The sequence below is a fragment of the Triticum aestivum genome, chromosome 2A (genome assembly GCF_018294505.1).
Source record: "Triticum aestivum cultivar Chinese Spring chromosome 2A, IWGSC CS RefSeq v2.1, whole genome shotgun sequence".
Classification (NCBI taxonomy): domain Eukaryota; kingdom Viridiplantae; phylum Streptophyta; class Magnoliopsida; order Poales; family Poaceae; genus Triticum; species Triticum aestivum.
In genome coordinates this window covers 183,489,047-183,561,135 of record NC_057797.1, presented here as the reverse complement: position 1 = coordinate 183,561,135, position 72,089 = coordinate 183,489,047, and positions in this window count along the sequence as shown.

Genomic DNA, 72,089 nt, shown 5'->3' with positions numbered 1-72,089 from the left:
CAAAGTACCAAGGGCACAAGTCACTCTGTCGAGCGTTCCAGAAGGAGAAGAGCAACATAACTTAGTGGCACGACAAGTGTTCCTTGACGCCACTCCAACTGGGAACGTCTCTAAGTCCGAAGCAAAAGCTGCCGAAGACATTCTGGCTGCATCAGCCGATGAACAAGAAGAACTAAGAGAAGAAGAAGAACTTGTTGCTACACCCCATTCCAACCCTGAAGTTGTTCTCGAGGAGAACGAGTCTGTGCTCGATCCTCCAACTACTCAAGTGGAGGTTGAAAACACTGAGGCGGCCACCCACAACACTACTGAAGCCAATTACATTGTCATGGCCGAAGCTAATGTGGCGCATGAAGCTAATGTGGTGCCAGAAGTGTATGCACCTGAAGCCAATGCTGCACCTGAAGCAAATCCACAGCTCGAAGACAATGCCTCTGCTCTTGTACCACCTCCAAGACCTCACACCATTGAGCAAGCATATGATCGTGGTCGGCTTGTTACCGTCCGCTGGCCCATTCTGGTTCCTCCGCCTACTCCCGGACCTCAATTTGACTATCATATGGAGCACAGGCCTCAGGTCTAGAAGCCAAAGCCAAGGCTGCCAAGGTTTCCAGGTACTGCAACTTCACCAAGATCTTTCAATGCAAATGGCTTCATTGCACACAACACCTTCTTTGATAGTGACAAGAACCCCTACTCCAAGCCAAGAATTTCATCTGATCGGTTCTGGAGCTATCAGCAGTGTAGTTACTATTCATGTGTTCTCTATGATCAAGGGTGCATCTTTCCCCATATGCTTCTAGACAGTGAAGCTATTGCTAGACTACCCTGCTTAGAAGAAGCTCTTGACTGTTTCCGTGATGCTGGTCTCCTGAACTTTGTGACTGCTAAAGAGCATTGGAATGAAGAGCTTCTTCTACAATTCTATGCTACACTCCACATTCGTGGCTACATCAGGGATCCGAAGACTTGGATCCTTGAGTGGATGACATGCGATGTACACCATGAAGCCAAAGCCCAAGACATCATTGAGCTTACTGCCCTGCCCACTCCAGGTGAACACTATGAACCAGGTTGTCAGCTTCACCACAATGCCTCGGAGAGCATTTTTCACAAGCCAGAGCCCAACATGAGCCAAATGCTGATGTCAGGACCCCGACTCAAGTCACATCGATCTAGCCTGTAACACCTCATATCACCTTGCGGCCTCACGCACGGTATTCCCACGGGTGTCGCCTTACCTTTGCCCGGGACCGTTTGCGCCTTTTGGCTCACGTATATGATGATGTCGCTAGCATCCATATGATAAGGAGCCCGGGCTGACATGACTAGTCGTAAACCCAAAGTGGCACAGACTTACAGGGACAGGCATCCATGACCCAGCATCGAACGTGTCGGTCATCAGCAAGTGGGTCCGGGCTGTAGCACTGGGCTAGCAGGACTCCGGTAAACCAGGCTGTAGCGGGCTAACAGGGCTCCGGTACTCAATGCATGACATTTCCCGGAAGGGACAGACACAGGAACGAAGAAGGACACATGCCGGCCAGCCTAGGTGTTCTGGAGCAGTAGCAAGCTACCATGGCTCAATGGAAACACTAGGAGACATTTCCCGGTAAGAGAGGCTACTAAAGATAAACAACTAGATAGTCAGATCCCACACATACCAAGCATTTCAATCATACACACAATATGCTCGATATGTGCAAATACAACAAGGCATCACAATATGACTCTACGACACAAGTACTTTATTTAAAGGCTTAGAGAGCCATACATAACATTCATACAAGTACGGGTCACACGACCCACATTCAAGTCATACAGTCATACAAACCAGCAGCGGAAGTAACTTGTCTGAGTACAGACAACTAGTAAAATAAAAGAGGCTTGGAAAGCCTAGCTATACTACGTGGACCTTCACAAGCTCAGGATTACCACCTGGGCCTCAGTCTACTCATCGATGTCAACGTCTATGAAGAACCCATCAGAAGGGGTTGCAGTGTCTTCTGTAAAATGTAAATTATAGCAACATGAGTACAAAGGTACCCAACAAGACTTACATCAGATCCTACATACATGCACATTATCAAGAAGGGTTGGTGGAGTTATTGCAGCAAGCCAGCTTTGACCCTTGGCTAAGCTATCCTACGATACACCAACTTGAAATGGTTTTTGCGCACACGAGTCCACTACTCACCACTTCAATACACTACCGAGAATCCACCTCCGTCTTCCTACGGAGGGGCCATCCTCGGCACTCACGCTTATCTTGAAGCTTTTAGTAGTTTCCAGTTTACTTGTCTATGAACTGTATAGGCAACCAAGTAGTCCTTCACCGCGGACGCGGCTATTCGAATAGATTAGGTTAACCCTGCAGGGGTGTACTTCTTCATACACACTCTCACCACTTACCGCCGTTTACACGACATGTACTCGGCAACCTTCAAGCGGAAGCCCAACGTGGGTGTCGGCCACGACCTACCTAATCACCTAAGTCTCCAATCCAGGTTTATCGCCTATCCAGGTTCCATCCGCAGGGAGTCCGGCCGAGGTTTCCCATACGGCCCCGAACGATGTGTACAGGGTTCCCGAGATACCTAACAGGTATCCAGTACACCGTGCCACGTACCTACCGCATCACAGCCCACCCCTACGGTCAGCGCTGTCCACGGCCTCCAGTAGGCTACAAACACCAGAAACTAATTGCAACTCCTGGACAGAGAACTAGGGTGAATAAGAAGCCGAGAGGGTCCATTGGTTTCAGGCCCAATGCATGGTAGTAGCTGATTCTTAAATCACGCATACAAATCTCAGTGCTTAATGTCGACTTCAATGAAACAACCCACCATGTACTCCTACATGGCCTCTCATCGATACCTTTGCCAAATCGTGTTCACCACATCACTCTCAATACCGGCATGATCATTTCACTCTAGCCCATCACCTAGATGAACCAGACCTGACACGACTCTAAGCATAGCAGGCATAGCAAGGTAGGAACAACACATACATATGGCTCAATCAACTCCTACACATGCTAGTGGGTTTCATCTAGTTACTGTGGCAATGACAGGTCATGCAGAGGAAATGGGTTCAACTACCGTAGCACATAGCAGTTTGAAACGCGTTGTCTTAATGCAGTAAAAGAGAGCAGAAGCGAGAACATGGGATTGTATCGATATGATCAACTGGTTGGTTGCTTGCCTGATGGATCGATGCACGGATACGGTTCTTCGCTAGGGTAATCACGGTACTCCTCGGAGGCAGAACCTGCCGCAAAGAACACCGATACCCAACCATCACCAAACAATGTGCGACAATATGATGCATGCATGAAACATGGCAATATGAGGGTGTTGGGCTAATGCAACTAAAACCAGATGGGTTTGAAACAATTTGAACCAAAGATTCAAATTTCAAACTCATAAATGGCCCTTTAAAGTGTTTTATCTTGTTCTGCACTAAACCTCAAGTTAGCTTGTTTAAACATGCATGAAACTAGTACAGATGGATAGATTGGATTTTTCTGATCATTTTTCATATATAATTTGTTTGATTTGGAGCTACGGTTGAATTTATATGAATTTTTAAAGTTTGGGCTATTTTCTGGAATTTATAAATCATTTTAGATTTATTTTAATTCCAGAAAAGGTTTACTGCGTCAGCATGAGGTCATACTGACCTCAGCAAGTCAACAGACCCGGTCCAGGTCAAACCTGACGTGTGGGTCCAGGGTGTCAGTGGCTAATTAACTAATTTAATTTAGTTTAAACTAATCTGGATAATTAGCAGAAGGGGGCCCCACCTATCATTGACTCAACAGAGTCAACCGGGGCCCACCCGTGGTTAAATTTAACACGGCTGCACCGGCGTTTAGCCGCTGGCGAGCCCGACGCGGCGGCAGAAGTGGTTTTGGCCGTTCCAGCCACCAACTGGGTCGCGGAGGGCATCGAGGTGGAGCTGAGGACGAGCCGCGGCTCTTGGTGGAGTCAGTTGGGGTCGAGGTGGCCGGAGTTGGCGCCGACGATGACCTAGGCGGCCACGGAGTTCGGTTGGGGACGAACTCGAGGCTAGGGTGTGCGGTGAGGTGCGGGGAGTGCACGGTTGGACCCAACGCAGCATGGTGAGTGCGTTGGACACCGTGAGGTGGCCGGAGGATGGCCGGGAGCACGTTGGCGACGAGATCCACGGCGGTGCGTGCGGGTGATCTTCGTGCGGTGGCTACACGGCTCGGGGGTGAGAGAGGAAGAGTAGGAGGGGTAGCTAGGCTCACAGAGCACCCGTAGAGGCCACCGGCGGGGTCGGGGACGAGCTGATGCGGGGACGGCGTTGAAGGGGATCTCCGGCGACGGCGAACTCGGGCGAGGTCGGTGCGGTGGACTCAGGCCTCACGAGCACACGGGGCTCGGTTAGCTCGACGAAGTGGACGGCGGCGGAGCTCCTGGACACCACGAGACGGAGCACGGGCGGCGGGGAGCGCGGCTACGATGATGGAGCGGCGGCGGTGGCGTCGGCCATGGCTGGGGAGCGCGAGGGGGAGGAGCTGGAGAGGAGAGGGGGCGTCTGGGGGGTTCGGGGGAGAGAGAGGGGTCGATCCACGGCATTAGCCGGGTGAGTGGAGCGGCGAGGCGGCGAGCAGGTGCGTGGCACCCATGCGGAGCTCGCCGTCGAGCACCTTGCCTGCCTGCCTGGCCGGCAAGCAGCTCACTGGCGCGGCGCTGGGCTGGGCTGGTAGGTGGGCCGGGTTGCAGGCGCCAGGTAAGTCCTTCCTTTCTGCTTTTTTCTTTTTCTATTATTCTGCAACTTTGTTGAATTTTTTAAAAATACTTAGGCAACTCCTAAAATCACCAAACTGCTTCTGGTCCATAGTTGGAATATTTCCAACATGAAATGTTTCAGTTTAGGAGTATTTGAGCATTTGAAATATTTTATATAATTTTAAATGCCCAAATTCAAATACTTAACATTTAATTCAAAACCCTAAGATGACCTAGAAAATTGTGCAACACTTTTGGTAGAGGTTCTGAACCAAGACAAAAATGATGGACATTTTAGAAGGGCATTTCAGGTTCATTGAAATTATTTTTAGTAAACCCTAGTTGTTTCAGAGGGGGCTGGGGGTTCTGACATCCCCGTTTCAAGTTTCTGATGAAAGGATAGACATGATGCAACAATCTAATGCATGAACTAGCTAGGGTGTGACAACTCACCCCCACTCAAAAGAATCTCGTCCCGAGATTTAGGTTCCTCCGGAAAGAAGGCGGGGTACTCAAATCGAAGACGATCCTCCCTTTCCCAAGTTGCTTCATTCTCAGAATGGTGCGACCATTGAACCTTGAGAAACTTGATATTATGACGTCGAGTGGTATGCTCAGCTTGATCGAGGATACGAACGGGGTACTCTCGATACGTGAGATTATCTTGGAGATCAAGCGTTTCGTGGTCTACTCCATGGATAGGATCCGAGAAGCAATGCATGAGTTGAGAAACGTGGAAGACATCATGGACTCTGGAGAGATGCGGAGGTAGTTCCAATTGGTAGGCAACTTCTCCTCGTTTTGCGAGAATGCGAAAGGGTCCAATGTAACGAGGAGCCAATTTGCCCTCGATACCGAAGCGGTGGGTTCCCTTCAGAGGAGTAACCCGAAGGTAAGCCTTCTCGTCAACCACAAAAGTCATAGCCTTATGTTTTCGGTCATATTGACTCTTTTGACGAGATTGGGCTGTTTTCAACTTTTCACGAACGATGCGAACTTGCTCTTCTGCTTCCTGAATCATATCCGGGCCAAAGAATTGTCTTTCACCGGTTTCTGACCAGTTAAGAGGCGTTCGACACCTTCGTCCATAGAGAACTTCAAAAGGGGCTTTGCCCAAGCTGGATTGATAGCTGTTGTTATAAGCAAATTCGGCAAATGGAAGGCATTTCTCCCACTCCATTCCGAATGAGATAACAGAAGCTCGAAGCATGTCTTCTAGAATCTGGTTGACGTGTTCCACTTGACCACTTGATTGAGGGTGGAAAGCGGTACTAAAAGAAAGGCGGGTTCCCATAGCATTTTGGAAACTTTCCCAAAATCGAGAGGTGAAAAGACTTCCTCGATCCGAGTTAATTTCCAAAGGAACACCATGGAGAGACACTATTCGGGAGATGTACAAGTCTGCTAACTGACCAGCAGTTATACTCTCACAAACAGGTAAGAAATGGGCAACTTTGGAAAGACGATCGACAACGACGAAGATAGCATTATTCCCTCTCTTGGTCCTGGGAAAACCGGTAATGAAGTCCATACCAATTATATCCCATTTCCATTCAGGAATAGCTAGGGGTTGAAGGGTGCCATCAGGCCGTTGATGCTCTGCTTTTACACGATGGCAGACGTCGCAATTAGCAATATACTGAGCAATTTCTCTCTTCATCCTAGTCCACCAGAACCTCTGGCGTAGGTCCTGATACATCTTAATGCTACCGGGATGAATAGTGAGAGGAGATTCATGAGCTTCCTTAAGGATCAATCGCCTCAGGTTTCGCACCTTGGGGACCACTAGCCGATTCCCGAAGTATACGACTCCTTGATCATCGATGGAGAAACAATTCGCAACTCCTTTCTTGATGTTTCTCTTGATGCGGGAAATTCCCGGATCTACTTTCTGTGCTTTGATGATCTGATCCGTAAGGGTAGGTTTCGCCACCAAGGTGGAAAGAAATCCTTGAGGAACAATGTGAAGGTTAAGCTTCCGAAATTCCTCATGGAGAAGCGGTTGACTTTGTTGTAACATCAGGTTGTTACAATAAGATTTACGACTTAGCGCATCAGCCATGACGTTGGCTTTCCCTGGGGTGTAAGTTATTCCTAAGTCGAAATCTGTGATCAACTTGACCCAACGTCTTTGCCTGAGATTTAAATCCGGTTGGGTGAATATATACTTCAGACTTTGGTGATCAGTGTAGATTTCGCAACGATTACCGAGAAGATAAGGTCGCCATGTTTTGAGTGCATGGACTACAGCTGCAAGCTCTAGATCATGAGTGGGGTAGTTTTCCTCATGTGGGTGTAATTGCCGTGAAGCATAAGCAATTACGTGTCGATCTTGCATGAGAATATAGCCTAGTCCTTGTCGCGAGGCGTCGCAGTAGATAACAAAATCCTTGGAAAAATCCGGTGGTACCAGTACGGGAGCAGAGATTAAATGTCTTTTCAATTCCTGGAAACTGTGCTCACATTGTGGAGTCCACTCGAACTTTTTATCTTTCTTGAGGAGTTCAGTTAGAGGTTTGGCAACTTTGGAGAAATTCTCGACAAAGCGACGGCAATAGCTCGCTAAGCCCAGAAAACTCCAAACTTGCTTGACCGATTCAGGTGGAGTCCAATTAAGGACGGCTTGAACTCGCTCAGGGTTAACAACAATGCCTTTACCCGAAATTACATGTCCAAGATAGGTCACTTCTGACAACCAGAATTCACATTTAGAAAATTTGGCATAAAGGCGATGCTCTCGAAGTTTCTTCAACACTAGCCTTAGGTGTTCGGCATGTTCTTCCTCGTTCTTGGAGTAGATGAGTATATCATCGAGGTAAACCACGACGAATTTATCCAAATACTCCATGAAGATTGAGTTCATCAGCCGAGAGAAGGTGGCTGGAGCATTGGTTAAACCGAAGGACATGACGGTGTACTCGTATTGGCCATAACGAGTAACAAAGGCCGTTTTCGGAATGTCCCCGTTTCTGATTTTGATTTGATGGTAGCCCAACCTCAAATCCATTTTAGAGAAGACTGAGGATCCAGCGAGCTGATCATACAGGTCGTTGATCCTGGGGAGCAGATACTTGTTCTTAATTGTGACCAAGTTGACAGGTCGATAATCTACAACCATCCGGTCCGTACCATCCTTCTTCTTGACGAAGAGGACAGGGCAAGCCCAAGGAGATGAACTAGGTCGGATGAAACCCTTTTTCAAGGACTCATCAAGTTGTTTCTTAAGCTCGGCTAGTGCAAAAGGTGCCATCTTGTAGGGTCTTCTGGAAATCGGGACAGTTCCTGGAATGAGATCTATCACGAATTCGACATCTCTGTCAGGTGGAACACCTGGCAATTCCTCTGGGAAGACATCCGGAAAGTCACAGACTACCGGAACGTCCTCAAGGTCTGGCAAAGGGCTGGCGTTAAGAGAATATAACTGTCGCTTGGTTATTCGGGTCAAGATATTGACTATCTTCCCCGAAGGATGGGTGAGTTGAACAGTCCTAGAGAAGCAATCAATTTTGGCATGATGGGCTGACATCCAGTCCATACCCAAGATGATATTAATATCCGAAGATTTGAGGGCTATCAAAGATGCGAGAAAAACAAGTTTGTCGACTTGAATTTCATTTCCATGGCTTACTCTAGAAGTTTGCCATTTGGATCCCGGAGTTTGAATTACCATAGAGGTGGGCATCTCACAGAATGTGGTGTTATGCAGACGAGCATAGCTCTCGGATATAAATGAATGAGATGCTCCTGTATCGAAAAGAACAGATGTCGGGTGGCAATTAACAAGGAGCGTACCGAGAACGACATTGGGATCTTCTTGAGCCTCTTCCGCAGAAACACAATTAACATGGCCACGAGCAGTGGTGGCCGGCTTGGCGTAGAACACTTTCCCTGTCGGCTTGCCACGGCCAACAGTTTTTGCTGTCTAGTTGGGGTTGGTTTGGGGACACTCGCGCATATAGTGGCCTGATTCCCCACACTTGAAACAAGTCACGGAACTGGTACGTGGAGGGGCATTGTTGGTTGGACCACCATAGGGCTTGGCTGGTGCATATGGCTGAGCTGGGCGAGGCGCCTGGAAGGATGGCCTCGGTGTGAACCTGGGTGGCAGGGCAGTGTTAGGCACCCACACGCGGCACTTCTGAGGACCAGCACCGGATGAGGAACCCAAGTCACGGCCATGCTTGCGTGTTGCTTCATAATCAGTCTGACCAGTCTCAGCACTGATGGCTTTGTTAACAAGCTTCGGAAAAGATGTGCACTCATGCAAACGGAGGTCGCGGCGAAGCTCAGGACTAAGCCCCTTACGGAACCTTGCCTGCTTCTTGGCATCAGTAGAAACTTCCTCCGTTGCATAACGGGCAAGGTTACCAAACTCCCTGCTCTAAGCGTCAACAGAGAGTCGACCTTGAGTGAAACTACAGAACTCCTCACATTTACGGTCCATGAGACCCTCCGGAATGTGATGTTCACGGAAAGCCTCACTGAATTCAGCCCAAGTAGTGACATGGTCCGCTGGGCGCATAGCTCCATAATTCTCCCACCATAGACTGGCGGGGCCTTCAAGATGATATGCAGCAAAGGTGACCTTGTCAGCCTCAGCTACTAGCGCAGAACGCAGTTTGTGAGAAATACTGCGAAGCCAGTCATCAGCGTCGAGAGGGTCGACGAAGTGGTGGAACGTGGGTGGATGTAACTTGATGAAATCACTGAGTGACACCAAGTTAGTCCTCTGATGGTGTGCTGTGTTCTGTTCAATACGCTCCAACAAACGGTTGGTCTCCCGCTTGTTTCTCTCAGCCTCTAGCATAACTTCTGCCAGAGAGGGAGGGTGAGGCAGATTTGTATCCCCAACTCTGCTGCCTTCGGCCTGCTCTGGGGGAGCAGGGTTGTTGCTGGTGTTGACCATCCTAGGAAAAACAAGACAATGGTTTAGTCCAACATGACAAGATTCCGACATAGAATGTAGAATGTAATGGACAACTCAAAATGCAAGATGATCATCCGTATGACATGGTAGATACAGAAACTACTTCTTTTATTCCATCGTCATACACACCATACGAGGTTTAGTACAAGACCAACAAGTACTACTACGCTGAGAGGAGGATTACATATCATCGGAGGCATCCCAAGCTCCTATACATTATTTTTCCTACACCCCCGGAATTACTACATGCTAAGTCATATTCCACAAGTCACGCAGGACGGTGGGAATACAACTATTACAATACCTAGTGGAACTACTACTATCTCAGTCATCTCCGTAGTAGTTCTCATAGAAGTCTCCTCCATAGCCTGGAAGTTCAACGTGAGCATCCGGAAACAACTGGTCCTGAGGAGCCTGTGGACCAAAAGGGCTAGGGTGAGGTCTTGGACCAACAAACGGTGGCCTGCGAGGACCACGAGGTGGGGTGATGCCTCCCACATCACGCCAATCCATCATGTCCGGCAGAGCAGACCTAACAGGATACAGATCTCTCATATCCATGCATCCAGCTTGCACAGCCGGTGCAAACCGAGTCAAGAAGGCCCAATGATCGGCGCGGGTGTTGAAAAGCTCCATTCTCAAGGCCCGATTCTCTCGGTCCTTATCCTCGAGCAACTCAGCAGTGGTGCGAGTTAGTGAGTCCTCCTGACTGGGGTCAGCATAGATAGCCCAGAGATAACTGTGCGCTCCAGGAAGTGAAGCTGGCATATACCGAAAGTCGGTGTTGCGAAGCAGGCCAGTCCTGACTCGCATGATGGTCATCATAGAATAAGCCGCATCTTGCACAACCATCTCAATAGTAACACCGAGCCCATAGGAACAGTGAAGAGCCTCGGTAGAACCAGGATAAGAGGGAAATATCCGGACGGTGCAAAGATACTGGCTTTGGTTAAAATCTCGAAACTGCTCTTCGACCATGTATTCGGGATACCAACGGTAACCCGTCTCGATCATCACTCGGACTAACATGGCCGTATGACCGGTCACACCAATGCATCGGGTCAGGCGAACCACTTGATTTTGGTCGCGAGTGGCCATCTGAAAGCACAATCATAATGCAAAGGCATTAGAATTTCTAGCAAAATTTCGACAGCATAACGGCTGTAAATGCTCGAGAAGGGTTTGAGACATTTATCAAAAATTGCATAGACACTCAACAATATCATATCAAGGTTCTGAGTTCAACTTATCAGCATAACAAGGTAGTAGAACTGAACTAGGCTTGTAGTCATCAAACCTATAAGGTACTACTGATTAGTAACACGTGAACCTGATAGAGAGAGAAGATCCTAATCCTTAATCCCCGGTAGAAGAATGGACTGACTCAGATCAGAATGCCATGAGGTAAAGAAGTAAAAAGAGCCTTACGTACCATCCCACAATCAATTCCCCTACATATAACTAAAGCATTTCTAGACTCAACATCGACCAGTTTGGCTTGGAGAACCTACAGGCAGTCCGGCTCTGATACCAACACTGTCAGGACCCCGACTCAAGTCACATCGATCTAGCCTGTAACACCTCATATCACCTTGCGGCCTCACGCACGGTATTCCCACGGGTGTCGCCTTACCTTTGCCCGGGACCATTTGCGCCTTTTGGCTCACGTATATGATGATGTCGCTAGCATCCATATGATAAGGAGCCCGGGCTGACATGACTAGTCGTAAACCCAAAGTGGCACAGACTTACAGGGACAGGCATCCATGACCCAGCATCGAACGTGTCGGTCATCAGCAAGTGGGTCCGGGCTGTAGCACTAGGCTAGCAGGACTCCGGTAAACCGGGCTGTAGCGGGCTAACATGGCTCCCGTACTCAATGCGTGACATTTCCCCGAAGGGACAGACACAGGAACGAAGAAGGACACATGCCGGCCAGCCTAGGTGTTCCGGAGCAGTAGCAAGCTACCATGGCTCAATGGAAACACTAGGAGACATTTCCCGGTAAGAGAGGCTACTAAAGATAAACAACTAGATAGTCAGATCCCACACATACCAAGCATTTCAATCATACACACAATATGCTCGATATGTGCAAATACAACAAGGCATCACAACATGACTCTACGACACAAGTACTTTATTTAAAGGCTCAGAGAGCCATACATAACATTCATACAAGTACGGGTCACACGACCCACATTCAAGTCATACAGTCATACAAACCAGCAGCGGAAGTAACTTGTCTGAGTACAGACAACTAGTAAAATAAAAGAGGCTTGGAAAGCCTAGCTATACTACGTGGACCTTCACAAGCTCAGGATTACCACTTGGGCTTCAGTCTACTCATCGATGTCAACGTCTACGAAGAACCCATCAGAAGGGGTTGCAGTGTCTTCTGTAAAATATAAATTATAGCAACATGAGTACAAAGGTACCCAGCAAGACTTACATCAGATCCTACATACATGCACATTATCAAGAAGGGTTGTGGAGTTATTGCGGCAAGCCAGCTTTGACCCTTGGCTAAGCTATCCTACGATACACCAACTTGAAATGGTTTTTGCGCACACGAGTCCACTACTCACCACTTCAATACACTACCGAGAATCCACCTCCGTCTTCCTACGGAGGGGCCATCCTCGGCACTCACGCTTATCTTGAAGCTTTTAGTAGTTTCCAGTTTACTTGTCTATGAACTGTATAGGCAACCAAGTAGTCCTTCACCGCGGACGCGGCTATTCGAATAGATTAGGTTAACCCTGCAGGGGTGTACTTCTTCATACACGCTCTCACCACTTACCGCCGTTTACACGACATGTACTCGACAACCTTCAAGCGGAAGCCCAACGTGGGTGTCGGCCACGACCTACCTAATCACCTAAGTCTCCAATCCAGGTTTATCGCCTATCCAGGTTCCATCCGCAGGGAGTCCGGCCGAGGTTTCCCATACGGCCCCGAACGATGTGTACAGGGTTCTCGAGATACCTAACAGGTATCCGGTACACCGTGCCACGTACCTACCGCATCACAGCCCACCCCTACGGCCAGCGCTGTCCACAGCCTCCAGTAGGCTACAAACACCAGAAACTAATTGCAACTCCTAGACAGAGAACTAGGGTGAATAAGAAGCCGAGAGGGTCCATTGGTTTCAGCCCCAATGCATGGTAGTAGCTGATTCTTAAATCACGCATACAGATCTCAGTGCTTAAGGTCGGCTTCAATGAAACAACCCACCATGTACTCCTACATGGCCTCTCATCGATACCTTTACCAAATCGTGTTCACCACATCACTCTCAATACCGGCATGATCATTTCACTCTAGCCCATCACCTAGATGAACCAGACCTGACACGACTCTAAGCATAGCAGGCATAGCAAGGTAGGAACAACACATACATATGGCTCAATCAACTCCTACACATGCTAGTGGGTTTCATCTAGTTACTGTGGCAATGACAGGTCATGCAGAGGAAATGGGTTCAACTACCATAGCACACAGTAGTTTGAAACGCGTTGTCTTAATGCAGTAAAAGAGAGCAGAAGCGAGAACATGGGATTGTATCGATATGATCAACTGGTTGGTTGCTTGCCTGATGGATCGATGCACGGATACGGTTCTTCGCTAGGGTAATCACGGTACTCCTCGGAGGCAGAACCTGCCGCAAAGAACACCGATACACAACCATCACCAAACAATGTGCGACAATATGATGCATGCATGAAACATGGCAATATGAGGGTGTTGGGCTAATGCAACTAAAACCAGATGGGTTTGAAACAATTTGAACCAAAGATAGAAATTTCAAACTCATAAATGGCCCTTTAAAGTGTTTTATCTTGTTCTGCACTAAACCTCAAGTTAGCTTGTTTAAACATGCATGAAACTAGTACAGATGGATAGATTGGATTTTTCTGATCATTTTTCATATATAATTTGTTTGATTTGGAGCTACGGTTGAATTTATATGAATTTTTAAAGTTTGGGCTATTTTCTGGAATTTATAAATCATTTTAGATTTATTTTAATTCCAGAAAAGGTTTACTGCGTCAGCATGAGGTCATGCTAACCTCAGCAAGTCAACAGACCCGGTCCAGGTCAAACCTGACGCGTGGGTCCAGGGTGTCAGTGGCTAATTAACTAATTTAATTTAGTTTAAACTAATCTGGATAATTAGCAGAAGGGGGCCCCACCTATCATTGACTCAACAGAGTCAACCGGGGCCCACCCGTGGTTAAAGTCAACACGGCTGCACCGGCGTTTAGCCGCTGGCGAGCCCGACGCGGCGGCAGAAGTGGTTTTGGCCGTTCCAGCCACCAACTGGGTCGCGGAGGGCATCGAGGTGGAGCTGAGGACGAGCCGCGGCTCTTGGTGGAGTCAGTTGGGGTCGGGGTGGCCGGAGTTGGCGCCGACGACGACCTAGGCGGCCACGGAGTTCGGTTGGGGACGAACTCGAGGCTAGGGTGTGCGGTGAGGTGCGGGGAGTGCACGGTTGGACCCAACGCAGCATGGTGAGTGCGTTGGACACCGTGAGGTGGCCGGAGGATGGCCGGGAGCACGTTGGCGACGAGATCCACGGCGGTGCGTGCGGGTGATCTTCGTGCGGTGGCTACACGGCTCGGGGGCGAGAGAGGAAGAGTAGGAGGGGTAGCTAGGCTCACAGAGCACCCGTAGAGGCCACCGGCAGGGTCGGGGACAAGCTGATGCGGCGACGGCGTTGAAGGGGATCTCCGGCAACGGCGAACTCGGGCGAGGTCGGTGCGGTGGACTCGGGCCTCACGAGCACGTGGGGCTCGGTTAGCTCGACGAAGTGGACGGCGGCGGAGCTCCTGGACACCACGAGACGGAGCACGGGCGGCGGGGAGCGCGGCTACGATGATGGAGCGGCGGCGGTGGCGTCGGCCATGGCTGGGGAGCGCGAGGGGGAGGAGCTGGAGAGGAGAGGGGGCGTCTGGGGGGTTCAGGGGAGAGAGAGGGGTCGATCCACGGCGTTAGCCGGGTGAGTGGAGCGGCGAGGCGGCGAGCAGGTGCATGGCACCCATGCGGAGCTCGCCGTCGAGCACCTTGCCTGCCTGCCTGGCCGGCAAGCAGCTCGCTGGCGCGGCGCTGGGCTGGGCCGGCAGGTGGGCCGGGTTGCAGGCGCCAGGTAAGTCCTTCCTTTCTGTTTTTTTCTTTTTCTATTATTCTGCAACTTTGTTGAATTTTTTAAAAATACTTAGGCAACTCCTAAAATCACCAAACTGCTTCTGGTCCATAGTTGGAATATTTCCAACATGAAACATTTCAGTTTAGGAGTATTTGAGCATTTGAAATATTTTATATAATTTTAAATGCCCAAATTCAAATACTTAACATTTAATTCAAAAACCCTAAGATGACCTAGAAAATTGTGCAACACTTTTGGCAGAGGTTCTGAACCAAGACAAAAATGATGGACATTTTAGAAGGGCATTTCAGGTTCATTGAAATTGTTTTTAGTAAACCCTAGTTGTTTCAGAGGGGGCTGGGGGTTCTGACATCCCCATTTCAAGTTTCTGATGAAAGGATAGACATGATGCAACAATCTAATGCATGAACTAGCTAGGGTGTGACAGCTGAGCATGATGAAGCCACTGCCCCAAGACACTGAATATACAAAGGAGTTATTTGTTGAAGACCTAGAGTATCTGCCCCGCACTATTTATCACATTATCAGGCGAACTCTCTGGCCTGCCAAAGGACATTCTCCTGTAGTGAAGCTTGAAGGAGCAATGAAGACATTGGTCTTCTATATCTTCAATGGCATTAGCTTCAATGCTCAGGACTTCTTCATCAGGCAATTGGCTGCATCTGGCTTTGAAATCTTTGGTCTAAAATTCTACGCTCCATGGGTTATGCGCCTTATCAAGCTTCATTCAGCTGTTAACTATCAGCCTTCTGCACGCAACCATCTAATATTTTTGCCAGAGGTTGATATGTTAGTTGAAACCATATACCCAAAGCCTGCCAAGGAGCCAATTTATCTTCACAATGCTGATCACCAAAGCTTCACCCAGCCCATTGAAGGAGTTCGAGCCGTCACTCGTGTTTATCCTTTGGCTGGAAATACACTCGCACCTCGTGCCCATACTGAAACCACTGAAAGCACAATTTCCCAAGGGCCTCGTAAGCGATCTCGTGTTCTCAATGACCGAGAGCTTCTTGTCGCCCTGCATCAAAAACAGGATAAGCATCATGACTGGCTCAAGCGTCAGATGCATAGTCTCTTGGTGGATGTCAATCGCATTCGCAACCTTGTCACCAAGAATGCATTTGTCACTCATGAAACCTGTCGGCGGTCATGGTAGAGTCTGACATTGATGAGCTCTGAAGATGATCTCCAACAAGATGGCTGCATTGAGAGATTCAAGTTTGATTCCACTCCTCCCAGGAACACTCACCTGCGTCGGACTCCCTCACTCGATGACTCTGACTATTCCTCCTCAGCTACAACTGTTAATGCGAGAGTCATTGATGACCAATATGATGCTACTTCACCACCTCCAACTTCGGCGTGTATCGACACTGCACCAAGTTCTTCTGCACCACCAAACCTCAACAACAACCCTGCTGCTTTGCCTACTCCTCAAGGGAATGAGTAGAAAGCTCTATGCCTTCAAACCTTTTTGGTCATTACTGACAAAAGGGGAAGAAGCATATGAGTTGATAGTCTTGAAGCGGGTCCATATGGGTGGTTGCTATACTTTTGCTACATTTACCAAGTGCTTACAACTCTCGCTTTTGATACATTTGGTTCTTTGAGTTGTGACACTTAAACTTGATGGTCGTCTGCTACCTTTTTTGTCAACTATGTGATGTGATGATAAATTCCGCATGTGCGACGATAAATTCCGCACGAAGTCATTTTGCAGACGTCCATTTTTCATTATGCATGTCATGATCTTCGTTATATCTCTTCATGCATGACGAATTGTCTTCATAAGTTGAAGAGGATCTCCACAAGTATAACCTGCCATGTGCATTTGCATTCGAAAGCAAAATACTTATATGCACATCTTCAGGGGGAGCCTTTTGGTACTTATGAAGACAATACCTCAATCCTTTACAATTTCACATACTTTTATCCCCGTTGAAAACTTCAACCAGTTTGTCATCAATCACCAAAAAGGGGGAGATTGTAAGTGCATCTAGTGCCACCCCTAGTTGGTTTTGGAGTATTGACGACAAACCTGGTTGAGGGACTAATGTGTTTGTGAGAATTGCAGGATAACACAGGTAGTAGTCCCTCATTGATTCAGTTTACCTACCGGAGATGACCCCTAAAAATCTGTGAAGACATTGAAGATAATGGTGGTATGTGAAGATATTCACATTGAAGACTATGACATGAGAAGACATCGCATGAAGTCTTTGGAGCGCGAAGACACAATTGTTTCGTAGTTTCATTTTCTTTTTGTTGAGTCATAGGCACCACCGTACTGTTAAGTGGGTTCCAAGTTAACAAAGTCAGAGTGACTAAAGTGACGCTCAACCCATCCTAAGTCTTCGAGCGAAGACAATGAGAGAAAATCTTATCCAGAGCTGGATGAGTCAGCTTTACTTGTAGCCCAAGTCAAGTTGTCGCGTGTGTTTGAAATATGACCGTTGGAACACGTACCAGTTCCTTAGTGACCCACGGTCATTTCAGACAAATCAGGTCGGGTTCCCTAGTGGCTATAAATAGCCCACCCCCTACACCATAAATTGGTGGTTGCTCAGAGTTAGTACACGGCTTTTGTCGTTTGAGAGCAACCCACCTCCGAAGCCTTTGAGAGAGAAATCCTTGCGAGGACAAAGCCCTAAACACCCAGAGCCAAAGAGTGTTAGGCATCACTAAAGTCTTTCTGTCTAGGTGATCTGAAGACTTGTTACACTTGAGGACTGTGAATCCTCCAGCCGGTTAGGCGTCGCCTTCTGAGCATCCAAGAGTCATTGTGGATCGCCGGTGAACGAAGTCTGTGAAGGTTTGGAAGTCTACCTTGAAGACTTACCTAAGTGATTGGGCGAGGACTGGGTGTCCTTAGCTCAAGGGGAATAAGGTGAAGACACGGTCTTATGAGTTGAGTCTCAGCCTCCCTAACCAGACGTACAGTTGTCACAACAACTGGAACTGGTCCAACAAATCCTTTGTCTTCACCAAGCAACTGGCTCTATCTCTTCTTTCTTTTTTACATATAGTTTGTCTTCGTGAAGTCATTGACTGCTTGCATTATCTGTTTGACTTCACTGTGTGACTTCTTGTCCTGATTGGCTTCATAATATCTTCCATCCTGATCCATACTGCCTAGCTGCTAATAGTCTTCGTGCTTGCACTTCATTGAATACTTGACTATGGCTGGCCTAGTGTAGTCTAGCTTCCACTGCATGTGAATAGGTTCATTTCTATTGTTTGTCTTTGAAACTTTCATGTTTTGAAGACTTTCATAAAAATTGCCTATTCACCCCCCTCTAGTCGATAACTAGCACTTCCATGACTTATGTAAAACACCGAATTAGACCGGGCTGAATCTTGTCAACGACCTTTTCAATTGGTCGCAATTTTGCCACGTCGGAGCCGACGTGGCCTGGGCAGAGAGCTAGTGACCAAAATAGAAGGTCATAGGATAAACGACCTTTTTTGGTCGTGGAATTCCACGACCTTCTCACAGAGAAGGTCATTAATTTCAGTTTACGACCACCAGCTTTTGACCTTCTGTTTTTTATCACAAAAAGGTCGTAAATGAAAAACAATGACCTTTCAGTGACCAATAGTGATGGTTGCAAGTTTACATATTTCTTGTAGTGCCCCTATGCATAGAATACCCCAATATCACCGCGGGAATCAGCAAGTTGAGTGCCAAAACATATATCAAGTTAATCAATACGATACCCCATTGTCACCACGAGTATTCAATTGGTAGACATATATCAAGTGTTCTCAAATCCATAAAAGTATTCAATCCTATGAGAACGATATCTCAAAGGGAAAAACTCAATTCATCATAACAAGATAGGGAGGGGAAAACACCATATGATCCAACTATATTAACAAAGCCCGCGATACATCAAGATCGTGACATATCTAGAACACGAGAGAGAGAGAGAGAGAGAGAGATTAAACACATAGATACTTGTACAAACCCTCAGTCCTGAGGGTGGACTACTCCCTCCTCATCGTGGTGGCCGCCGAGATGATGAAGATGGCCACCGAAGATGATTCCCCCTCCGGCAGGGTGCCGAAACGGGTCTAGATTGGTTTTCGGTGGCTACGGAGCCCTGCGGCGGTGGAACTTCTGATCTAGGTTTACCCCCATGGGTTTCGGAATATTTGGGAATTTATAGTGCAAAGAGGGGGTGCAGGAGGCCACCGAGGTGGGCACAACCCACCTAGGCACGCCAGGGGGCCCTGGCGCGCCCTGGTGGTTGTGCCCCCCTCGAGGCACCCCCAGGTGCAGCTTTGGCCCATTGGGTTCCTTCTGGTCCATAAAAAATCCACAAGAAGTTTCACGGCGTTTGGACTCCATTTGATATTGATTTTCTGCGATGTAAAAAACAAGCAAAAAACAACAACTGGCACTGGGCACTGGATCAATAGGTTAGTCCCAAAAAATGATATAAAGTTGCTATAAATGATTGTAAAACATCCAAGAATGATACTTTATTGGCATGAATACTTCATAAATTATAGATACATTGGAGAAGTATCATGTGGCAGGCTGCGCAGAGGCAATACAGCTCTAGATCTGCCTCCGAATCTGTATGGATTGTACAAATCAGATCCTGAGGAAAGTTACAACCATCGCAAGACCCGAATCCAGTGGATTCTAAGATATTGGGCTGGACAATGGTTCAAGTATAACTTCGTAACCCCTGAATATGTAGAGAAGAATGCTATCAAGCGCCCATGGGGAGACATTCTGTACAGGAATCTGCAGCCTAAGTCGAAGCCTGAAGCCATTGCTCAAGGCTTCTATCCGTGCATGGTCCATGGATCAAAGACTAAAAATGCCGACCCAACATCATTATTATGGTGTCGTGAAGACAATCTCTTTAAGCGCAACTATCAGTTTGCAAAGGAGTCAGCTGTTGTCGGGGTTCTGGGAAAGGGGGTCCCTAGACTTGCTTGCCTGCGTCCTAGGGTGTGGCTCATCCAGCGGCCTGGTAGGGCTCATCTTCATCAACAAACACTCAAGACCCTCGTGAGGCGGACGACATAAGACCTCCTCAGAGGCATCACTAGGCTGGCTCGTGAGGAGCAGAAAGATCAAGGCGAGGGGCACCTCGTGAGATTTCCGTGATGTGAGCCATGATGACCAAGGCAAGGCGGGGGCCAACGCGCACAGATGATAAATCTCCGTCGTATCTATAATTTTTTACTGTTCCATGCCAATATTATACAACTTTCATATACTTTTGGCAACTTTTTATACTATTTTTGGGACTAACATATTGATCCAGTGCCCAGTGCCAGTTCCTGTTTGTTGCATGTTTTTTAGAAAATCCATATCAAACGGAGTCCAAACGGGATAAAAACTTACGTAGATTTTTTTTGGAATATATGTGATTTTTGGGAAGAAGAGTCAACATGAGATGATTCCCGAGGGGGCCACGAGGCAGGGGGCACACCCCGGATCCTCATGGCCACCCCATAAGGCGTTTGGTGCCCTTCTTTCGCCGCAAGAAATCCAGTATCCGGATACAAATCGTGTTAAAATGTTAGCCCAATCAGAGTTACGGAACTCCGGGAATATAAGAAATAGTGAAAGGCCAGAATCTGGAACGTAGAAACGAAGAAAGACAGATCCAATCTCAAAGGTGCTTTTGCCCCTCCGCCGCCATGGAGGCCATGGACCAAAGGGGAAACCCTTCTCCCATCTAGGGAGAAGGTCATGGAAGAAGAAGAAGGGGGTTCTCTCCCCCTCTCTCCCGATGGCGTCGGAACCCTACCGGGGCCATCATCGTGTGACGGCGATCTACACCAACACCTCTGTCATCTTCACCAACATCTTCATCACCTTCCACCATCTATCTATAGCGGTCCACTCTCCCACAACCCGCTGTACCCTCTACTTGAACTTGGTGCTTTATGCTTCATATTATTATCCAATGATGTGTTGCTATCCTATGATGACTGAGTAGATTTTCGTTGTCCTATCGGTAATTGGTGAATTGCTATGATTGGTTTAACTTGCTTGTGTTTATGTTGTTGTCCTTTGGTGCCCATCATATGAGCGCACGCGTGGATCACACCATAGGGTTAGTTGTATGTTGATAGGACTATGTATTGGAGGGGAAGAGTGACAGAAGCTTCAACCTACCATAGAAATTGATGCATACGGGATTGAAGGGGGACAAATATATCTTAATGCTATGGTTGGGTTTTACCTTAATGAACGTTAGTAGTTGCGGATGCTTGCTAATAGTTCCAATCATAAATGCATAGAATTCCAAGTCAGGGATGTCATGCTAGCAGTGGCCTCTCCCACATAAAACTTGCTATTGGTCTAGTAAAGTAGTCAATTTCTTAGGGACAATTTCGCAACTCTTACCACCACTTTTCCACACTCTCTATACTAACTTTATTGCTTCTTTACCTAAAACAGCCCCTAGTTTTTATTTACGTGCTCTTTATACTCTTGCAAACCTATCATGTTACACCTACAAAGTACTTCTAGTTTCATACTTGTTCTAGGTAAAGCGAACGTTAAGCGTGTGTACAGTTGTATCGATGGTCGATAGAACTTGAGGGTATATTTGTTCTACCTTTAGCTCCTCATTGGGTTTGACACTCTTACTTATCGAAAGAGGCTACAATTGATCCCCTATACTTGCGGGTTATCAGCAGAGTACCGGTTGCCTCTTTGGTGCTAAAGGGGCAGGCGCAGACGAGGAGTCCCGAGGCATCAGGAAAAGGTTTCCATATCGGTGCAACCAGACCAAGACCCCACCAGAGCCTTTGGCAGGCAAAGACCACCTTTTGTCAGGATATCTTGTACTAGCTATCCCCCTTCAACTTGGCCGTTGTGCGATCCCTTCTCGCCTAATATTTGGGAAGAGGACCCGGGCCTCTATAAATAGGACTAGCTACCACCATGGGAGAGGACGGATCTTGGACGGATCATTCAGATCATCCCCAACCACACAAGCTCATCGAGCTCGAGAACGCATCTCCTCAGGAGGTTGTTCTTCCCTTGTAGTTGTTCACCCCCAGCCTACAAGGCAATCCCCCACACCACATTGGAGTAGGGGATTACACCACATCGGTGGCCCAAACCAGTATAAACTCTTGTGTCCCTTGTTCCGTGGGTTAGGCGAGCGAGGCTTTGAGATAATGGTGAGAGTGCGAGCTAGGGGGAGAGAGATCTTCGTACGCACCCCAGAGTTCGAACCTCTAGGGTTTTGCCGAAACCCGTAATCTGACATTTGGCGTGCCAGGTAGGGGTGCGCTGAAGCTTTTCTTCCGTCGATCCATGCTCCGCTGTTCGACCACCCCCATGGCGGCTACACGTTGGGCCTGTGTAGAGCGCTTAGCCGCCCTCACCACCCATGTTGCTCTGGCAGCTCCTATCGGCGGTCCTCCCCATCATTCTCCATCACCCGCTGCCAATGCCACCACTGGCCCGGCGGAATCGAGCAGCAAGTGTCATTGCTACACCCGTCTGTGTGGCGGGACGGCCGCACCGCCACCCCGTCGCTGACTCCAGCCAGCTCATGGCACACGAGCTCCTGCGCTACCGCCCGGTCGACAACCTCTACGAGGACTGGCTGGTCCGCATTGCCGAGCTCATCAGTGCCGCTGGGGGTTCCCCCGCACCATCTCTCTCGCCGCCTCGCCCTCCCCCAGCTGCGGGCGACGTAGCTCATGGAGCGCCTCTGCCACCTCCGCACCAAGACGGCGTCCTAGCGCCAAGGCGCGCAGCCCCTCAGTGCGACCTCCGCCCCGGGTGCCCGCACGCGAAGAAGGAAGCTGCCAAGAAGTTCCCCGACCGTCGGAAAACACTCCTGCACTCCCGGCGCCACCACGTCAAGACCGCGTGCCGCCTGCGGTGGCAGTGCGTAGGCATCAATATCAAGCTCCGCCCCCGCAACGGGCCCCGGTGGCCACAACAGGCTGTCGTGCCATCACTCTAGAGCTATGTAGCATAGTCTGGCCAGGCAAGTTCAAGCCAGAGCTGCCTCCGCGCTACCATGGCACCGCTGACCCTGCAGAGTTCTTGCAGCTCTACGAGCTGAGCATCGAGGTGGCCAATGGCGACAAGAAAGTCATGGTGAACTGGTTTCCCATGGCTCTCAAGGATGGTGCTCGCTCGTGGCTCCTGAACTTGCCACCAAGGTCAATCTCCTCCTTGGGTGAGACGCGCGACCACTTCGTCGCAAACTTCCAAGGCACTCGCGACCCCCCACCTGCCATGGGTGACCTGCGCCACATCAAACAGCAGCCAGCACTTCAACAACATTCCCTCAAGATTCCCAAGGTGACAGACGAGTCCATCATTTCATAGTTCTCTGATGGTGTCCACGATGTCAAGATGAAGGAGGAGCTCGCCATCCACGAGGAGCTATGCACGGCACTGGAGATGTTCAACATGGCGACCAAATGCCCAAGAGCTGAGGAGGGGCGCCTCTCCCTCCTCGAGCTCCCTACTGCCGACCCAGAAGAGAAGAAAGCCAAGGCCAAGGACGTGAAGCGCAAGGGAATGGCCTGAAGGAAATATGCCCTAGAGGCAATAATAAAGTTGTTATTTATATTTCCTTATATCGTGATAAATGTTTATTATTCATGCTAGAATTGTATTAACCGGAAACTTAGTACATGTGTGAATACATAGACAAATAGAGTGTCCCTAGTATGCCTCTACTAGACTAGCTCGTTAATCAAAGATGGTTAAGTTTCCTAGCCATAGACATGTGTTGTCATTTGATGAACGGGATCACATCATTAGAGAATGATGTGATGGACAAGACCCATCCGTTAGCTTAGCACTATGATCGTTTAGTTTATTGCTATTGCTTTCTTTATGACTTATACATGTTCCTATGGCTATGAGAGTATGCAACTCCTGAATACCGGCGGAACACTTAGTGTTCTATCAAACGTCACAACGTAACTGGGTGATTATAAAGATGCTCTATAGGTGTCTCCGATGGTGTTTGTTGACTAAGCATAGATCGAGATTAGGATTTGTCACTCTAATTGTCGGAGAGGTATCTCTGGGCCCTCTCGGTAATGCACATCAATATAAGCCTTGCAAGCAATGTGACTAATGAGTTAGTTGCGGGATGATGCATTACGGAACGAGTAAAGAGACTTGCCGATAATGAGACTGAACTAGGTATTGAGATACCAATGATCGAATCTCGGGCAAGTAACATACCGATGACAAAGGGAACAACGTATATGGTTTTGCGGTTTGACCGATATAGATCTTCGTAGAATATGTGGGAACCAATATGAACATCTAGGTTCTGCTATTGGTTATTGACTGAAGACGTGTCTCGGTCATGTCTACATAGTTCTCGAACCCGTAGGGTCCGCACGCTTAACGTTCGATGACGATCGGTATTATGAGTTTATGTGTTTTGATATATCGAAGGTAGTTCGGAGTCCCGGATATAATCATGAACATGACGAGGAGTCTCGAAATGGTCGAGACATAAAGATCGATATATTGGATGACTATGTTTGGACATCGGAAAGGTTTTGAGAGAGTTCGGGCATATACCAGAGTACTGGGGGTTAGCGGAACCCCCAGGGAGTATATGGGCCCTAATGGGCTTTAGTGGAGAGAGAGAGGCTGCCAGGGCAGGCCGCGTGCACCTCCCCCTCTGGTCCAAATTGTACTAGGAAGGGGGGCGGCGTCCCCCTTTCCTTCCTCCCTCTCTCCCCCTTCCTTCTCTCCTAGTCCAACTAGGGACGGGGGGAATCCTACTCCCAGTGGGAGTAGGACCCCTCCAGGGCACGCCATAGAGGGTCGGCCCTCCCCTCCTCCACTCCTTCATATACGGGGGGAGGGGGCACCCCATAGACACACAAGTTGATCATTGATCTCTTAGCCGTGTGCGGCGCCCCCTCCACCACAATCCACCTCGGTCATATCGCCGTAGTGCTTAGGCGAAGCCCTGCGCCGGTAGCTTCATCATCACCGTCATCACGCCGTCGTGCTGACGAAGCTCTTCCCGGCACTCAGCTGGATCGAGAGTACGTGGGACGTCACCGAGCCGAACGTGTGCAGATCACGGAGGTGTCGTACTTTCGATACTTGGATCGGTTGGATCGTGAAGATGTACGACTACATCAACCGCGTTGTCATAATGCTTCCGCTACGGTCTACGAGGGTATGTGGACAACACTCTTCCCTTCTCGTTGCTATGCATCATGATAGATCTTGCGTGTTCGTAGGATTTGTTTTGAAATTACTTTGTTCCCCAACAGTGGCATCTGAGCCAGGTCTATGCATAGATGTTATATGCACGAGTAGAACACAAAGGAGTTGTGGGCGTGGATATATACATATTGCTTGTCGTCACTAGTTGATTCTTGATTCAGCGGTATTGTTGGATGAAGCGGCCCAGATCGACATTACGCGTACGCTTACGCGAGACTGGTTCTATCGACGTGCTTCGCACGCAGGTGGTTGGTGGGTGTCAGTTTCTCCAACTTTAGTTGAATCAGATTCAATGAATAGGGTTCTTTCTGAAGATCAAAAAGCAATCACTATACCGCGTTGTGGTTTTTGATGCGTAGGTAAGAACGGTTCTTGCTAAGCCCGTAGCTTCCATGTAAAACTTGCAACAACGAAGTAGAGGACGTCTAACTTCCTTTTGCAGGGCATGTTGAGATGTGATATGGTCAAAACATGATGCTAAATTTTATAGTAGATATGATCAACATAGTGATGTTCACCATTTAAAACTACTCCGTCTCACGTGATGATCGGACATGGTTTAGTTGATATGGATCACATGATCACTTAGATGATTAGAGGGATGTCTATCTAAGTGGGAGTTATTAAGTAATTTGAATAATTGAACTTTAATTTATCATGAACTTAGTACCTGATAGTATTTTGCATGTCTATGTTGTTGTAGATAGATGGCCCGTGCTGTTGTTCCGTTGAATTTTAATGCGTTCCTAGAGAAAGCTAAGTTGAAAGATGATGGTAGCAACTACACGGACTGGGTCCGTAACTTGAGGATTATCCTCATTGTTGCATAGAAGAATTACGTCCTGGAAGCATCGCTAGGTGACAAACCCGCTGCAGGAGCAACGCTAGTTGTTGTGAACACCTGGCAGAGCAAAGCTGATGACTACTCGATAGTTCAGCGTGCCATGCTTTACGGCTTAGAACCGGGACTTCAACAACGTTTTGAACGTCATGGAGCATATGAGATGTTCCAGGAGTTGAAGTTAATATTTCAAGCAAATGCTCGGATTGAGAGATATGGAGTCTCCAATAAATTCTACAGCTGCAAAAGGGAGGAGAATAGTTCTGTCGGTGAACATATACTCAGAATGTTTGGGTACCACAACCACTTGACTCAGCTGGGAGTTAATCTTCCTGATGATAGTGTCATTGACAGAGTTCTTCAATCACTACCACCAAGCTACAAGAGCTTCGTGATGAACTATAATATGCAAGGGATGTATAAGACTATTCCCGAGCTCTTCGCAATGCTAAAGGCTGCAGAGGTAGAAATCAAGAAGGAGCATCAAGTGTTGATGGTTAACAAGACCACTAGTTTCAAGAAAAAGGGTGAAGGGAAGAAGATGAACTTCAAGAAGAACAGCAAGCCAGTTGCTGCTCAGTGAAGAAACCCAAGTCTGGACCTAAACCTGAAACTGAGTGCTTCTACTCCAAAGGAATTGGTCACTGGAAGCGGAACTTCCCCAAGTATTTGGCGGAGAAGAAGGATGGAAAAGTGAAAGGTATATTTGATATACATGTTATTGATGTGTACCTTACTAATGCTCGGAGTAGCGCTTGGGTATTTGATATTGGTTCTGATGCTAATATTTGCAACTCGAAACAGGGGCTACGGATTAAGCGAAGATTGGCTAAGGACGAGGCGATGATGTGCGTGGGAAATGGTTCCAAAGTCGATGTGATCGCTGTCGGCACACTACCTCTACATCTACCTTCGGAATTAGTTGTAGACCTAAATAATTGTTATTTGGTGCCAGCGTTGAGCATGAACATTATATCTGGATCTTGTTTGATGCGAGACGGTTATTCATTTAAATCAAAGAATGATGGTTGTTCTATTTATATGAGTAATATCTTTTATGGTCATGCACCCTTGATGAGTGGTCTATTTTTATTAAATCTTGATAGTAGTGATACACATGTTCATAGTATTGAAGCCAAAAGATGCAGAGTTGATAATGATAGTGCAACTTATTTGTGGCACTGCCGTTTGGGTCATATTGGTGTAAAGCGCATGAAGAAACTCCATTCTGATGGACTGTTGGAATAACTTGGTTATGAATCACTTGGTACTTGCGAACCATGCCTCATGGGCAAGATGACTGAAACTCCGTTCTCCGGAACAATGGAGCGAGCAACAGAGTTATTGGAAATCATACAAACTCATCTATGCGGTCCAATGAACATTGAGGCTCGCGGCACATATCGTTATTTTCTCACCTTCACAGATGATTTGAGCAGATATGGGTATATCTACTTAATGAAACATAAGTCTGAAACATTTGAAAAGTTCAAAGAATTTCAAAGTGAAGTGGAAAATCATCGTAACAAGAAAATAAAGTTTCTACGATCTGATCATGGAGGATAATATTTGAGTTATGAGTTTGGTCTTCATTTGAAACAATGCAGAATAGTTTCGCAACTCACACAACCCGGAACACCAGAACGTAATGGTGTGTCCGAACGTCATAATCGTACTTTACTAGATATGGTGCAATCTATGATATCTCTTACTAATTTACCGCTATCGTTTTGGGGTTATGCCTTAGAGACGGCTGCATTCACGTTAAATAGGGCACCACCAAAATCCGTTGAGACGACACCTTTTGAACTGTGGTTTGGCAAGAAACCCAAGTTGTTGTTTCTTAAAGTTTGGGCCTGCGATGCTTATGTGAAGAAGCTTCAACCTGATAAGCTCGAACCCAAATCAGAGAAATGTGTCTTCATAGGATACCCAAACGAGACTGTTGGGTACACCTTCTATCATAGATCCGAAGGCAAGATATTCGTTGCTAAGAATGGATCCTTTCTAGAGAACAAGTTTCTCTCCAAAGAAGTGAGTGGGAGGAAAGTAGAACTTGATGAGGTAATTGTACCTTCTCCCTTATTGGAAAGTAGTTCATCACAGAAATCAGTTCCAGTGATTCCTGCACCAATCAATGAGGAAGCTAATGATAATGATCATGAAACTTCACATCAAGTTACTACCGAACCTCGTAGGTCAACCATAGTATGGTCCGCACAAGAGTGGTACGGTAATCCTTTCTGGAAGTCATGTTACTAGACCATGATGAACCTATGAAATATGAGGAAGCGATGATGAGCCAAAATTTTGCAAAATGGCTTGAGGCCATGAAATCTGAGATGGGATCCATGTATGAGAACAAAGTGTGGACTTTTGTTGACTTGCCCAATGATCGGCAAGCCATTGAGAATAAATGGATCTTCAAGAGGAAGACAGGCGCTGATAGTAGTATTACTATATACAAAGCTCGAATTATCGCAAAAGGTTTTCGACAAGTTCAAGGTGTTGACTATGATGAGATTTTCTCACTCGTATTGATGCTTAAAAGTCTATCCGAATGATGTTAGCAGTTACCGTATTTTATGAAATCTGGCAAATGGATATCGAAACTACATTCCTTAATGGATTTATTAAAGAAGAGGTGTATATGATGCAACCAAAAGGTTTTGTCAATCCTAAAGATGCTAACAAAGTGTGCAAGCTCCAGCAATCCATTTATGGACTGGTGCAAGCATCTCGGACTTGGAATATGCACTTTGATGAGTCGATCAAAGCATATAGTTTTATACAGACTTGCGGTGAAGCCTGTATTTACAAAAAAAGTGAGTGGGAGCACTACAGCCTTTCTGATAAGTATATGTGAATGACATATTGTTGATCAGAAATGATGTAGAATTTTCTAGAAAGCATAAAGGAGTGTTTGAATGGAGTTTTCAAGGAAAGACCTCGGTAAAGCTACTTACATATTGAGCATCAAGATCTATAGATATAGATCAAGACGCTTGATAAGTTTTTTCAATGAGTACATACCTTGAAAAGATTTTGAAGGAGTTCAAAATGGATCAGTCAAAGAAGGAGTTCTTGCCTGTGTTGCAAGGTGTGAAGTTGAGTAAAGACTCAAAACCCGACCACGGCAGAAAATAGAAAGAGAATGAAAAGTCACTCCCTATGCCTTAGTCATAGGTTCTATAAAGTATGCTATGCTGTGTACCAGTCCTATTGTATACCTTAGCATGATTTTGGCAAGGGAGTACAATAGTGATCTAGCAGTATATCACTTGACAGCGGTCCAAATTATCCTTAGAGGAATAAAGAAATATCTCTCGGTTATGGAGGTGATAAAAGAGTTCATCGTAAAGAGTTACATCGATGCAAGCTTTTGACACCGACCTAGATGACTCTAAGTCTCAATCTAGATACATATTGAAAATGGGAGCAATTAGCTAGAGTAGCTCCATGCAGAGCATTATAGACATAGAAAATTTGCAAAATACATACGGCTCTGAATGTGACAGACCCATTGAGTAAACTTCTCTCACAAGCAAAACATGATCACACCTTAGTACTCTTTGGGTGTTAATCACATGGCGATGTGAACTAGATTATTGACTCTAGTAAACCCTTTGGGTGTTGGTCACATAGTGACGTGAACTATATATTGGTGTTAAATCACATGGCGATGTGAACTAGAATATTGACTCTAGTGCAAGTGGGAGACTGAAGGAAATATGCCCTAGAGGCAATAATAAAGTTTTTATTTATATTTCCTTATATCGTGATAAATGTTTATTATTCATGCTAGAATTGTATTAACTGGAAACTTAGTACATGTGTGAATACATAGACAAACAGAGTGTCCCTAGTATGCATCTACTAGACTAGCTCGTTAATCAAAGATGGTTAAGTTTCCTAGCCATAGACATGTGTTGTCATTTGATGAACGGGATAACATCATTAGAGAATGATGTGATGGACAAGAGCCATCAGTTAGCTTAGCACTATGATCATTTAGTTTATTGCTATTGCTTTCTTCATGACTTATACATGTTCCTATGACTATGAGATTATGCAACTCCGGAATACCGGAGGAACACTTAGTGTGCTATCAAACATCACAACATAACTGGGTGATTATAAAGATGCTCTACAGGTGTCTCCTATGGTGTTTGTTGAGTTGGCATAGATCGAGATTAGGATTTGTCACTCTGGTTGTCGAAGAGGTATCTCTGGGCCCTCTCGGTAATGCACATCAATATAAGCCTTGCAAGAAATGTGACTAATGAGTTAGTTGTGGGATGACGCATTACGGAATGAGTAAAGAGACTTGCTGGTAACGAGATTGAACTAGGTATTGAGATACCGACGATCGAATCTCAGGCAAGTAACATACTCATGACAAAGGGAACAACGTATATCATTATGCGGTTTGACCGATAAAGATCTTCATCGAATATGTGGGAGCCAATATGAACATCCTGGTTCCCCTATTGGTTATTGACCGGAGACGTGTCTCGGTCATGTCTAAATAGTTCTCGTACCCATAGGATCCGCACGCTTAACGTTCGATGACGATCGGTATTATGAGTTTATGTGTTTTGATGTACAGAAGGTAGTTAGGAGTCCCGGATATGATCACGGACATGACAAGGAATCTTTAAATGGTCGAGACATAAAGATCGATATATCGGATGATTATGTTCAGACATCGAAAAGGTTTCAAGAGAATTCGGGCATATACCGGAGTACCGGGGCGTTATCGGAACCCCCCGAGGAGTATATGGGCCCTAATGGGCTTTAGTGGAGAGAGAGAGAGGCAGCCAGGGCAGGCCGCGCGCCCCTCCCCCTCTGGTCCGAATTGGACTGGGAAGGGGGGCGGCGCCCCCCTTTCCTTCCTGCCTCTCTCCCCCTTCCTTCTCTCCTAGTCCAACTAGGGAAGGGGGAATCCTACTCCCGATGGGAGCCGGACTCCTCGAGGGCGCGCCATAGAGGGCCGACCCTCCCCTCCTCCACTCCTTTATATACGGGGGAGGGGGCACCCCATAGACACACAAGTTGATCATTGATCTCTTAGCCGCACGCGGTGCCCCCCTCCACCATAATCCACCTCGGTCATATCATCATAGTGCTTAGGCGAAGCCCTGCGCCGGTAGCTTCATCATCACCGTCATCACGCCATCGTGCTTACGAAGCTCTTCTCCGACACTCAGCTAGATCGAGAGTTTGTGGGACGTCACCGAGCTGAACATGTGCAAATCACAGAGGTGCCATACTTTCAGTACTAGGATCGGTCGGATCGTGAAGATGTACGACTACATCAACCACGTTGTCATAAAGCTTCCTCTTACGGTCTATGAGGGTACGTGGATAACACTCTTCCCTTCTCGTTGATATGCATCACCATGATAGATCTTGCGTGTGCATAGGAATTTTTTTGAAATTACTGCATTCGCCAACATAGCCGTGCTCGCGGCGTAGCCGGACACGAAGCGCGGCCGGGACCACCCCGAGTCATCTAAGAGCAGTCGTCCATTCTACGCCTTCCACAACGTACACAGCCACAACACCAACAACTGCCAAGAGCTCAGGGCCATTCAAGATGGACGCTTCGGTCGGCGCCCCGAGCGCAACGACCGAAGCTACGACCGAGGAGGAGGACGAAGTGGGGGACGCTGGGACGACCGCGGCCCCCGTCAGGAGTGGCGTGACCGGCCTCACGAGGACCACTGGCAGGAACAGCCTCGTGAGGGCGCCTAGAGGGACTAGCCTCATGAGGACCGTCCTCAGGGCAATGTTGGCCTCCTTCCGTTGCCTCCACCGCCAAGGAGGAACAACGACCACCATTAGGACGAGGGGGCTGGGGGCTTCCAAGAGCCGCGCGCTATCGCCTGCATCTTGGGCGGTGCGCAGGCCCCAGCTTCCTAGCGCATCTTCAAGCAGTTTGCTTGTGAGGTGAACATGGCCCTTCCCAGGCTCGAGGCCATGCGCCCGCTTAGGTGGTCCAAGTGCGCCAACACCTTCAGCTCGGCGGACCAACTCAAGTGCGCGGCGGCCGCCGGTGTTCTTCCGATGCTTTGTTCATCTGTCATTAGCAACGTCCAAGTCACCAAGACCCTCATCGACGGCGTCTTTTAAAATGGCATAGATTGTACCCATTGGATACTCATTGGGTATAGGATACCCGATGAGTATGGGCATGGGTATCAATTTATGCCCATGGGTATTGAAATGGGTGGGTATAGAAGGTTGCTGTGGGTATGGGTTTGGGCAGAAGAAGGTCGTACCCGCCCATACCCTACCCAATGCCATCCCTAGACGGCGGCGCAGGGCTCAATGTCCTGTCCGTTGAGACATTCAATAGCCTCCAAGTGCCATACAATCAGGTGCAACCTATCAATCATTTCTCAGGAGTGACCGACGGCTCCACCACCCTGATAGGGCATGTCCGCCTCCCTGTCACCTTTGGCTAGCGTAACGACTACCGCACCGACCTCATAGACTTCGACGTCACCCACATCCGTCTGCCATACAACACCATCCTTGGGTATCCAGCATTGGCCAAGTTTATGGCAGTGACCCACCACGGCTACAATGTCCTCAAGATGCCAGGGAGTGGTGGCGTCATCACGGTCCCCTGTGAAGAAGGAGATGCGGTGTGCTCCCTCGAGGGTGCCTACCAAGCTGTAGCAACCAAATACCCCAACCATGAAGGCACCCCTGTACTCTCCTAAGGCCATCCCCAAGAAGAAAAAGAAGCTACTCCACCTAGGGCCTCAGGAGAGCAGCGTCTCCAGTGGCACCACCTCAGGATCCGCGCCTGCAGCTGGGGTGCCTCCCTCCCTTGCATAGGAATGAGCGCCCAGCGCCCTCCTCGGGCAAGGCTCGGGGGCTCTCTTCTAGAGGGCCTCAGACCTAGCCAAGATCACAAGGGAGGCGCTCGGGCACCATGTGGAGGCGTGCTTTGCCGCAAGTTTCCCTCAGGAGGGCATTGAGCAAGGAGCGCCCGATGCTGAGGAGTTCATCATGAAGGCGACCCAGGAGCTTCAAGAGCCAAGGGTCATACGTGGCGACCGCTGCCCACCACCCGATGTACCTCCCCATCCTGGCGAGGACGGCGGGCTACGCATCTGCGTCGACATTCCAGGGTTCAATAGGGACGCATGTCAAGAGCGCTTCTGGCCTTCGCGCGTTGGTCGGTGCTAGGATCCACCTCACAGCTACGTTCACATGACGTTTGGATTGCCGAACGCGACCGTCACCTTCCTGCGCCACCTGCGGAGCATTCAGGCGGCTCAAGAGGCCAGGCTTCACGCTGTCCTAGCGGAGATGGCGAAGGTCCTCAAGAAACCACCCGAGCCCCCGGAGCCTCCTGAGGCTCATGGCCTGGTGGCTCGTGAGGAACGACTCCTTCAGCGCGTACCTGCAGCTACTCCAAAACCATTCCAGCTATGGTATCAGGTGAGTCTTTCCAGCTCATTCAGTTGGGGGCGCCCCTCGGGCAGCATTATCCCCAAGTCGCACGGGTCTGTCCCTGCGACGTCTATCCTTTTGGATCTTTAGCTTACCCTACTGGGGGCGACCCTTGGGCTGCATCATCCCCATGCCGCTCGGGTTCGTCCCAGTGGCATGTATCGTTCATGCATCTATCTGAGCTAACCTACTGCTTTGCTTGAGTCATTTCATGATTATCACTTGCTTGCCTATTATCCATTGCAGACACCCGCGCTGCCCATTGCCCCCTGCTCATCCCGCAACGTGGGCTACTCATCCTGGCATGTTGCTTGTGCTCGGGTCCATCCCTGCAATGCTCACAAATCTGAGCGGTTGAGCTTTGGCTCGCGGCACGCCCCGTGCACATCACCTCGCCAGGCCCTCAGTGCCTTCATCTTCTTGCGGAACGACCAGTGGTAGACCGGCAAGCACGGTTGCAACCTATATTCCTCCCTCGCGCTAATCTGCAGGAACCTCCGAAGGCTGATGGCGGGCGGCACCGCGGGCTCCTCTTGTCGGTGTCCTGGGAACGGGGGTCCCCAGACTTGCCTGCATGCGGCCCATGGTGTGGCTCCGCCAGCGGCCCTGTATGGCCCATCTTCATCAGCAAACACTCAAGACCCTCGCGAGGGGCCGAGCCTTGCGAGGCGGACGATGCAATACCTCCTTGGGGGCGGCCTCACCAGGCTGGTTCGCGAGGGGCAGAGAGATCAAGGCAAGGGGCCCCTCGCGAGGTTCCTGTGACGCAAGCCATGATGACTGGGGCTAGGCGGGCGCCAACACGCATAATGTCCTCGTTTCCTCTTTGGTGCTAAAGAGGCAAGCGCGGGCGAGGAGTCCTGAGGCATCACGCAAATGTTTCCATATTAGTGCAATGAGACCAAGACCAGCAGGATGGCGGGATGGAGGTCACCATGGAGCCCAGGATGCCGTCACCACCAGAGCCTTTGGCAGGCGAAGACCACCTTTAGTCAGGATAACTTGTACTAGTTGTCTCCCGTCAAAATTGGCCGTTGTGGCATCCCTTCCCGCCAGCATTTGGGAAGATGACCAGGGCCTCTATAAAATAGGGCTAGCCACCACAGTAGGAGGCAACTGATCTGAGGCCATTCGGATCATCCTCATCCACACAAACTCACCAAGCACAAGAGCACCTCTCCTCAGGAGGCTGTTCTTCCCTTTTAACTATTCATCCTCAGCCCAAGAGGCAATCCACCACACCAGACTAGAGTAGGGTATTACACCACATCGGTGGCCCGAACCAGTATAAATCTTGTGTCCCTTTGTTCTGCGAGTTCGACGCGCTGAGCCTTGAGATCGCGGAGAGGGAGAGTGCAAGGAGGGAGAGATCTTCGTGCGCTCCCCAGTGTTTGAATCTCAAGGGTCTTGCTGGAATCCGAAATCCGACATTTGGCGTGCCAGGTAGGGGTGCGACGAAGCCTTCCTTTTGTCGATCCACGCTCCGCCATCACCGCGCCTTGCCCCCATGGCCGGCGTTGCTCTTCCAGCTGCTATGACAGATGCCCATGGTGGGGCCAGTGGGCTCTGAGCCTTAGCCCCTGCCTTGTGGCGGGTGAAGTGGCCACCCAAGTTCAAGCCAGAGATGCCTCCATGCTACGATGATGCGGCGGACCCGTCGGCCTTCCTGCTGGCGTATGAAGAGGCCGTCCTAAAGGCTGGGGGAGACGACAAGGTCATGGCCAACTGGCTTCCCATGGCCCTCACTGGTGCACCGCGCGCCTGGCTGCTCAACCTCCCAAGATCTATGGAGGCATCTTGGGAGAAGCTGCGCAGCCTCTTTGCTGCGTGCTTCACGGCACCGGCGCCCCTCGCTGTCATGGCCCTCCTCGGCGTCTCGCAAGCGCCGCCCTCGGGCCGTCACACCAAGCCGTTCCTTCGCCAGATCGGTGCCGCTTCCGAGCAGCAGGGAGCTCCCCCGGGTTGGGCAGCGCCCAAGGCCGATCTGACCTTCGACTCGGGGGATCACCCAGTCACCACCGTCGGCTCGGGCGTGCTCCCAATGCTTTGCACGCCCACCATCTGCAGCGTAGTTGTCACCAAGACCCTCATTGACGGCGGCGCCGGCCTCAACATGCTCTCTGTGGAGGCTTTTAGCCCCCTTCACGTGCCGCTCGAGCGGCTCCGCCAGCCCCCTGGGCAGATCCGTCTTCCTGTGACCTTCGGCACCCACCACAACTATCGCACTGAACTGATCGACTTCGACATCACCCGTATTGGCCTCCCATACAACACCATCCTGGGGTACCCGGCACTAGCTCAGTTTATGGCGGCAACCCATCTAGTCTACAACCTCATGAAGATGCCCGGGAGCAAGGATGTCCTCACCGTAGTCGGAGATACCAAGGAAGCTCTGGTAGTGCTCAGGCTTGCCCTCAAAACCACCGCGGTAGCACGACCGGCCGATGAGGTCACCTCCGGAGTCAAGGAGGCCGCACCAGCTAAGCAGAAGCAGTTGTTCACTCAAGATCGGGTAGAAACCAAGCAGGTGCCGATCGAGGAAGATGGGTCCTCTAGAGCCACCTTCACCATAGGTGCCAACCTCGACCCGGATCAAGAGAAGGAATTGGTGAAGTTCTTGTGCGCAAACAAGGAAGTATTCGCATGGGAACCCAAACAGCTGGTAGGGGTCCCAAGAGGGGTGATCGAGCATCACTTGAGGGTGTGCCCCAATGTGCGCCCTATGAAGCAGAAAGCGCGGCGACAATCCATGGAGAAGCAGTCCTTCATCGTCCAGGAAACCCGCAAGCTGGAAGCGGCGAGTGTCATTCGCGAGGTTCGGTACCTCGAGTGGCTGGCGAACCCCGTCGTCGTGCCAAAGAAAGGTGGGAAGGAGTGCATGTGTGTCGACTTCACCAACCTCAACAAGGCATGCCCCCAAGATTCATTCCCACTTCCACGCATCGACCAGATCGTTGACTCCACCGCCGAGTGCGACCTGCTATGCTTCTTGGATGCGTTCTCGGGCTATCATCAGATCAAGATGGCGGTAGAGGATGTGGAGAAGATAGCCTTCCTAACCCCGTGCGGGGTGTACTGCTACACTTGCATGTCGTTCGGGTTGCGCAACACAGTCGCGACCTTCCAACAGCTGATGCACATCACCCTAGGTCAGCAGCTCGGGAGGAACGTTGAAGCCTACATCGACGACATTGCGGTAAAGTCTTGGGAGGCGAGAACTTTGATTCAGGACCTGGAGGAGACCTTCGCGAGCCTACGCCAGGTGGACTTGCGGCTCAACCCAGAGAAGTGCGTGCTTGGTGTCCCTTCCGGCAAGCTGCTGGGTTTCCTCATGTCCTATAGGGGGATCGAGGCCAACACGGAGAAGGTCAAGGCGATCGAAGACATGAGCCCACCACAAACCCTCAAGGAGATGCAGAAGCTTGCCGGCTACGTGACTTTGCTAGGGTGCTTCATCTCCAAGCTGGGAGAGCGCGCCCTACCATTCTTCAAGCCGATGAAGAAGAAGGGCCCATTTGAATGGACCTCGGAGGCTGACCAAGCGTTTCAAGACCTCAAGAGATACCTGACAAGCCCTCCGGTAATGGTGGCGCCGCGCCCTCTTGAGCCCCTAGTGCTCTACCTTGCCGCCACTCCTTACTCTGCCAGCGCAGCTCTGGTGGTGGTTCGAGAAGAGCGCCAGTCCAAGCATACGTCGCGCCGAGCTACGCCCCCAGCCGGAGCGACACAAGACCCGGAGGGCACCTCAAGGGCTACAGCAATGCCAACGGATGACCAGGCCCAGCAAGACGACGTCCTTGGGCCTACAAAGGCCCCAATGAGCGACCGGGCTCTAGGGGTCCCACCGCTTCCGGAGGCGCCTCAACCTCCGACAGACGTAGGCCCCGTCGGCGCACCCGCCCATGTCGAGCACCTAGTGTATTTCGTCAGAACGGTACTGCGGGACACAAGGGAACGGTACGTCATGCCTCAGAAGCTCTTGCTCACGCTCTTGGTGGCCTTGTGTAAGCTACGACAGTACTTTCAAGGTCATCCAATCAAGGTCGTCTCGGCGTACCCACTGGAGAGGGTACTCAGGAGCCCCAACGCTGCTAGAAGGGTCGCCGAATGGAACAACGAGCTGCAGGCATTCCAGCTAGAGTTCAGCACAACCAGGGTCATCAAGGGAGCCACACTCGCCGATTTCGTGGAAGAATGGACGGATGCCCCGGGGCTTGAAGCAGGCGAGGACCGATCCCTCTCACCGAGAAGTGAAGGGCCTGATGGCTGGGTTATGTATTTCGATGGCGCGTTTGCACGCCAGGGCGCAGGGGCTGGAGCGGTGCTCATCTCGCTCACTTAGGACAAACTCTATTACGCCGTGCAGCTCTACTTCCAGCAGGGCGAGAAGGTCTCCAACAACATCGCGGAGTACGAAGGCCTCATAGCTGGCCTTAAGGCTGCGGTGGCCCTAGGGGTGAAGCGCCTCACCATCATGGGTGACTCGCAGCTCCTCGTCAACTTCTCCAATAAAGTATACGAGCCAAGGGACGAGCACATGGGGGCATACCTCGCGGAGGTACGCAAAATGGAAAAGCAGTTCCTGGGTCTAGAATTGTAGCACGTGCCCCGTGGCACCAACAATGAGGCCGATGACATCGCCAAAAGAGCATCCAAGCGACTACCCCAAGAGCCTGGCGTCTTCGAGGAGCGGCTCTTCAAGCCGTCGGCAGCGCCTCCTCTTTCGAGGTCGGCGCTGCCTTGGGAGGAGCTCCCCCAACCACCTGCCTCGGGAGCCCTGGCCTATGGCCCGACCTCGGGAGCGCGCCAACTCTTGGCGCTCGATCCTTAGGAGGGGTGTTGGACCAAGGAGTACAAGGAATACCTGACACAAGGGACGCTGCCGGAGAAAGAGGAGGATGCGGAGCGCATGGCCCGACAGGCCACGGCGTAATGCATCCAGGACGGTGAGTTATACAGGAAGCGACCGAATGACGTTTCCTTGTGTTGTATCTCCAGGGAATAGGGGAATGAGTTGCTAGTTGACATACGCGGAGGAGACTGCGGGCACCACTCGTCGTCACGAACCCTCGTCGGCAAGGCATTTCGTAGCGGGTTCTACTGGCCTACGGCGCTCAATGACACGACTGAGCTGGTGAAGTCCTGCGAGGCCTGTCAATTCCATGCCAAGCAGATCCATCAGCTATCTCAGGACCTCCAGACCATCCCACTCTCGTGGCCATTTCCAGTCTGGGGGCTTGATATCTTAGGCCCGTTCCCTTGAGCGCCTGGGGGCTACTGCTACCTCTACGTCACCATCAACAAGTTCACCAAATGGGCGGAGGTAGAAGCTGTCCGCACCATCCTGGTCGGATCTGTGGTCAAGTTCATCAAGGGTCTCGTGACCCGGTTTGGGATCCCTAATCGCATCATCACTGACAATGGCTCGCAATTCACTAGAAATCTCTTCAAGACATATTGTGCTAACCTTGGAACGCAGATCTGCTATGGTTCAGCGGCACACCCTAGGAGCAATGGTCAGGCCGAACATGCCAACGCGGAGGTCCTAAGAGGCCTCAAGACCAGGACCTTCAAGAAGAAGCTCGAGGCTTGCGGCAGGGGCTGGCACGATGAGCTCCAGTCTGTGTTGTGGTCCATCTGCACCACCGCCACCAAGGCAACAGGCAAGACCCCGTTCTTCCTCGTCTACGAAGCAGAAGCAGTTCTCCCCCACGAGGTCAAGCATCGCTCCGCGCGGGTCCTGGCATTTGATGAGGCGCAACAGGATGCCATGCGGGCGATGGACCTCGTGCTGGGGGAGGAATGCCACCGCGAATCCACCCTTCGAGCGGCAAGATACCAGCATGCGCTGTGGAGGTATCACTGTCGCAGCGTCCGCTCCAGGACACTCGAGGTGGGTAACATCGTCCTAAGCCGGGTGCTCTCCTAGGAAGCACTGCATAAGCTTTCACCCCTGTGGGTGTTAGGGAACGCAGTAATTTCAAAAAAAAATATCCTACGCACATGCAAGATCTATCATGGTGATGCATAGCAACGAGAGGGGAAGAGTGTTGTCCACGTACCCTCGTAGACCGTAAGCGGAAGTGTTATGACAACGCGGTTAATGCAGTCGTATGTCTTCATGATCCGACCGATCCTAGTACCGAAAGTACAGCACCTCCGTGATCTGCACACGTTCATATCGGTGATGTCCCACGAACTCTTGCTCCAGCTGAGTGTCGAGGGAGAGCTTCGTCAGCACGACGGCGTGATGACGGTGATGATGATGCTACCGGAACAGGGCTTCGCCTAAGCACCGTTACGATATGACCGAGGTGGATTATGGCGGAGGGGGGCACCGCACATGGCTAAGGGATCAATGATCAACTTGTGTGTCTATGGGGTGCACCCTAGCCATGTATATAAAGGATGGAGGAAGGAGGAGGCCGACCCTCATAGGGTGTGCCCAAAGTGTGGAGTCCTACTAGGACTCCCTAGTCCTAGTAGGATTCCACCTCCCACATGGAATAGGAAAAAGGGAAGGGAGAAGGAGAAGGGAGGAAGGGGGCGCCCCCTTTCCCTAGTCCAATTCGGACCAGTGTATGGGGAAGGAGTGCGGCCACCCCTGAGGCCTTTATCTCCTTTCCCATATGGCCCATTAAGGCCCAATACGAATTCCCATAACTCTCCAGTAGTTCGAAAAATACCCGAATCACTCAGAACCTTTCCGATGTCTGAATATAGCCTTCCAATATATCGATCTTTATGTCTCGAAAATTTCGAGACTCATCATCAAGTCCCTGATCTCATCCGGGACTCCTAACAAACTTCGGTCATCAAATCACATAACTCATAATACAAATCGTCACAAAACGTTAAGCGTGCGGACCCTACGGGTTCGAGAACTATGTAGACATAACCGAGACTCATCTCTAGTCAATAACCAATAGCGAAACCTAGAAGCTCATATTGGTTCCTACATAGTCCACGAAGATCTTTTTCGGTCAAACCGCGTAACGAGTACGTTGTTCCTTTTGTCATCAGTATGTTACTTGCCCGAGATTCGATCGTCGGTATCTCAATACCTAGTTCAATCTCATTACCGGCAAGTCTCTTTACTCATTCCGTAATGCATCATCCCGTAACTAACTCATTAGTCACATTGCTTGCAAGGCTTATAGTGATGTGCATTACCAAGAGGGCCCAGAGATATCTCTCCGATACTTGGAGTGACAAATACTAATCTTGATCTATGCCAACTCAACAAACACCATTGGAGACACCTGTAGAGCATCTTTATAATCACCCAGTTACGTTGTGATGTTTGATAGCACACAAGGTGTTTCTCCTGTATTCGTGAGTTGCATAATCTCATAGTCTGAGGAACATGTATAAGTCATGAAGAAAGCAGTAGCAATGAAACTGTAACGATCATCATGCTAAGCTAACGGATGGGTCAAGTCAATCACATCATTCTCTAATGATATGATCTTGCTTATCAAATGACAACTCTTTGTCCATGGCAAGGAAACTTAACCATCTTTCATTAATGAGCTAGTCAAGTAGAGGCATACTAGTGACACTCTCTTTGTTTATGTATTCACACATGTACTAAGTTTCCGGTTAATACAATTCTAGCATGAATAATAAACATTTACCATGATATAAGGAAATATAAATAACAACTTTATTATTGCCTCTAGGGCATATTTCCTTCAGTCTCCCACTTGCACTAGAGTCAATATTCTAGTTCACATCGCCATGTGATTTAACACCAATATATATTCACGTCACTATGTGACCAACACCCAAAGGGTTTACTAGAGTCAATAATCTAGTTCACATCACCATGTGATTAACACCCAAAGAGTACTAAGGTGTGATCATGTTTTGCTTGTGAGAGAAGTTTACTCAATGGGTCTGTCACATTCAGAGCCGTATGTATTTTGCAAATTTTCTATGTCTACAATGCTCTGCATGGAGCTACTCTAGCTAATTGCTCCCATTTTCAATATGTATCTAGATTGAGACTTAGAGTCATCTAGGTCAGTGTCAAAAGCTTGCATCGACGTAACTCTTTACACTGAACTCTTTTATCACCTCCATAACTGAGAGATATTTCTTTATTCCTCTAAGGATAATTTGGACCGCTGTCAAGTGATATACTGCTAGATCACTATTGTACTCCCTTGCCAAAATCATGCTAAGGTATACAATAGGACTGGTACACAACATAGCATACTTTATAGAACCTATGACTAAGGCATAGGGAGTGACTTTTCATTCTCTTTCTATTTTCTGCCATGGTCGGGTTTTGAGTCTTTACTCAACTTAACATCTTGCAACACAGGCAAGAACTCCTTCTTTGACTGTTCTATTTTGAACTACTTCAAAATCTTGTCAAGGTATTCACACATGTACTAAGTTTCCGGTTAATACAATTCTAGCATGAATAATAAACATTTACCATGATATAAGGAAATATAAATAACAACTTTATTATTGCCTCTAGGGCATATTTCCTTCAGTCTCCCACTTGCACTAGAGTCAATAATCTAGTTCATATTGTCATGTGATTTAACACGAATAGTTCAAATCTTTATGTGATTAGTTCACATCTCCATGTGACTAACACCCAAAGGGTTTACTAGAGCCAATAATCTAGTTCACATCACTATGTGATTAACACCCAAAGAGTGATCATGTTTTTCTTGTGAGAGAAATTTAGTCAACGGGTCTGCCACATTCAGAGTCGTATGTATTTTTCAAATTTTCTATGTCTACAATGCTTTGCGGAGCTACTCTAGCTAATTGCTCCCACTTTTAATATGTATCTAGATCGAGACTTAGAGCCATCTAGATCGGTGTCAAAGCTTTCATCGACGTAACTCTTTATGATGAACTCTTTGTCACCTCCATAACCGAGAAACATTTCCTTGTTTCACTAAGGATATTTTTGACCGCTATCCAGTGATCCACTCCTAGATCACTATTGTATCTTCTTGCCAATCTTATGGTGAGGTACACAATAGGTCTGGTACACAGCATAGCATATTTTATAGAACCTATGATTGAGGCATAGGGAATGACTTTTCATTCTCTTTCTATTTTCTGCCATGGTCGGGTTTTGAGTCTTTACTCAACTTAACATCTTGCAACACAGGCAAGAACTCCTTCTTTGACTGCTCTATTTTGAACTACTTCAAAATCTTGTCAAGGTATGTACTCATTGAAAATATATCAAGCGTCTTGATCTATCTCTATAGATCTTGATGCTCAATATGTAATTAGCTTCACCGAGGTCTTTCTTTGAAAAACTCCTTTCAAACACTCCGTTATGCTTTCCAGAAAATTCTACATTATTTCCGATCAACAATATATATGTCATTCACATATACTTATCAGAAATGCTGTAGTGCTCCCACTCACTTTCTTGTAAATACAGGCTTCACCGCAAGTCTGTATAAAACCATATACTTTGATCACTTTATCAAAGCATATATTCCAACTCCGAGATGCTTGCACCAGTCCATAGATGGATCGCTAGAGCTTGCTCACTTTGTTAGCACCTTTAGGATTGACAAAACCTTTTGGTTGCATCATATACAACTCTTCTTTAAGAAATCCATTAAGGAATGCAGTTTTGACATCCATTTGCCAGATTTCATAAAATGTGGCAACTGCTAACATGATTCGGACAGACTTTTAAGTATCGATACGAGTGAGAAAATCTCATAGTCAACACCTTGATCTTGTCGAAAACGTTTTGCGACAATTCAAGCTTTGTAGATAGTAAAATTACTATCATCGTCCGTCTTCCTCTTGAAGATCCATTTATTATCAATGACTCACTGATCATCGGGCAAGTCAATCGAAGTCCATACTTTGTTCTCATACATGGATCCCATCTCAGATTTCATGGGCTCAAGCCATTTTGCGGAATTTGGGCACATCATCGCTTCCTCATAGTTCGTAGGTTCGTCATGGTCTAGTAATATGACTTCCAGAATAGGATTACCGTACCACTCTGGTGTGGACCGTACTCTGGTTGACCTATGAGGTTTGGTAGTAACTTGATCTGAAGTTTCATGATCATCATCATTATCTTCCTCACTAATTGGTGTAGGAATCACTAGAACTGATTTCTGTGATGAACTACTTTCCAATTCGGGAGAAGGTACAATTACCTCATCAAGTTATACTTTCCTCCCACTCACTTGTTTCGAGAGAAACTCCTTCTCTAGAAAGGATCCATTCTTAGAAACAAAATATCTTTCCTTTGGATCTATGATAGAAGGTGTACCCAACAGTTTCTTTTGGGTATCCTATGAAGACGCACTACTCCGATTTGGGTTCAAGCTTATCAGTTTGAAACTTTTTCACATAAGGATGGCAACCCCAAACTTTAAGAAACGACAGCTTTGGTTTCTTGCCAAACCATAGTTCATACGGTGTCATCTCAACGGATTTAGATGGTGCCCTATTTAACGTGAATGCAGCTGTCTCTAATGCATAACCCCAAAACAATAGTGGTAAATCGGTAAGAGACATCATTGATTGCACCATATCCAATAAAGTACGATTACAACGTTTGGACACACCATTATGATGTGGTGTTCCAGGTGGCGTGAGTTGCGAAACTATTCCACATTGTTTCAAATGAAGACCAAACTCGTAACTCAAATATTCGCCTCCGCGATCAGATCGTAGAAACTTTATTTTCTTGTTACGATGATTTTCCACTTCACTCTGAAATTCTTTGAACTTTTAAATGTTTGAGACTTACATTTCATTAAGTAGATATACCTATATCTGCTCAAATCATATGTGAAGGTCAGAAAATAATGATACCGCCGCGAGCCTCAACACTTATCGGATCACATACATCAGTATGTATTATTTCCAATAAGTCAGTTGCTCGCTCCATTGTTCCGGAGAACAGAGTCTTAGTCATCTTTCCCATGAGGCAAGGTTCACAATCATCAAGTGATTCATAATCAAGTGATTCCAAAATTCCATCAGCATGGAGTTTCTTTATGCGCTTTAGACCAATATGACCTAAACGGCAGTGCCACAAATAGGTTGCACTATCATTATTAACTTTGCATCTTTTGGCTTCAATATTATAAATATGTGTATCACTACAATCGAGATTCAATAAACCATTCACCTTGGGTGTATGACCACAGAAGGTTTTATTCATGTAAACAGAATAACAATTATTCTTTGACTTAAATGAATAACCGTATTGCAATAAACATGATCCAATCATATTATGCTCAACGCAAACACCAAATAACATTTATTTTAGGTTCAACACTAATACCGAAGGTAAAGGGAGTGTGTGATGGTGATCTTATCAACCTTGGAATCATTTCCAACACACATCGTCACCCCGTCCTCAACTAGTCTTTGTTTATTTTGCAACTCCTGTTTCGAGTTACTACTCTTAGCAACTGAACTAGTATCAAATACCGAGGGGTTTGCTATAAACACTAGTAAAGTACATATCAATAACATTTGTATCAAATATACATTTGTTCACTTTGCCATCCTTCTTATCCGCCAAGTATCTAGGGCAGTTCCACTTCTAGTGACCATTTCCTTTGCAGTAGAAGCACTCAGTTTCGGGATTGGGTCTAGCTTTGGGCTTCTTCTTGGGAGTGGTAACTTGCTTTCCATTCTTCTTGAAGTTCCCTTTCTTTCCCTTGCCCTTTTACTTGAAACTAGTGGTCTTGTCAACCATCAACACTTGATGCTTTTTCTTGATTTCTACCTTCGCCGATTTCAGCATCGCAAAGAGCTTTGGGAATCATTTCCGTTCTCCCTTGCATATTATAGTTCATCACGAAGTTCTACTAACTTGGTGATGGTGACTAGAGAACTCTGTCAATCACTATCTTATCGGGAAGATTAACTCCCACTTGATTTGAGTGATTGTAGTACTCAGACATTCTGAGCTCATGCTCACTCGTTGAGCTATTCTCCTCCATCTTGTAGGCGAAATAATGTCAGAGGCCTCATACCTCTTGACATGGGCATGAGTACGAGATAACAATTTCAAATCTTGGAACGTCTTATATGCTCCGTGGCGTTCAAAACATTTTTGAAGTCCCGGTTCTAAGCCGTAAAGCATGGTGCACTAAACTATCAAGTAGTCATCATATGGAGCTTGTCAAACGTTCATAACGTCTGCATCTGCTCCTGCAATAGGTCTGTCACATAGCGGTGCATCAAGGAAATAATTCTTCTGTGGAGCAATGAGGATAATCCTCATATCATGGACCTATTTCGCATCATTGCTACTATCATCTTTCAATATAGTTTTTCTCTAGGAACATATCAAAAATAAACGGGGAGCTACATCGTGAGCTATTGATCTAAAACATAGTTATGCAAATACTATCAGGACTAATTTCATGATAAATTGAAGTTCAATTAATAATAGTACTTAAGAACTCGCACTTAGATAGACATCCCTCTAGTCATCTAAATGATCACTTGATCCAAATCAACTAAACCATGTCCGATCATCACGTGAGATGGAGTAGTTTTCAATGGTGAACATCACTATGTTGATCATATCTACTATATGATTCTCGCTCATCCTCTCGGTCTCCAGTGTTCTGAGGCCATATCTGCATATGCTAGGCTCGTCAAGTTTAACATGAGTATTCCGCATGTGCAAAACTGGCTTGCACCCGTTGTATGTGAACGTAGAGCTTATCACACCCGATCATCACGTGGTGTCTCGGCACGACGAACTGTCGCAACGGTGCATACTCAGGGAGAACACTTATACCTTGAAATTTAGTGACAGATCATCTTAAAATGCTACCACCAAACTAAGCAAAATAAGATGCATAAAGGATAAACATCGCATGCAATCAAAATATGTGACATGATATGCCCATGATCATCTTGCGCCTTTGATCTACATCTCCAAAATACCGTCATGATCTCTATCCTCACCGGCATGACACCATGATCTCCATCATCTTGATCTCTATCAACGTGTCATCACGTGGTCGTCTCGCCAACTATTGCTATCACATAGGGATAAAGTAAAGCAATTATTTGGCACTTGCATCTTATGCAATAAAGAGACAACCATAAGGCTTTTGCCAGTTGCCGATAACTTCAACAAAAACATGATCATCTCATACAACAACTTATATCTCATCACGTCTTGACCATATCACATCACAAAAAGCCCTGCAAAAACAAGTTAGACGTCCTCTACTTTGTTGTTGCAAGTTTTACGTGACTACTATGGGCTGAGCAAGAACCGTTCTTACCTACGCATCAAAAACCACAACGCAGTATAGTGATTGCTTTTTGATCTTCAGAAAGAACCCTCTTCATTGAATCCAATTCAACTAAAGTTGAAGAAACAAACACCCACTAGCCACCTGTGTGCGAAGCACGTCTGTAGAACCAGTCTCGCGTAATGTCGGTCTGAGCCTCTTCATCCAACAATACCATTGAATCAAGAATCAACTAGTGACGGCACGCAATATGTATATACCCACGCCCACAACTCCTTTGTGTTCTACTCGTGCATATAACATCTACGCATAGACCTGGCTCGGATGCCACTGTTAGGGAATGCAGTAATTTCAAAAAAAATCCTACGCACACGCAAGATCTATCATGGTGATGCATAGCAACGAGTGGGGAGGAGTGTTGTCCACGTACCCTCGTAGACCGTAAGCGGAAGCGTTATGACAACGCGGTTGATGTAGTCGTACGTCTTCATGATCCGACCGATCCTAGTATCGAAAGTACGGCACCTCCGTGAGGAGGAGGCCAGCCATCATAGGGCGCCCCCAAAGTGTGAAGTCCTACTAGGACTCCCTAGTCCTAGTAGGATTCCACCTCCCACATGGAATAGGAAAAAGGGAAGGGAGAAGGAGAAGGATGGAAGGGGGCGCCCCCTTTCCCTAGTCAAATTCGGACCAGGCTATGGGGAAGGGGCGCGGCTGTAACGCCCTCGATGCGGCTATATCTCCTACGTGTCGAAGCACGACTTAGAGGCATAACCGCATTGAAAGCAATGTCGCAAGTAAGGTAATCTTCACAACAACCCATGTAAATAGATAATAGGGGAAAAAGGTACATAGTTGGCTTACACTCGCCACGTCACACAAATATATGAATAACATTACAATCATCCAATACACTCAAGGTCCGACTACGGTACCAAAATAAAAGATCAACCCCAACATGCGACATGGTCCTCGATCGCCCCAACTGGGCACCACTACTAATCATCTAGGAAAGACACATAGTAACGGCGAGAGTGTTCGTCGAACTCCCACTTGAGCTCAAGCGCATCGTCTGGAACGGTATCATCAGTCCCTGCATCTGGTTTGGAAGTAATCTGTGAGTCACGGGGACTCAGCAATCTCGCACCCTTGCGATCAAGACTATTTAAGTTTATAGGTAAGGCAAGGTAATAAGTGGAGCTGCAGCAAGCGACTAGCATATATGGTGGCTAACCTGTTCGCAAAAGAGAGCGAGAAGAGAAGGCAAAGCACGAACGAAGAACTATGATCAAGAAGTGATCCTAGAACAACATACGTCAAACATTACTCCAACACCGTGTTCACTTCCCAGACTCCGCTGAGAAGAGACCATCACGGTTACACATGCGGTTGATTCATTTTAATTAAGTTAAGTTTCATGTTATCTACAACCGGACATTAAAAAATTCCCATCTGCCCATAACCGCAGGCACGGCTTTTGAAAGTTCAAATCCCTGCAGGGGAGTCCCAACTTAGCCCATCACAAGCTCTCATGGTCAACGAAGGATATTCCTTCTCCCGAGACATTCCGATCAGACTCGGTATCCCGGTTCTACAAGACATCCTCGACAATGGTAAAACAAGTCCAGCAACACCGCCCGAATGTGCCAATAAATCCCGATAGGAGCTGCACATATCTCGTTCTCAGGGCACACTCAGATGAGACATCCTACGAGTAAAACCAACCCTCAAGTTGCCCCGAGGTGGCCCCGCAGTCTACTCGGTCGGACCAACACTCAGAGGAGCACTGGCCCAGGGGGGTTTAAATAAAGATGACCCTTGGGCTCCGGAAACCCAAGGGGAAAAGAGGCTAGGTGGAAAATGGTAAAACCAAGGTTGGGCATTGCTGGAGGAGTTTTATTCAAGGCGAAATGTCAAGGGGTTCCCATTATAACCCAACCACGTAAGGAACACAAAATCCGGGAACATAACACCAATATGACGGAAACTAGGGCGGCAAGAGTGGAACAAAACACTAGGCAAAAGGCCGAGCCTTCCACCCTTTACCAAGTATATAGATGCATTAATATAACAAGATAATATGGTTATATCCCACCAATAAGCAATGTTTCAACAAGGAACGATCTCCAATCTTCACCTGCAACTAGCAACGCTATAAGAGGGGCTGAGCACAGCGGTAACATAGCCAATAAACTGTTTGCTAGGACATCGTGGGTTAGAGGTTTGACATGGCAATTTGGGAGGCATGATAAGCAAGTGGTAGGCATCATAGCATAGGCATAGCAAAAGAGCGAGCAACTAGCAAGCAAAGATAGAAGTGATTTCGAGGGTATGATCATGTTGCCTGCAAAGTTGTCAGAGTTGACTTGATCCTCGTAAGAAAACTCAAAGGGCTCCTCGTTAGCGAACTCATCTCCCGGCTCTACCCAAACAAGACAAACAATCAAAAGGAACACAATCAACCACGTGCAATGCTCAAACAACATGATGCAAACATGGTATGTTATGCGGGATGCGGTAAGTGATGCATATGCAAGATTCGACAAGGAATGATTGAACCTGGCCTCAACTTGGAAATCCAAGAGTGCCACTGGAAAGTTGAGGTGATTTCGGTTGAAATCGATATAAAGATCACCAGAATCGGATGCACGGTTTGGAAATGGCAAGCAAAACAAATATGGCACTGGTCTGCGATAATCAGCAAGTAGCCATCTAAATGCATCAAGATAAATATTCTACAGCACTCAAACATGACAACAAAATACATGGCAGGGATCCACTCATGATGCTTGACAAAAGATGAACACTAAGCTACGGATAATTCATCCATTAACAGGATCAAACAAGCATGGCAAAAATGCAAACGATAACAGGTTTCAGACTTAGTGAAATTAACAAAAGTCTAGAATTTAACCTCGGGTATCACACTTTAGAGCATGAAAACTATATTCTACAGGAACTTAACATGGCAAAGCAAGGCATGGCATGGAGCTACTCAAAGCACTTAACAATAGTACCTTAGTGACCTTGAGCAAAAAGGGATCAGAAAATACAATTTTAAGCATGTGAACATGACAAAAACATAATCAGATCACAGACTTAGTGAAAAACTGGAGCATGCAAAACAGTTAACGAGTAGGCATGTTCACGAGCTCGATGCACTCACTACAGAGCATGGCATGACAAACTAATCTTACACCCATCAAGAATACATGGCATAGAAGCTAGACATGGCAAGAACAACAACATAGCATGCACGTATCACTAGCAACATCCTCGGCAAAATCGCTAACAAGTCAAAATCTACCAGGATTCACGAAATAGCAAAAGTAGAGCTCGATTGACTCAAGCTAGGGTGCTCCATAAATGTAAATAAAGACATGGATGGATAGAGCACCACAATGTTAACAAATCATCCTTACTGATCATCCTCAAAAGAGGCACGGATCACTAGGAAACAACATGAACATATGGCATAATGACAAAATTAGGACAAGGACTTGGAGAAATTCTAAGTCCCTGAAATCAGCATTAACGAATGCACTACTTTGCAAGCTTATGCTAGTCACCACACATATCACAAAAATACATGGTAAGCACCTCTGTAAAGATGGCATGGCATATAGCAAAACTCATGTAGAGCTCAGGAGCATATCATGCACACATTAATCATGGCAAAAATAACAAATAGCTATTTGATGAAACAGATCTGACAATTTTATCACATAGCCCTCTTCCAACAGCATTTCAGGCATTAAGATGAGCTCAAATGAAAATGATGCAATGATATGCGATGATGTACTCTCTGAGACGAACATTTTGATATGCTACACGCTCAAATCGAAGCTATGGATGCGGAGTTACGACATGCCAAAGTTTGCAAATAATTAGGGTTTCGGGGGTGAAAAGGTCAACCGACATCTAGATCCAGATCCAGCCGGCGCGGATCCCGAGGTTCGTCGTGGAAGAAGAAGGTCGCCGGAGAAGATGGGACTTGCCGGAGTCGTCGTCGCCGGAGCTTGGAGGAGGAGCTCGTCGGGGTCGCCGGGGCCGGCGAGGTACTCACGGTGGTGGCCGGAGACGGTGTCGGCTGGGCGGCGTGCGGTGGCGGGGAAGCTGCGGTGGCCGGCGATGGCGGACGCGGTGGCACAAGGCAAGTCCGGCGAGGGCGGGAGCCGGCTCGGGGGAAGGGGAAGCGGGCGCGGGCGGCGCTCGGCTCGGGCCGAGGAGGGCCCCTCACGGGCTTCGGCGGGCCGCGGCGGTGGGGAGGCCGGCCAGGACACGTGGTGGCCCCCTAGTGGCTCGGGGCGGCAGCGCGTCTCGTCCGGCGGAAAACGAACATTGTCCGGCGGCGGCGGGGTAGATTTTTTAGGGTTTCAGGGAAGGAGACCCGAGATTGAAAAGGAGGGGTCTATTTATAGAGGTAGAGGGATCTAGGAAGCTCCAAATGAGGTGCGGTTTTCGGCCACGCGATCGTGATCGAACGCTCTAGATTATGGAAGGGTCTTCAGTGGGTTTCGGGCCAAATTGGAAGGGTGTTGGGATGCAACACACACGAGGCCTTTTCGGTCCCTTGGTTAACCGTTGGAGTATCAAACGAAGTCCAAATGGCATGAAACTTGACAGGCGGTCTACCGGTAGTAAACCAAGGCCGCATGGCAAGTCTCGGCCCAATCCGGAAATTTTTGACCCCCACACAAGAAAAGAGGTAGAAAGGGACACCGGAGGAGATAGGAGCGCCGGAATGCAAAACGAACAACGGGGAAAATGCTCGGATGCATGAGACGAACACATATGCAAATGAAATGCACATGATGAAATGATATGAGATGCATGACAAAGGCAACAACACATGGAGACAAAAACCCGAACCTGAGGAAAATAAAATAACTTAGCACCGGAAACGGCAAGAGTTGGGATACATATAAGGTAAATTACATCCGGGGTGTTACAACACTCCACCACTATGAAAGGATCTCGTCCCGAGATCTAGGACTGGAAAAACGCCGGGTACTTAGAACAGAGGTGGTCCTCGCGTTCCCAGGTGGCTTCACGGTCGGAATGGTGTGACCACTTGACTTTGAGGAATCTGATTGACTTATTGCGAGTCTTGCGTTCAATCTCTTCAAGAATAGCAACTGGGTGCTCACGATAAGAGAGGTCTTCTTGGAGATCAATGTCTTCGAAGTTAATGGTGCGGTCAGTGGTCTTGAAGCACTTGTGGAGCTGAGAGACATGGAACACGTCGTGCACATTTGCAAAGTTTGAAGGAAGCTCGAGTTGATAGGCGAGATCGCCTCTCTTGCTGACGATCTTGAAAGGACCCACGTATCTAGGGGCAAGCTTCCCTTTGATACCGAAGCGACGAGTACCTTTCATTGGAGAGACGCGGAGGTAAACATGGTCTCCGATCTTGAAAGCCAAATCACGATGCTTACTATCATAGTAGCTCTTCTGGCGCGATTGCGCTGCTTTGAGGTTATCACGAATGACTTTGCACATCTCCTCTGCCTCTATGATCAAGTCATTTCCAAGAAGTTGACGTTCACCGGTCTCTGACCAGTTAAGAGGAGTACGGCACTTCCTGCCATAGAGAATTTCAAATGGGGCCTTGCCCGAACTTGCTTGAAAACTGTTGTTGTAGGAGAACTCGGCATATGGAAGACAATCTTCCCACTTCATGCCGAAAGAGATAATGCAAGCCCTGAGCATATCTTCGAGAATCTGATTGACACGCTCGACTTGGCCGCTAGTTTGAGGATGAAAAGTTGTGCTGAAACGGATGTTGGTGCCCATGGCCTTCTGAAAAGAATCCCTAAACTTGGAGGTAAAGATGCTACCATGGTCTGAAGAGATCAACTGTGGAATGCCGTGCAGAGAGACAATCCGAGAGGTATACAGCTCCACCAATTGAGCTGCAGTGATAGACTCTTTGATAGGCAGGAAATGAGCCACTTTAGTGAGTTTGTCGATGACAACGAATATAGCATCATTGCCACGCTTGGACTTTGGAAACCCAGTCACGAAGTCCATCTCAATGTGGTCAAACTTCCATTCTGGAATGGCAAGAGGTTGGAGGAGACCAGCTGGTCGTTGGTGTTCTGCCTTCACTCTTCTGCAGACATCACATTGATTCACGAACTGAGCAATCTCGCGCTTCATTCGAGTCCACCAATAAGCCTGCTTGAGGTCCTGGTACATCTTCGTACTCCCAGGGTGGATGGAGAGGAGTGAATTGTGAGCCTCGTTCATAATGACTTTATGGAGGTCACCTTTAGGCACAACAATGCGATCCTCGAAGAAGAGAGTATCCTTGTCATCAAGGCGATAGCACTTGTACTTGGGTTGACTCTTGGCAATCCCAATCTTCACCTTCTTCACCATAGCATCAAGAAGTTGAGCCTGACGAATCTGATCTTCCAAAGTAGGAGAGACTTGAAGGTTGGCGAGGAAACCTCGAGGAACAACTTGCAAATTGAGTTTGCGGAAAGCTTCACAAAGCTCGGGTTGGTAGGGCTTGAGAATCAGACTGTTGCAGTAAGCCTTCCTGCTCAATGCGTCAGCAATAACATTGGCCTTGCCTGGAGTATATTCGATACCCGGGTTATACTCTTGAATCATTTCGACCCAACAAGTCTGCCTGAGGTTGAGATTAGGTTGAGTGAAGATGTACTTGAGACTCTTGTGGTCAGTCAACATGTCCACTTTTCTTCCCAATAAGAGGTCTCGCCAAGTCAAAAGAGCATGCACAACTGCCGCCAACTCAAGGTCATGAGTGGGGTAGTTCTTCTCGTTGGGCTTCAACTGGCGAGAAGTATAAGCCACAACTTTCTTCTCTTGCATCAACACCGCACCAAGACCTTGAAGAGAGGTGAGGGAGTCCTGGATTAGGGGGTGTTCGGATAGCCGGACTATACCTTCAGCCGGACTCCTGGACTATGAAGATACAAGATTGAAGACTTCGTCCCGTGTCCGGGAGGGGCTTTCCTTGGCGTGGAAGGCAAGCTTGGCGATACGGATATGTAGATCTCCTACCATTGTAACCGACTCTATGTAACCCTAACCCTATTCGGTGTCTATATAAACCAGAGGGTTTTAGTCCGTAGGACAACATACACATCAACAATCATACCATAGGCTAGCTTCTAGGGTTTAGCCTCTTCGATCTCGTGGTAGATCTACTCTTGTACTACCCATATCATCAATATTAATCAAGCAGGACGTAGGGTTTTACCTCCATCGAGAGGGCCCGAACCTGGGTAAAACTTCGTGTCCCCTGCCTCCTGTTACCATCCGCCTTAGACGCACAGTTCGGGACCCCCTACCCGAGATCCGCCGGTTTTGACACCGACATTGGTGCTTTCATTGAGAGTTCCTCTATGTCGTCGCCATCAGGCTCGATGGCTCCTACGATCATCAATAGCGATGCAGTCCAGGGTGAGACCTTCCTCCCCGGACAGATCTTCGTCTTTGGTGGCTTCACACTGCGGGCCGATTCGCTCGGCCGTCTGGAGCATATCGAAAGGTACGCCCCTGGCCGTCAAGTCAGATTTGGAAGTTTAAACTAAATGGCTGACATCCGCGGGGACTTGATCTTCGACGGATTCGAGCCACTGCCGAGCGCGCTGCACTGTCACGACGAGCATGATCTAGCTCTGCCGCCGAACAGTGCCCTGGAGGACGCACCCGCATCGGCCCCGACCCTCAATTCGGAGCCAACTGCGCCGATCGAGGATGGGCGGTTGGACGCCACCTCGGGGGCTGCGACCCCAACGGCGATTGAGCCGAACACCAGCCCCGTACTCGCCGAGACTCATGACTCCAAGGAGCCGGACTCTTCTCCAGACTCCGAACCCTCCGCGCCCCTGCCGATCGAATCCGATTGGGCGCCGATCATGGAGTTCACTGCCGCGGACATCTTTCATTACTCGCCTTTCGGTGATATCCTGAAGTCACTAAAGTCTCTCTCTTTATCAGGAGAACCCTGGCCGGACTACGGTCAGCAAGGTTGGGGTATGGACGATGAAGAAATTCAAAGCCCACCCACCACCCACTTTGTAGCCACTGTCGACGACTTAACCGACATGCTCGACTTCGACTCCGAAGACATCGACGGTATGGACGCCAATGAAGGAGATGATGAAGAACCAGCGCCTACTAGGCCCTGGAAAGCCACCTCGTCATATGACATATACATGGTGGACACCCCAAAAGAGGGAGATGGCGATGGAATAGCGGAGGATGGCCCCTCCAAGAAACAGCCTAAGCGCCGGCGTCAGCGGCGCCGCTCAAAATCCTACCAAAACAAATATGGTGATTCTAGCACGGGAGATAATAATACTCCGAAAAGTGCCAAAGAAAACCTCCTCCAGCAAGACTTAGCACAGGAGGATGGAGAAACCAGCCCTCATGAGAGAGCGGCAGATAGAGAGCTCGAGGACGATAATTATATGCCTCCCTCCGAAGACGAGGCAAGCCTCGACGACGACGAATTCGTCGTGCCAGAGGATCCCGTCGAGCAAGAGCGTTTTCAACACGGGCTTATGGCCACGGCAAGAAGCCTCAAGAAAAAACAGCAATAGCTTAGAGCTGATCAAGATTTGCTGGTCGACAGATGGACTGAAGTCCTTGCGGTCGAAGAGCATAAACTTGAACGCCCCTCCAAGAGCTGCCCAAAGCGCAGGTTGCTACCCCGATTAGAGGAGGAAGCACTTGATGCGGCCGACCGGCCACCTCGTGGCCGCGACAAAGAGGCCTCCCGGCCCTCCACTCAAGCCGCACCCCGTACCAAGGCACGGGAATATGCGCCAGACTTACGAGACATGTTGGAGGACAAGGCAAGGCAAACACGATCGATCTACAGATCGTTTGGGCGCCCCACTGCTCGAGATGGTAACCATCACGCCGGCCACAAATTCGGCAGGGCCGAACACAGTAGACAAAGCTCATTGGAGCTACGTCATGATATCGCCCGGTACAGAGGCGCCACACACCCACTATGCTTTATAGAGGAAATAATGGATCATCAAATTCCCGAGGGTTTCAAACCCGTAAACATCGAATCATATGATGGCACAACAGATCCTGTGGTATGGACCGAGGATTATCTCCTTCATATCCACATGGCCCACGGCGATGATTTCCACGCCATCAAATACCTCCCACTCAAGCTTAAAGGACCAGCTCGGCATTGGCTTAACAGCTTGCCAACAGGATCAATCAGTTGTTGGGAGGACCTGGAAGCTGCATTCCTCGACAATTTCCAGGGCACTTATGTGTGACCCCCAGATGCCGATGACCTAAGTCACGTAATTCAGCTGCCAGAGGAATCGGCTAGGCAATTTTGGACATGGTTCCTAACAAAGAAAAATCAAATAGTCGACTGTCCGGATGCTGAGGCCCTAGCAGCCTTCAAGCATAATATCCGCGACGAGTGGCTGGCCCGGCACCTTGGACATGAAAAGCCGAAATCTATGGCAGCACTCACGACACTCATGACCCGCTTTTGCGCGGGAGAAGACAGCTGGCTTGCTCATAGCAACAATATGACCAAGAACCCTGGTAATTTGGACACCAGGGACAGTAGTGGCAGGTCGTGTTGCAACAAGCAGAAGCGCCGCATTAACGGCGACAATGCTGAGGATACGACAGTTAATGCCGGATTCAGAGGCTCTAAATCCGGTCAGCGGAAAAAGCCATTCAAAAGGAATCCTAGGGGCCCGTCCAGTTTGGACCGAATACTCGACCGCTTGTGCCAGATACATGGCACCCCCGAAAAGCCGGCCAATCACATCAACAGGGATTGTTGGGTGTTCAAGCAGGAAGGCAAGTTCAACGCCGAAAATGAAGGCAAGGGGCTGCATAGCGATGACAACGAGGAGCCCCGGCCGCCGAACAACAGTGGACAGAAGGGTTTTCCCCCACAAGTGCAGACGGTGAACATGATATACGCAACCCACGTCCTCAAAAGGGAGCGGAAGCGCACGTTAAGGGACGTATACGCGGTAGAGCCAGTCGCCCCAAAGTTCAACCCATTGTCCTCCTACCCGATCACCTTTGATTGAAGGGACCATCCCACTAGCATCCGTCATGGCGGATTTGCCGCATTGGTCCTAGACCCAATTATTGACGGATTTCATCTCACTAGAGTCCTTATGGACGGCGGCAGCAGCCTGAACCTGCTTTACCAGGATACAGTGCGGAAAATGGGCATAGATCCCTCGAGGAGTAAGCCCACCAAAACGACCTTTAAAGGCGTAATACCAGGTGTAGAGGCCAACTGTACAGGCTCAGTCACACTTGAAGTGTTCTTTGGATCTCCGGATAATTTCCGAGCGAGGAGTTAATCTTCGACATAGTCCTGTTTCGCAGTGGTTATCACGCACTGCTCGGGCGAACCGCATTCGCTAAGTTCAATGCGGTACCGCACTACACATACCTTAAGCTCAAGATGCCAGGCCCCCAAGGAGTAATTATGGTCAATGGAAACACCGAACGCTTCCTCTGAACGGAGGAGCACATGGCGGCCCTTGCAGCGAAAGTACAAAGTAGCCTCTCCAGGCAGTTCTCCAGTCCAGCCACTAAACGACCGGACACCGTCAAGCGCGCCCGTAGTAACCTACAACAAGACCGCCTGGCACGATCCGAGCAGGCGTAGCAACGCGGCCCCAACCCCAACCCTCGCAAAAAGGCGACGCCAGTACTTCACGTACATAACTATGCTCTAGAGATACCATGGGTACAGGGGGAGGGGCACCATCATGGCATGCCCAAAAATACGGCTTAAACCGTACCAGGGGCTGCCGATTTTTTTTAATTTTATCTTACTTTCAGGACTCCATCCTTCGGAAGGCCTCTTCGGCAGTTCAATTGCTGCACAAACGATGCAAGAACCAGGAAGCAGACAAGCCACGCCGCAGTACGGTACTCCCAGGTGGTCTCTATCACGAGCAGTATACCTGCTCCGCATACTATTCCACAGCTTTCCCTGGAACGGACATGTTAACTAGTCCAACCTTCCACTTATCGCATTATTTGTATCGTTCTGCTTTGATCGCAGCCCTTTTTAATAAACAATGCATAGCTTTCGTCTATTTTTGCATTACCTTTTTTTCTTTATATATGTTCCTTAACGACATGTTGCACCCGTACACGTTGGTACGGCCAAAATACGCCAGGGGCTTTAGTACCCCTCAATATGGTGTGAGAAGTCTGAACATTTTAACAAGTGCAGCACCCCGAACTTATAGCATTATATGCATTGGCTCTGAATCATGTCTTGGGTCAATAGTTGGGTTTGCCCGGCTCCTATGTTTTGGTGCCTTACGTTCCGCTATATCGGCTAAGCTAGTACTAGGAGAACCACTGCGATTGTGCCCCAGTTGAGCTGGGTCGAGCACCTCAGTGGAGAAAGCTAAAACTGACTGTCATGATGAAGCGAGAGCTGGTCGCTGTTCGAGAGGTTTTTCGAGTCCCTAAAGACTTATGCCGCTTAGGGCGAGGAGCTGGCTCTGTCCGGCCAAGGCGTGGATAGCGCCCCGAACTCGGTCTTCCGAATACCAGGGGCTTCACCAAAATTTAAAATTATAGAATTCTATGGCTAAGTGAGAGTGTTCACGCATTATAGTCCGATTGCCTTGTTCGTTGGGCTAAGGGCCTCCCTCGAAGGACCCAAAGATGGGAAAAAGAGCGCTCAGGTTTATCCCCGAGCACCCCAGCACTAGCGGCACGGGGGCAGAAGCCGACGACTCGCCATCTCTCAGAATTGATAAGCAGCCGCACAAAAGGTAATATTTTAAATTCCAACAGCATTGCTTAGCGCATATAAACAAGTTTTCAGCGCACAGGACAAAACGAGCAAGTTTCACTCAAAAATTACATCCCTAGAACATTCATCCGCCACAAGGCAGGAACCCTTCAGAATATCCTTATAGTAATTCTCGGGCTTGCGATGCTCTTTCCCCGGCGGTGGCCCATCCTTCACAAGCTTCTCAGCATCCAGCTTGCCCCAGTGCATCTTAGCACGGGCAAGGGCCCTGCCGGCACCCTCAATGTAGACGGAGTGCTTGATGACTTCGAGCCTTGGACAGGCCTCCACCAGCCGCCGCACCAGCCTGAAATAGCTCCCAGGCAGAGCCCCTCCAGGCCACAGCCGAACAATGAGGACCTTCATGGCCTGTTCGGCCGCCTTGTGGAGCTCGACCAGTTGCTTCAGCTGGTCGCTAATGGGCACTGGGTGTCCGGCCTCAGCATACTGAGACCAGAACACCTTCTCTGTCGAGCTGCCCTCCTCAGCTCGATAGAATGCGGCGGCATCGGACACACTCTGGGGAAGATCTGCGAACGCTCCTGGAGAGCTCCGGATTTGGGTAAGTAACAAGTAACTCACGTTTATGTGTTTTCTTTGCATAAAGAATGCCTTACCCGCCGCTATCTTCTTCACCTCATCCAACTCCTGGAGGGTCTTCTGGGATTCGGCCTTGGCAGACTTGGCATTTTCAATAGCCACCGCGAGCTCGGACGCTCGCGTCTTTGAGTCAAGCTCCAAAATCTCATGTTTCTCCATGAAAGCCTGGAGCTCTTGCCGCACCTTGCCAACCTCGGCCTCATACTTCTCCCGCTCGGTGCGCTCCGAGGCCGCCCTCTTCTCGGCCTCGACCAGCGCTTGCTTAAGGGTCGCCACTTCAGACATGGCCCCTACAATAGCCACGATAATCCTGTCATTCTTTGCAATTGCACCTTTTTGTATATATTTAAAGAAACAGGGTATTTCTTACCTTCATTGTCCTCGAGCTGCTTCTTGGCACGCCCGAGCTCTTGCTCGGACCGCTCGAGGCTCTGCTTCAGCGTGTCCACTTCCGCAGTCAGTGCGGTGGATGCAAGCAGGGAAGCCTGCATATGCATATTGACTCATTTTTGTTAGACTCCTGCGAATTCTATTTGATCCTCTATTAAGCTTTTCTTCCTGAATGCCAAAAAGAGCATCAGGGGCTACTGTCTATGCGGTACTATTATTTACACATTCTTTACTTACCTCAAAGCTTGTCAAAAGGCTAGTACAAGCTTCAGTCAGTCCGCTCTTGGCGGACTGAACCTTCTGGACCACCGCACTCATAATAGTGTGGTGCTCCTCGTTGATGGAGGCGCCTTGGAGAGCCTCCAACATATTGTCTGGCGCCTCCAGTTGGACGGGGGCCACCGGCACGGTGGACTTACTCCTCTTGGAAGGAGGTCCCCCGCCGGACTCTGGAACCTTTGAAGGTTCCGGAGCGGTGTCTGGCCTAGAGCCAGACTTGGAGCCCTGGGGGGTTTCATCCCCTTTACTCCTGGAGTCCGGGAGGTCGCCTTGCGGCGCCTCCAAGGCCACCTCCTCCCGGCTTGGAACCTGTTGGGACAACACTTCGGTGTCGTCCGTAGGGCGGGGGGAGGAAGCCGTCGGAAGCGAGTTTACATCCGACGAGTCTAGTGAGCCGCTCGACGATGCGTCGAGCTGGTCATTGGGTGGGCTGCATAAACATATGCGACGTAAGGGAAAGCTGTGCAATAAACGAATACTATGAATTACTCTGGTATCCGGATACTTACGATTTTGTCAGGGGCTTGGCCCTGGGCTGCCACTCCTCTCCGCCGTCGTCGGCGTCGGTGGAGTAGTCCGGAGGAAGGGTTTTCCCCTTCTTGGACCCTCCGGCCTCCCCAGAGAGGGCGGCCTTCCTTTTCTTCTCTCCTCCCGCTGGAGGGGGAGAGGTTTCTTCTTCTTCCTCCTCGTCTTCATGGGAGGAATGCGCCTTGGAACCATCGGATGATGGATCCGATACCTCCTGGCGTCGGGCACTCTTTCAAGTCCCCGCGGCCTTTTTTGCAGCCTTCTTCTCCGGCACCACATAGGGTGTCGGAACCAGTAGCTTCGCCAAGCAAGCATCCGCTGGGCCTTCGAGCAAAGGAGCCGGATAGTTGATCTGTCCGGATGTCATCTGCCAATCCTGTCAAAGGTAAGGGAGCTTAGATCCCGCATGGAGTCAAACTATGAAAAACCGATACCCTGTAAAAGGAGAAAAACAGCTTACCGCGAGAGCGTGACGCTGCGCACTGAATCCGCGATCCTCGGTAGTGGATGCGGGAGCCTCGGCGCCCTTGAAAAGCACCTTCCAGGCATCTTCGTACGTCATGTCGAAGAGCCTGCTCAGAGTTTGGTGCCGCGCCGGGTCGAACTCCCACAGGTTGAAAGCCCGTTGTTGACACGGGAGGATCAAGCGGATGAGCATAACCTGGACTACGTTTGGACGCATGTTTGGAATCTGGTCAGCTCTCCCTTCTTGCCCCACGACAGGCCCGTCTCCTTCCAGGAGGTGAGCCGCGTAGGGGGTCCGGATTGAAACACAGGGGGTGCGACCCATTCGGCATCGCGTGGCTCGGTGATGTAAAACCACCCCGATTGCCACCCCTTCAGGGTCTCCACAAAGGAGCCCTCGAGCCATAGGACGTTGTCCATCTTGGCCACCATGGCGCCTCCACACTCCGCCTGGTTGCCGCGCACCACCTTCGGCTTGACGTTGAAAGTCTTGAGCCATAGGCCGAAATGGGGGCGGATGCGGAGGAAGGCCTCGCACACGACGATAAACGCCGAGATGTTGAGGACGAAGTTCGGGGCCAGATCGTGGAAATCCAGGCCGTAGTAGAACATGAGCCCCCGGACAAATGGGTGGAGAGGGAAGCCCAGTCCGCGGAGGAAATGGGGGAGGAACACCACCCTCTCATGGGGCCTAGGGGTGGGGATGAGCTGCCCCTTTTGGGGAGTTGGTACGCGATGTTGTTAGACAGGTATCCGACCTTCTCAGCTTTTTGATATGTCCCTCCGTGACGGAGGAGACCATCCACTTGACTCCTGCTCCGAACATGGCTGGAGAAGGTTGAGGTGGGGAGTGCGGACTTGGGCGCTGGAGCTCGAGTGCGCAAGAATGGATAGGCGAAGGAGGAAGAAGGCGTAGGTGAAAAGGTGGATCCTTATCCCCTTATATGGGTGGATGCAACTACATGTCCCCACCAGCCTGGTAAAACTCGTTTATCTCCAAGCGCCGTAATGAATGGCGCGGTTGGGTTACCCACGCCCGTATTGATGAGAATCCCGGGATAAGGGGACACGATCTTTGCTTTAACAAGACGTGCCAAGGAAACCGCCTCGCATAACGCGCTGAGGTGGGATAATGAAATGACTCAGATAAAGGCTTGGCCGTGGTGTGTCACGCTACGGAATACATCAGCAGATTAGATTGGTGTAAATATTATTCTCTCTATGGCAATATGTGGAAACTTATTTTGCAGAGCCGGACACTATCTTTGTGTTCAAAATGTTCTACGAAGTACTTGGAGGAGGAACCCGCCTTGCAATGCCGAAGACAATCTGCGCACTGGGCTCATCGTCATTGAAGCCTGGTTCAGGGGCTACTGAGGGAGTCCTGGATTAGGGGGTGTTCGGATAGCCGGACTATACCTTCAGCCGGACTCCTGGACTATGAAGATACAAGATTGAAGACTTCGTCCCGTGTCCGGGAGGGACTTTCCTTGGCGTGGAAGGCAAGCTTGGCGATACAGATATGTAGATCTCCTACCATTGTAACCGACTCTATGTAACCCTAACCCTATCCGGTGTCTATATAAACCGGAGGGTTTTAGTCTGTAGGACAACATACACATCAACAATCATACCATAGGCTAGCTTCTAGGGTTTAGCCTCTTCGATCTCGTGGTAGATCTACTCTTGTACTACCCATATCATCAATATTAATCAAGCAGGACATAGGGTTTTACCTCCATCGAGAGGGCCCGAACCTGGGTAAAACATCGTGTCCCCTGCCTCCTATTACCATCCGCCTTAGACGCACAGTTCGGGACCCCCTACCCGAGATCCGCCGGTTTTGACACCGACAAGAGGCATTGCAGAAGACCTCGAACGGTTTGGATTCATCAGGAGGAGTCAGAACTGGAGCAGTGATCAATTTCTCTTTCAAAGTGTTGAAAGCAATGTCACATTCCGGAGACCAAACGTGCTTGACGTGCTTCTGGAGAAGGTTTGAAAGAGGCTTCACGATCATTGAAAAGTTCTCAACAAACCTTCGATAGTAGCTTGCAAGACCAAGGAAGCAGCGGAGTTGCTTCACGTTCTGAGGTGGTTCCCAATTCACAATTGCAGACACCTTCTCAGGATTCACCGCTATGCCCTTGGCAGAGATGATATGCCCAAGATAGAGAACCTCATCGAGCCAAAACTCGCACTTTGAAAACTTGGCGTAGAACTGATTTTCTCTGAGCTTATCGAGCACCAAACACAAGTGCTTGGCATGATCTTCCATGTTCTTTAAAAAGACCAGAATGTCATCGAGGTAGACCAAGACGAAGTCATTTGTGTAGGCGTTGAAGATGAAGTTCATCATGCGAGAGAAAGTCGGCGGAGCGTTGACGAGGCCAAAATACATGACAGTGTATTCATATGAACCATAGCTTGTTCTGAAAGCCATCTTGGGAATATCTTGCTCACGGATTCGAATCTGGTGATAGCCCATATGGAGATCAAGCTTGGAGAATACTTGAGCACTTTGAGTTGTTCGAACAACTCATTGATGTTGGGAAGTGGGTACTTGTTCTTTATAGTCTTCTTGTTCAATGGACGGTAGTCAACACAAAGTCGGTCTGTTCCATCCTTCTTCTTCACAAAAAGAACTCCACAACCCCACGGAGAAGAATTAGGTCGGATGAGACCCATTCGCTCTTGAATATCGAGTTGCTTCTTCAGCTCCTTCAACTCTTCAGGTCCAAGCTTGTAAGGACGTTTGCAAACAGGTTCCGTGCCAGGCTCAAGATCGATGACGAATTCAACTGGCCGGTGCGGAGGCATTCCTGGAAGCTCTTCTGGAAAGACGTCTTGATATTCGCAAATGACTGGAATTTGAGAGATGGCATCCAGTTCACCCTTCTCATTGAGAGAAAACAGACGGATTGTATCATCCCGAGCGGCAAAGACAATTACATCCTCAGATGAATGAGTCAATTGAATCTGCCTGGCAGCACAATCAAGATGAGCCTTGTGCTTAGAAAGCCAATCCATTCCGAGAATAAGATCAATATCCGAGTTTCCAAGGACCATTGGAGAGGACAGAAACTTGTAGTCGCCCAACGTGATAGAGACATCATGAGCAACCAAACTAGAAGTCAAAAGCTTGCCGGGTGAAACAACTTGCATGGCTTTGGGCATAACCTCAGTATCAACATTATGCTTCGATGCAAATGGGAATGACAAGAAAGAATGCGATGCACCAGTGTCAAAAAGAACTTTTGTAGGAACATCGTTAATAGGAAGGTTACCCATGATGACATCTGACGAGTCCTCTGCCTGAGCTGCATTCATCAAGTTGACCTTGGCGTACTTGGGGTTATGCTTGACCACAGCTGTACTTGCCGATCTCACAGGAGGAGGAGGAGGGAGACGCCTCTGATTGAAGCATTTGTTGGCATAGTGACCCTTCTGTTGGCACTTGTTGCACGTGACCTCCGAAAGCGGACGGTGATACGGAGCACTTGATCTTGGAGCTTAAGACGAAGTCTTGTTCTGAAAGCCAGGGTTGGGTGGGTGGGAAGATCCACTGCCACCTTTGCTCTTCTGCTGATAAGGCTGACGGAACGGAGGAGGAGGAAGCCAATACTTTTGCTGCATGGCCACTTGAGTTGAGGAAGAAGGAGTAGCATCTCTGACTCGCTTCTTGGAAGCATCGCACTTCAGTTGAGCAGTCTCTTGCTTCATTGCCATGTTGTAAAACTCATCGTACCTCTTGGGCTCGAAGAGAACGAGAGCTAGCTGGATTTCTTCTCTGAGACCACCCTTGAACTCGTATATCATGCTCTTCTCATCAGGGACGTCTTGCTTAGCAAAACGGGCGAGCTTCTGAAACATCTTGTTGTACTCGTAGACAGACATAGAGCCTTGCTTCAGGTTGCGGAATTCCTCACGCTTGCTTTCAACCACGCTCTGAGGAATATGATGAGCTTTGAAGTCTTAACGGAATTCATCCCAGGTAATCACACGGCCTCCTCTGGAATCTTTGTACTGCTGAAACCATTCTGCAGCTTGGTCTTTGAGTTGGAAGGAAGCGAACTTGACAAAGTCCTCAGGCTTGACGTTACTGCACTCGAAATGCTTGCATATGTCCACGAGCCAATCATCAGCGTCTGTTGCCTCAACACAATTGCTGAAGGTCTTTGGCTGGTTAGCAAGGAACTGGTTGAGTGTAGCAAAGTGATTCTGATTGTTGCCTTGACCCTGGTTCCCTTGGTTGCGCTCTTGAAGAAGTTGCATGATCAGCTGCGTGTTTGCATTGGTAGCGGCCATCACAGCTTTCCATGCCTCCGGAGGTGGAGGTGGTGGTGGAGGATTAGGATTCGGAGTCGTGCACGTTGGAGGAGCCATCCTGAACAGGTTAACATCCATTAGCACATTGACAGACAAATATTGAAGCTGAATCAAACGGGTTGAAATTGCAACATATAGCCTTCACACCCGAACAAAATGAACGAATGCATTCCAATTGAAATGGTCACATATCCATAAATTGAGAAGCCACTTAGAATTTAGGTAGAAGAAAAACAACAAGGTACGGACCAGGAACGAATACTCGGTAAGGATCACCCAATCTCAAACCAAATATCCGTGGAAGAAGAACTAGAACTACAAGAATTCCCACCTATGAAACTCCCGAACCTTTCTGGTTATGCAATCAGGTGTTGGGGATACAGGGGAAGCATAATATCTCACCCAAATCTAGCAAATCCTACATCCAGCTGTATCCATCCTTCAACACATAACCGAGAAAAACTTCGGAAATCGTCTACCTCAACCTTCGAAAAGCATCCGTTATACGAGTTATGGCAATACTCCCGAACTCCCGCCCCAGTACTGGGTGGCGTCGAGGTTATCTCACCAACAACTGCATAAAAGAGATTTTCGATGTCGGCGAAACTAAACTCAGGTATTCTAGAACCGCAACGATAAAATTGTGACGACAACACCTCGGAGCTCAACTCCCCGGGACACTGCCACAACCCTAAATGACAGAAGGCACCAAGAACAATGTTCGCGTCACAAATCGATCGGAACGATTCCAAGATACCCGCGTGATCCTAAATTTTTTTTAGTGAAATTTGAGAAGAGAAGAGTCAAAACTCTATGTCAGGATGCCTTACCAAAGCGATGAAGGGACTAGGGAGTAAAAAGAATTCCTAACTCTCCGATATATATAATCCTAAATGACTCAAAACATTTTTCTAGACTCAATAACGCCAGCTATTCGATCAAGCAGGGGGGCTCCTAAGGTCGGGGAAGGCTCTGATTACCAACTTGTAACGCCCTCGATGCGGCTATATCTCCTACGTGTCGAAGGACGACTTAGAGGCATAACCGCATTGAAAGCAATGTCGCAAGTAAGGTAATCTTCACAACAACCCATGTAAATAGATAATAGGGGGAAAAGGTACATAGTTGGCTTACACTCGCCATGTCACACAAATATATGAATAACATTACAATCATCCAATACACTCATGGTCCGTCTATGGTACCAAAATAAAAGATCAACCCCAACATGCGACATGGTCCCCGATCGCCCCAACTGGGCACCACTACTGATCATCTGGGAAAGACACATAGTAACGGCGAGAGTCTTCGTCGAACTCCCACTTGAGCTCAAGCGCATCATTTGGAACGGTATCATCGGTCCCTGCATCTGGTTTGGAAGTAATCTGTGAGTCACGGGGACTCAGCAATCTCGCACCCTCACGATCAAGACTATTTAAGCTTATAGGTAAGGTAAGGTAATAAGTGGAGCTGCAGCAAGCGACTAGCATATATGGTGACTAACCTGTTCGCAAAAGAGAGTGAGAAGAGAAGGCAAAGCACGAACGAAGAACTATGATCAAGAAGTGATCCTAGGACAACCTACGTCAAACATTACTCCAACACCGTGTTCACTTCCCGGACTCCGCTGAGAAGAGACCATCACGGTTACACACGCGGTTGATTCATTTTAATTAAGTTAAGTTTCATGTTATCTACCACTGGACATTAACAAATTCCCATCTGCCCATAACCGCAGGCATGACTTTCGAAAGTTCAAATCCCTGCAGGGGAGTCCCAACTTAGCCCATCACAAGCTCTCACGGTCAACGAAGGATATTCCTTCTCCCGAGACATTCCGATCAGACTCGGTATCCCGGTTCTACAAGACATCCTCGACAATGGTAAAACAAGTCCAGCAACACCGCCCGAATGTGCCGACAAATCCCGATAGGAGCTGCACATATCTCGTTCTCAGGGCACAGTCAGATGAGACAACCTACGAGTAAAACCAACCCTCAAGTTGCCCCGAGGTGGCCCCGCAGTCTACTCGGGCGGACCAACACTCAGAGGAGCACTGGCCCAGGGGGGTTTAAATAAAGATGACCCTTGGGGTCCGGAAACCCAAGGGGAAAAGAGGCTAGGTGGAAAATGGTAAAACCAAGGTTGGGAATTGCTGGAGGAGTTTTATTCAAGGCGAACTGTCAAGGGGTTCCCATTATAACCCAAATGCGTAAGGAACGCAAAATCCAGGAACATAACACCGATACGACGGAAACTAGGGCGGCAAGAGTGGAACAAAACACTAGGCAAAAGGCCGAGCCTTCCACCCTTTACCAAGTATATAGATGCATTAATATAACAAGATAATATGGTGATATCCCAACAATAAACAATGTTCCAACAAGGAACGATCTCCAATCTTCACCTGCAACTAGCAACGCTATAAGAGGGGCTGAGCAAAGCGGTAACATAGCCAATCAACGGTTTTCTAGGACATGGTGGGTTAGAGGTTTGACATGGCAATTTGGGAGGAATGATAAGCAAGTGGTAGGCATCGTAGCATAGGCATAGCAAAAGAGCGAGCAACTAGCAAGCAAAGATAGAAGTGATTTCGAGGGTATGATCATCTTGCCTGCAAAGTTGTCAGAGTTGACTTGATCCTCGTAAGCAAACTCAACGGGCTCCTCGTTAGCGAACTCGTCTCTCGGCTCTACCCAAACAAGAAAAACAAGCAAAATGAACACAATCAACCACGTGCAATGCTCGAACAACACGATGCAAACATGGTATGCTATGCGGGATACGGTAAGTGATGCATATGCAAGATTCGACAAGGAATGATTGAACCTGGCCTCAACTTGGAAATCCAAGAGTGCCACTGGAAAGGTGAGGTGATTTACGTTGAAATTGATATAAAGATCACCGGAATCGGATGCACGGTTTGGAAATGGCAAGCAAAACAAATATGGCACCGGTCTGCGATAATCAGCAAGTAGCCATCTAAATGCATCAAGATAAATATGCTACAACACTCAAACATGATAACAAAATACATGGCAGGGATACACTCATGATGCTTGACAAAAGATGAACACTGAGCTACGGATAATTCATCCATTAACAGGATCAAACAAGCATGGCAAAAATGCAAACGATAATAGGTTTCAGACTTAGTGAAATTAACACAAGTCTGGAATTTAACCTCAGGTAGCACACTTTAGAGCATAAAAACTATATGCTACAGGAACTTAACATGTCAAAGAAAGGCATGTCATGGAGCTACTCAAAGCACTTAACAAAAGTCCCTTAGTGACCTTGAGCCAAAAGGGATCAGAAAATACAATTGCAAGCATGTGAACATGGCAAAAACATAATCAGATTATAGACTTGGTGAAAAACTGGAGCATGCAAAATAGTTAACGAGTAGGCATGTTCACGAGCTCGATGCACTCACTAAAGAGCATGGATGACAAACTAATCTTACACCCATCAATAATACATGGCATAGAAGCTAGACATGGCAAGAACAACAACATAGCATGCACGGATCACTAGCAACATCCTCGGCAAAATCGCTAACAAGTCAACAATCTGCCAGGATTCACGAAATAGCAAAAGTAGAGCTCGATTGTCTCAAGCTAGGGTGCTCCATAAATGCAAACAAAGACATGGATGGATAGAGCACCAAAATTTTAACAAATCATCCTTACTGATCATCCTCAAAAGAGGCACGGATCACTAGGAAACAACATGAACATATTGCATAATGACAAAATCAGGACAAGGACTTAGTGAAATTCTAAGTCCTGAAATCAGCATCATTGAGTAAGCTACATTGCATGCTTGTGCTAGTCACCACAAAGATCACAAAAATACATGGCATACACCACTGTAAATATGGCATGGCAATCATCAAAACACATGTAGAGCTCGGGATCATAGCATGCACACATTAATCATGGAAAAAATGACAAAAGGCCATTTGCTGAAACAGATCTGACATATTCATCACATAGCCCTCTTCCAACAGCATTTCGGGCATCAAGATGAGCTCAAATGAAAATGATGCGATGAGATGAAATTATGTACTCTCTGAGACGAACATTTTGATATGCTACACGCTCAAATCAGAGCTACGGATGCGGAGTTACGACATGCCAAAGTTTGCAAATAATTAGGGTTTTGGGGGTGAAAAGGTCAACTGAGATCTAGATCCAGATCCAGCCGGCACGGATCCCGAGGTTCATCGTGGAAAAAGAAGGTCGTCGGAGAATATGGGACTTGCCGAAGTCATCGTCGCCGGAGCTTGGAGGAGGAGCTCGTCGGGGTCACCGGGGCCGGCGAGGGACTCGTAGTGGTGGCCGGAGAAAGCGTCGGCTGGGCGGCGCGCGGTGGCGGGGAAGCTACGGTGGCCGGCGATGGCGGACGCGGTGGCGCGAGGCAAGTCCGGCGAGGGCGGGCACCGGCTCGGGGGGAGGGGAAGCGGGCGCGGGCGGCGCTCGGCTTGGGCCGAGGAGGGCCCCTCACGGGCTTCGGCGGGCCGCGATGGTGGGAAGGCCGGCCAGGACACGTGGCGGCCCCCTAGTGGCTCGGGGCGGCGACGCGTCTCGTCCGGCGGAAAACGGACATTGTCCGACGGCGGCGGGGTAGATTTTTCAGGGTTTCAGGGAAGGAGACCCGAGATTGAAAAGGAGGGGTCTATTTATAGAGGTAGAGGGAGCTAGGAAGCTCCAAATGAGGTGCGGTTTTTGGCCACACGATCGTGATCGAACGCTCTAGATCATGGAAGGGTCTTTGGTGGGTTTTGGGCCAAATTGGAAGGGTGTTGGGCTGCAACACACAAGAGGACTTTTTGGTCCCTCGGTTAACCGTTGGAGTATCAAACGAAGTCCAAATGGCACGAAACTTGACAGGAGGTCTACCGGTAGTAAACCAAGGCCGCATGGCAAGTCTTGGCCCAATCCAGAAATGTTTAACCCCCACACACGAAAAAGAGGTAGAAAGGGACACCAGAGGAGATAGGAGCGCCGGAATGCAAAACGAACAACGGGGAAAATGCTCGGATGCATGAGACGAACACGTATGCAAATGCAATGCACATGATGACATGATATGAGATGCATGACAAAGGCAACAACACATGGAGATAAAAACCCGAACCCGAGGAAAATAAAATAAATTAGCGCTGGAAATGGCAAGAGTTGGGATACATATAAGGTAAATTACATCCGGGGTGTTACAGCGGCCACCCTTGAGGCCTTTCTCTCCTTTCCCGTATGGCCCATTAAGGCCCAATACGAATTCCCGTAACTCTCCAGTACTCCAAAAAAACCCGAATCACTCAGAACCTTTTCGATGTCCAAATATAACCTTCCAATATATCGATCTTTACATCTCGACCATTTAGAGACTCCTCGTCATGTCCCCGATCTCATCCGGGACTCCTAACAAACTTTGGTCATCAAATCACATAACTCATAATACAAATCATCATAGAACGTTAAGTGTGCGGACCCTACGGGTTGGAGAACTATGTAGACATGACCGAGAGTCATCTCCATTCAATAACCAATAGCAGAACCTGGATGCTCATATTGGTTCCTACATATTCTACGAAGATCTTTATCGGTCAAACCGCATAATGATGTATGTTTTTCCCTTTGTCATCGGTATGTTACTTGCCCGAGATTCAATCGTCGGTATCTCAATACCTAGTTCAATGTCATTACCGGCAAGTCTCTTTACTCGTTCCGTAATGCATCATCCGGTAACTAACTCATTAGTCACATTGCTTGCAAGGCTTATAGTGATGTGCATTACCAAGAGGGCCCAGAGATACCTCTCCGATACTCGGAGTGATAAATCCTAATCTTGATCTATGCCAACTCAACAAACACCATCGGAGATACTTGCAGAGCATCTTTATAATCACCCAGTTACGTTGTGACGTTTGGTAGCACACAAGGTGTTCCTCCGGTATTAGGGAGTTGCATAATCTCATAGTTTGAGGAACATGTATAAGTCATGAAGAAACCAATAGCAATGAAACTGTAACGATCAGCATGCTAAGCTAACGGATGGGTCAAGTCAATCACATCATTCTCTAGTGATGTGATCATGCTTATCAAATGACAACTCTTTGTCCATGGCTAGGAAACTTAACCATCTTTGATTAACGAGCTAGTCAAGTAGAGGCATACTAGTGACACTCTGTTTGTTTATGTATTCACACATGTACTAAGTTTCCAGTTAATACAATTCTAGCATGAATAATAAACATTTATCATTGTATAAGGAAATATAAATAACAACATTATTATTGCCTCTAGGGCATATTTCCTTCAGTGGGAGGGCCCGTTTAAGGTCACCCACGTCTCAAGGCCAGGCGTCGTGCGCCTGGAGACGCAGGACAGGGTCCCCATCCAAAACGCCTAGAACATCCAGCACCTCCGGAAGTTCAACCCATGAAGCAAGGCCCGACGCCTATGAAGCAAGGCCCAGTGCCTGTGAAGGTATCCGCTCGTGACACTCTCACGTAATAATGAGTGGGGTTGTACATGCCCCGCAGTCTCAGGAGTGCCGCCCTCAGGCCTCGGGGGCTCCCTCCCACGTCCTAGTGGCAGCATTTAGCTCTGCACTAGTGAGAAGACTAGACTATGTGCCGGGCGCGGCTTTTCATTTGCTTTCCGTAGTTGGCTTGCCCCTCTTCAATGAAAATGTGCTTTATGGTGTTCCTTGCTGGCTTGGTTCCATAGCATTTTGCCTCCGTTTCTGCCCTCGGTTCCTTGTTTTGACTCGTGCCCTCCCTCGCATGCCTCGCGAGGGGGCTGGCAGGTGCCCTCGTGAGCGTTTTTCCTGTTCTTCGCGAGGCACCCTCGCTCTAGCTCGCAAGCTGGCGCACCTCTCTCAATTCATGCCCCTCGGGTACCGCGAAGCGAAGCGCTGGGTCGTGGCCGGCTGCTCCTGCGACCAGGGCTCGGAAGAATAAGAGTTTCCTAACGAATTTTTTGCAGTTCCTAGATGCCTCCTGAGCCAAGGAAGCCTCGCCAGGCACTGGGAAATGCATGCCTCACGAGGCAGAA